This window comes from Gossypium hirsutum, chromosome A10 (genome assembly GCF_007990345.1).
Source record: "Gossypium hirsutum isolate 1008001.06 chromosome A10, Gossypium_hirsutum_v2.1, whole genome shotgun sequence".
Taxonomy (NCBI): domain Eukaryota; kingdom Viridiplantae; phylum Streptophyta; class Magnoliopsida; order Malvales; family Malvaceae; genus Gossypium; species Gossypium hirsutum.
The window spans coordinates 17210097-17273948 of NC_053433.1; the positions used below are offsets into that span (position 1 = coordinate 17210097).

Below are 63852 nucleotides of genomic sequence, written 5' to 3' on the forward strand. Positions count from 1 at the left end.
AATATTAACCATCAAGATTTACAGTTGGTCTCTATTTGACCCTAATTTAAAAAATTCAAAGAAATATATAAAAAATTCAAATATTTTCAAAAAAATATAATAATAAATTTAAAATTATATAAAAATAAAAATAATTGTTGACTAGAAATAATATATAAAAATAAAAATTATATAAAAATTTTAAAAATATAATGATAATTTTAAAATTTAAAATTTAAAATAATATTAATATTAATATTAATATTAATATTAATATTAATATTAATATTAATATTAATATTAATATTAATATTAAATAGGGTAAATTACACCAACAGTCACTCAACTTCGGGGTAGCTGAAAAAACAATCACTTAGGTTTCATTTCAGTCACTCAACTTTCAAAAAGTTACAAAACAGTCACCAACATTATAAAAAAGTGAAAAAATAGTCATTGATTAACTGTTACCGTTAGGGTGTTAACGGGATTGCTGACGTGGCAAGTTAACCAACGGATGTGGCTAGTTAACTTGCCACGTTGGCGAAGGCTGATGGGTGCTTAGTTTGGGGCGGGTTTAGGGAAAAAAATTGAAGGGTTATGAGTTAATGTTTTAGGGTTAGAAACAGATTAAGTTTAAGGGGATTTGGGGGGGAAAGGAAAATCGATTTGGGAAATTTCGATCCTGATTTGGGGGTTTTTAGGGTTTAAACTGAATTGGGAATTGATTAAGAAGGGTTTAGGGTTAGAAATTGGTTCAATAATTGATTAACAGGGTATAAGGCTTAGGGTACGATTTTCTATTTAGTTTGGGGAGAAAAGAAGACGAACTAGAAACCATTCAGTGTTTTTGATTGTCAGCGACAATGGGTAATAGAAGAGAAGCTACCAGTGTTGTTACATCCACTTTAACGGATAAGCTGTTGCATTTAGTTTTAAATTTTTTGGATTTCAATGCTGTTATTTCAATTTAGAGTTAATTAGGGTTATTTTGGTTTCAATTTTAATTTCGATCTTGATTTTGATTTTGATTTCTATTTCGATTTTTATTACAATTTTGAAACACTCACTGATTCTGATTTAGATTTTGATTTTGATTTCAATTTCGATCTCGATCTCGATTTAGAATTAGAATTTGATTTTGATTTCGATTTTGATTTCAATTTAGGGTTATTTCAATTTTGATTGTATTTGTTATTAATGTGCATGATAAATTAGGGTTTAGTTTTTATAGTGTATGACATATAATGTGTATTGTATGCCATGTGCATGATGTTTATTGTCTGTATCTGCCATTGTACGAATGCCATTATCAGACAGATGTTTATTGTGTATATCTGCCATTGTTTGTATCTGCCATTGTATGAATAACATTATCAAACTGATGTTTGTTGTGTATATCTGCCATTGTTTGTATCCAAGCTTCTATTATATGTGGCAAAATCAAAATTTGTTATTTACCTTCTTTATTGTACTGGTTATTGCCTATTATTGTCTGCCATGTGCATGAGAAAAATGATTGTGATTGATTAAATTAATTTTTATATTGGTTGTTGTCTGCCATGTGCATGACAGAATTGTTTATATTAAATTATTGGGTATTTTGTATTTGTTATTGTCTGACAGAAATTGTTAAAGTGTTTGCCTATGTTGTCTGCTTTTATTGATGAGTACTTTGTTTGGCAGGTTTAATTGATGACAATTTTAATGAGAATGAAGAAAACATGTCTGGTAGTGATAGTGATGCATCTGGTAGTGATAGAGATGCATCTGAAAGAGTTAATTTAGATGGTTTAAACATGGATGGTATAGAAGTATATGAACTGTGTGATAGTGATGATTCTGGGATGTTATATAGTGCACATGGATCTGACTTAGATGGCCAAAATTGGCTTGAGTTCAACCCAGGGAATGACATGAGTAATCCTAGACTTAAGGTTGGAATGTTATTTAAGTCTAAAGACAGTCTAAAAGAAGCTGCCAAGCAGTATGGTAGGTTGAATAGTCATTTTATTAAGTTTTCCAAAAATAATTTAAAAAGGTTAAAGGCAGTCTGCAGTGAAAAATGTTCTTGGTTCATATGGGTTTCTAGGCTAAACCCTAATGACCCTACTGACCAGACTTGGAAAATTAGAAGTTCAAACCCTAACCATACTTGTTCTGAAGTCTATAAAAATAGGAACGTAACCTCAGCTTGGATTGATGAACATTATAAAGAAAAATTCATTGCTGATCCTGATTATTTTCTGAATTCATTACAACAAGATGTGAAAAGAGATTTTTGTTGCTTAGTCTCACTAACCAAATGTATGAGGGCTAAACTTAGGGCATTCGAATTAATTGAAGGAGCTCATAAGGCTCAATATAAAAAGATTTATAAGTATTTGTTGAAGGTTAGGACCTAAAATGTGGGAACAACAACAATCTGTTATTTGGATAACAGGCAGTTTCAAAGGATGTATGTCTGTCTGCAGGCATGCAAAGATGGCTATAAGGCTGGTTGTAGGAGGATAGTAGGTTTAGATGGATGTTTCTTGAAGGGATACTATGGTGGCTACTTGCTTGCAGCTGTTGGGATAGATGCAAATAATGACATATATCCTCTTGCATATGCTGCTGTTGAAAGTGAAAACCAAGCATCATGGCTTTGATTCTTAGAGTTGCTTGCAATTGACTTGGAAATTATGAGTTTGTACCAGATATCTTTCATGTCTGACAAACAAAAGGTAAAACTCTATTTATTTATTCTTTTATGTTGTTTCTATTAAGGTTTGTCAAAGAATTAAACTGTTTTATTTTCTAATTGCAAGGACTTGTAGAAGCAATATGTATGTTGTTTTCTAATGCAGAAACAAGACACTGTGTTAGGCACCTACATGCCAATTTCAAGAAGGCTGGTTTCGGAACAAAAGAATTGAAAGATTTGCTTTGGAAACTGCCAGAGCAAGCACTACAAGGGATTTTGAGGATGCCATGGATGAACTGAGGAAAACCAATCAGCATGCTTATGATTGGTTGAAGGAAAAAAACCCTACTCACTGGTCAATGTCTCACTTCTTTAATAAGGTAAACCCCTATGTTTTATGTTTCTTACTAATCATTAACAATTCACTAATCATTTATGTTGTTTATTGACAGATGATACTGGAAGCAAGAGGGAAACCTATTTTGACCATGATAGAAACAATAAAGACCAAGATTATGTTGCTTATTGTCAAGAAGAAAGAAGAAGCTGACAAATGGAAAGGAATGTTGTGTCCAAAGATTAAGAAAAATGTGGATGTAAATATAAAAGACTCATTAAGGTAAAGATTTTTTCTGATGCCTATATTCTAACTTCATGTTGCTGATCACATGCTATTTTAGTGAATGTTTTTTAATATGCACGCACTGATTGTTGGTGTGTTTACTATTTTTTAATATGCATGCAGTGATTATTGGTGTGTTGCCTATTTTTTAAAATGCATGCAGTGAGTATTTTTTTATAATATGTATATTGGTGGGGCTTTTTTTTAGGGGTGTGTGTATCATTTTTGGTGGGGTTATTTTTTTAGGGGTGTGTGTATCATTGTCGGTGGGGCTGTTTTTTAGGGGTGTGTGTATCATTGTTGGTGGGGCTATTCACAATGTTGTTTTAGTGATTATGTTTTAAACAAACATGCTGACTGTTTTTAGGTGTGTTCCATCACATGCCGGTGGGGACAAGTATCAGGTTGAATGTGGTCCAGGCAGCCAGCATGTGGTGGACTTAGTTGAGAATTCCTGCTCCTGCAGGAATTGGGATCTCATTGGCATCCTGCATGCATGCATTAACTGTCATTCATTTAAAATAAGAGTTCCTAGAGACCTATGTACAAACCTGGTATACCAATCAAACCCAGTTTCAAATTTACTCCAACTTTGTAAGTCCAATAAGGGGTCCTAAACAATGGGCCTTTTTGTCAAACATGTTACCAATATTGTCTCCTCCACTAAGAAGGCCACCTGGCAGACCTACTAATGTAAGAAGGAAAAAGCCTGATGAACCACAAACAACAGAAAGGTTGAGCAAGAGAGGGGTAGAGATAAAGTGCAGTAAATACAAAAGAGTAGGCCACAATAAGATGAGTTGCAAAGGGGAAGTTGGCCAAAACATTCCAGTAAGTCATTTGCCAAGTTAAGTTACAGTATACTTCTATTTATGAATTTGTTTGTTTTTCATATTTCTCTTGTTCTTGTATGTTAAAATACATAAAGTTGGTGTCCCAACTCAGCAACAGGCTACCCCAAATCAGCAAGAGGCTGCCCCAAATCAGCAAGAGGGTACCCCAACTCAATAGGCTGCCTTAACTCAGTTACCTACTGCCCCAACTCATCAACAAGCCACCCTAAGACAAAAGCTCCCATTCAAAAGAAAACCAACCACTATTAGATGGATGCCTTCTACTCAAGAGTCATCCATGACAGACCATTGATGATAATGTAAACAGACTGCATTTTGTTAACTTTTTGAAAATGTGTAAATTTGCCTGCTACTGATATATTAACTTGGCAGATAATTTTTTTGTAAATTTTCCTATGATTGCTACTGGTGATAAACTTAGGCATAGTCACTGAAATTCTTTGTAAATTTCCTTACAATTCACATCTGTTCAATTGTGGTGAATTGTAAGAAATTTGGCAATATTTTGCTCCTCATTCCTTTTGTAAACAGTTTGGCGTTTTCATCTTAATATATGAGCATTGATCCATGCTCTTTGTTATCTTTTCTCTTCTAGCATATGTTTTTTTTCCATCTGTTATATTTTCTAACAACTGTGTGACTATTGAGAAATGTGAGAGAATTGAGAATTGAGAAATACATATGTTTTTTTTCCATCTGTTATCACTTCTAATGTGTGAAAAATTGACAAATGCATAGGTTTTTTTTTCTATCTATTGTATTTTTCTGATATATGAGTATTGATAAATACAAATAAAATGAGCTGGTTAGCCATATATACCAGCAGCCATGTATAATACTTGTTCTAGTAGTTTGTAAACAAGAACATGAGCTGGCTAGCCATGTATACCAGTAGTCATGTATAACATATGTTAAGCAACAAAAATATTCCAAAACAATTTGTAATCAACAAAAATATCCCATTTCAAGTCTTTCAAGTGTTTGTAAACAACATGATGAGCTGCTTAGCCATGTATACCAGCAGCAATATATCACATATGTTAAGCAACAATATACCAACAGCCATGTATACTAACATAAGCAACAATTTACCAACAACAAAATTACAAAACATAAGCTGGTTTTCAATAAACATAAAATGATTTTTAAGCTTTTAAAAACAACAAAACAGTTACAATTACAAGCACCAATAACCAGGTTCTTCGCACCCTCTTCCTTGCATCCTCCAATGTCCTCACTTTTTTCAGAAGACCCAACAACACAATTCTTGAATGAGACGTCAATAGTGGATCAAACCAGCTGAAAAATCGACATGGTTTTCGAAATCGACTGCCGAATTTTTTACACCCAAAAAACCTTCTACCTGGATTACCATTGGACCAAGACGTGTTTAATTTGGATGGGTTTCCACAATGGCACACCGGAATCACTTCAAGCATTTTTATATTTTCTCTTCTCCTTCTTCTTCTTCTCTTCCTCTTCTTTTTCTTCTACTATTTTTTTCTAACCCTAAACTTGTGCTTCAATAGGCTGATAAAGTTAGACTAATAGGCCAGCTGGACTGTCATTGGACGTCGTTACTTGCCATGTCACTTTACCATGACGTCTGTGACGGAAAATGACAAAATGGACTGTCTTGTAACTTTTTGAAAGTTGAGTGACTGACATGAAACCTAGGTGATTGTTTTGTCAGCTACCCCAAAGTTAAGTGACTGTTGGTGTAATTTACCCTATTAAGTAATAACTAAAAAACTTCTATTCCTTTGCTCTATCCCCTTTTTCCCCCTTTATTGTCACAAGGGACCTTTAGTTGTGCAATATGTATGGCCTTAGACAATTTCTTCATTTCAAACATACCTAAGTTAGCCTAACTCCTTAAAGTGAAGATTCTCGCAGATTTCCTCTAAGGCACCAATTTATATAGGGGAAACAACTCAAGCCAAAAGAATACTCAAAAGAACAGAATAGTCACAAAAAACAATGCACGAGAGGTGTTTGAGTAAATGCTCTCAAAGAATTCTATTACTTTTAAGAATTCAGGATACAATGGATGATTTACAACTGAAAGGGAGGCTCTCTATTTATAATTGAGCTCTCCCAAATCCAACGATCTAGCTAAATTTACATTGACGGACGAGATGAAGTCTATCCCTACAATTAAGGGATTTACAATATTACATAATCAAATCAAATCTTATCAGATATTATTCTCCTCAATCTTCTAAGATTAGTTCCCTTATTTAGCAAGGTAGCCTAATTTTCCATATCTGCATCATTAGGTCATCCGGGCTTTAAATAGACAAGCTTCTTCAACAGTTCTTTGAATCGGGCCAGTTATCGTGGGTTAAATGATCCCTATCTAACCGAAAAACCTCCATGGGATGCATTTTGTGTGATGGTCATAGGCTTTGCACTACGGCCTATGACACTATGTTGTTTTTGTTGTTGTTGCTGCTATTGTAGTTGTTTCTACTACAACAACAACAACAAGGAAGGAGAGGAACGGTGGGGGAGAGTGATGGGTAAGGGGATTGTGGAAGGAGGGGGACGATAGAGGAGACGGTGGAGGGGTTTTTATTTTTATTTAATTTAATATAAAATTTAAATTTATTATTATATTTTTTGAAAATGTTTATGTATTTTTTATATATTTCTTAAAAATTTTAGAATTAGGATCAAATTGAGACTATTTGTAAATTTTGAGGGTTAATTTATTAAAAGTATGACTAAATCGATATAATATATAAAAGTAGGGGCTGAATTTGTTACTATACCAATTTTTAACTACCACATCACCTTCCCGTTAGACATTTAACGGCAATTAATGAAAATGGACAAAAAAATAATTTCAAATAGTTAAATGACCAATTTAAAAAAAAAATTCACGATTGAATGATAAAAAAACAAATCCATAATTAGATAATCAAAAAAGGAAAAAACCCATAGTTGAATGACTTGTCGTGCAATAACCAAAAAATTAATAAATAAGAATCTAACACAGTGGTACATTTAAGAAGTTTATATCTATAATTAACTACTAGATTATATCAAACCGTGAAAGAAAATACAATATCGAAAATTATATATAACACATTCTCTTAGAGCATTGGTTGAAACACTTTACTTAATAATTAAAGGTTTCAAGTTAAATGAAAAGAAAAGTTTTAATTTTAAATTTTAATATGAATTTGTTTGTAATTAAAATATAAATTTTCCATAAAAAATATAGTTTATTTTGTAAAATTTAAAATTATAAAAGTGCATGGACAATGCTACAAGTATGTTGGACAACAGGGCAATGCCAAGTGTTTTGTAACAGGTGTTTGGTATTGTCATGTCATTTAATCATTAACCTCTAATTGGTGGGTGAATGATATTTTTAATATTGTTAATATTAGTATCTAAATTAATAATTTTAATAATTAGGTGACTAAATTCAACCCTTCAAATAGTTCAATAATAAAGAAATTGATTGTATATAACTTTCATAATTAAAAGATAAAATAATATAACATACTAATATATGATGAATAATATAATTGTTGGTAAATAGTAATAAATGTTAACAACTTTGTGTAAAGATGATATAATAGTGATGACTCATAGCATATGAATAAATTATAGATTACATATGTTAATATATCTACTCTTTATAAATTTAAAATTTAGTTATCATATTTTTATTTTTAGGAATTTAGTTTATTTACTTTTCAAATTTTAAAATTCATGTAAAAAATTTTAAACTCTTAAAATTATTTTATTAAATTCAAGTTAATTATAATGTCCATTTTTAGTTACATTGCTATCAAATGAGGCTTTTTTTTATTATTTTAAAATGTCACACCAACCAATTTAGCAGAAAAATAACAATATTAATAATTGAACTTAAATTTTGAAACTTAAAAAAAAAATTCCTAAAAATAAAAGTATTCTAAATTTATGAAGAGTAGATATAATTATGACATAATTTAAAGTTTCTATATTACTAAAATGTAAGTATACTTTTTAAGTTTTATAATATGATATTTAATGCATTAATTTATTAAGGTAAGTATTTTTTTGATAGGAAAGGGAACTACAACAGTTTAAATCATGACTTCCCTACTAGTACCAATGCTGTTGCCATCATCTTGAAGGAGTCGAGTCACCTTGTATGGGGTCTGTAGAAACTAATGGTAGCCTAACGATTTTGAGAAAGCCATGGCTGCAGCAACCTTATTTTCTTCTCTATAAACATGGTTTCCTCGACTATCCAATCCAAACGCAGCATCCTTTTTATGGCCCTCATCAATGCAGTATCATCATTCCCGATCTGTTGTGCCTTTAGCAGCCTCGTGACCACCATGCTATAGATCAGTTTCCAAGAATACTTTCCTTCCTCCTATTTTCCATACTTGTTGGAGCCTCTCCATCACTCCCCACAATTCTGCATCAACTACCGAGCAATTTCCAACGTTCTTCGCAAATGATCTCTAACTACTCACTCAGCCGTGGCTGCCCCTGTAGAGCTACATCTCGCCCCACCCCTTTCCGGTTTCTCCTAATAGATCACCTTGTACAGTCACTGTTTTGCATTACCGACAGTCGCTGACAACTAAATTTTAAAATTAATTTTTTTACAAACATATTAACTTATAATTAGTTCTCAACTTATATGCTTTTAGATAAATCATTAGTAAAAATAATTGATAACATATTAATAATTTTAAAGATAAATAACTATAAATTAGTAGTATATTGTGTTTAACATAATTATAAATGATAACATTTTGTAATCAATTAATAATAAAGAGATAAGCACATAATAAAAATAGTTTATAATACAAGAGTGAAACGTATTATGGACAAAATTATAGAACAAAATATATAATACGAAACTAAATAACTAATAATACAAGACAATAATATGTTTGGGGTTTGTCACTAAAAAATTCAAAGTTAATGCCTAATTGTAATACTTCAAATTTAATTAATAAAATATTATAATATTCGAAACTGATCTATTGATTAAGTATGCATCTACTCATGAATAGCATGAGTTGTATACTTAATAGATAAAATATTTTAAAATAGAAAAAGATTATCTATCTTTTTTTTTGTTAATATTGGATTTAAATTTAAAATTTTATATTAATATAGTATAATAAAATTATTTTAATATGAAAAAATCTTTCGATTTGCTACCGGTTAAAATAGTTTTGTATTCTCTTTAGTAAGAAAAGAGTCAATATGAAATATTTGTTAATGCAGTTCGAATCAATAATCTTATGTCTACGAAGTCTCACTTAGAAAATAATTTTCACTCAACAATTTATTTAGTACAATTATTGGCTCAACCACAATCTATCATCTCACAATGGATAATTACAACCCCAAAATTGAATCAAAATTGTTATAAATCACTCTCCTAAATAGTCTTACAATACATAAAAATTCTCCAAATAATACCTAAAAGAGTGTTGAATAATACAAGAAGAAAATTCAACAAAGTTACCAAAAAAGAAACTCCAAAAACAAACCAACAGAAACGCCACACTACTTTCTATTTGCAGACATCTTCAACTGATCATCTAATAATGTTCTGATAAAATCTAAATTTCCAATTAAAAGTTAAAATTATCCTATGAATTATCTTAATTAATTATACTATAAAAGCCTTCATAAACAATATGAGCTTAAACTTCTCATTTCTACTTCAAGTTAGCCAAATGGCATGAAATTCTTTGCTGAGAACCTTAATTGCACAAAAATTGTTGTTTTATCTACTGTTGAAACATAAAGTGTACCGTATATCTTGAATTAAATTACGGTATATATATATGTGTGTTTATATGTATGCCCCCGTATATGTATTCGTTTATATATATGTGTGTGCGCGCGCGCGAGAGAGAAAAATACAGAAACTTCAACTGAAACAAACCGAAACCTCAATGTACCAATAGTTCAGAAAAAACAACCGGTACAGAACCTTGATGGAAACCCCATGCGGATGGTTTGGCAGGTAAGGTCACATATAGGTTTCTTAAAAGAAATGGATTGGTTGAATTGGTCCAATACGCGTTGTAGACTTAACGGGAGAAAAAATCTTATCTAAATTTGGTTCTTTAAAATATTGTTAGTTTGGTGAGATTATTGAAGGTCGTGGAAGAAGGAACTTTATTATTATTATTATTATATGGTCGTCATCATCATCGCATTTCAAGTTCTTCTAACGATATTTAAGCGAAACTGAAATTTTATTATGTTTTTAACATCACAGACAATGTCTCAGCTCTGGGTCGGAGTTAATAACCACGTGGGGATCAACATTAACTCGTTGACTTCGGCCAATTACACCTCTTGGAATGCAAGCTTTCACAAGGGGGACACTGCAGATGTATTGATTTCTAACAACGCTACGACTAAGAATTTCAGGGCTTCTTGGACCTACCAGACAACTAATAACCCTCAAGAGAGTTCTAGTCTTTCTTATCACACTGATCTTGCGAAGGTTCTGTTGGGAAGAAACCGAACAACCGAAACAAAGCGAAAGCACAACCGGTGTTCTTTCTCTCCTTATAACTCCTGTCAAAAATTATGGCAAGCACAATAGCACAAGATATGTTCTCTAGCAACCTTAATCAACCACAAATCAACTAATGCAACCACAACAAAAATAAATAGAGACACCGATATTTTTACGTGGAAAACCCCTCTAAATTAAGGGTAAAAACCACGGGATTTTAGAGTCCGATAAAGAGCTCTACTATCATCAAATGTTCGACTACAAGATCACAATATCAAGCCTACAACAAGCATTCAACTCCGACAAGGCTAACAATATGTAATCTTTAGCAAAAGAGAGAAAAATGAGAGAACATCACCAAAAACGTAACTGCTGAAAAATGGGTATTTCCGACGCTACAAGTCTCGGATGAAAAATCCGACCGTACAAAGTCAAGAACACCTTATCACCTAGCTGCTGTCCAAAAATCAGCTCAATCGAACCACGGATGGACCTTCGATCGAGGAGTTGATCACTGCTGCACCAAGCTTGAAAAACTGATTTTTTTTTTATTCTCTCTTTTTCTCCAACGAGCTTCAATCTCACTCTCTGTTTTTCTCTCTTTTAAATTGAGAATTTGACACTCAATAATAATAGAAAGACAAAACATTATGGCAGAAAATATGGGTTTCCCACATAGTGGGACCCATACCCAACAAATCTCCCACTCCAACTATGTGGAGAATGCCTCCATGCCGGAGGTCAAACAACATGCTTCAAACTTTCCTCTTGGTAAGGCCTTCGTCAACATATCAGCACCATTATCATTAGTGTGTATCTTCTCAAGCTCTAACAGCTTAGCTCCAAGAACATCTCGTATCCAATGGTACCTCACATCAATATGCTTAGATCTAGCATGAAAAGTTGAGTTCTTACCAAGATGAATAGCACTCTGGCTATCACAGTATAGGACATACTTCTCCTGAGTAAAACCAAGCTCATGCACAAACTTCTTCATCCAAAGCATCTCCTTACACGCTTCGGTTGCTGCAATGAACTCTGATTCGGTGGTGGACAATGCAACACACTTTTGCAGTCTCGATTGCCATGCCACAGCTCCCCCTGCATAAGTGATTAAGTAACCTGAAGTAGATCTCCTCGAGTCAATGTCTCCGGCCATGTCTGAATCTGTATACCCAACAAGAACAGGTTTCTCATTGCCGAAACAAAGTTTCATGTTGGAAGTGCCACGAAGATATCTCATAATCCACTTCACTGCATTCCAATGCTCTCTGCCTAGATTAGAAAGAAACCGACTAACTGTACCAACGGCATAAGCCAAGTCTGGTCTCGTGCAAACCATTGCGTACATCAAACTACCCACGGCTGAAGAGTAAGGAATTTTCTGCATCTCTTCCTTCTCCTTTTCTGTGGAAGGACTATGCTTAACACTCAATCTAAAGTGCATAGCAAAGGGAGTATTCACCGCTTTAGCTTTGTCCATACTAAACCTTTGAAGTACTTTCTCAATGTACCTCTCTTGTGATAACCATAATTTCTTGGCCTTTCTATCACGTGTCAGTCTTATGCCAAGAATTTGCTTTGCTGGCCCCAAATCCTTCATTGCAAAGGATTTACTCAACTCTTGTTTCAACTTCTCAATTCTAGAAGCATTCTGACCAACAATAAGCATATCATCAACATAGAGCAAAAGAATAATAAAATCATCACCAGAGAATCTCTTAACAAACACACAATGATCAGAAGTAGTCTTCTTGTAGCCTTGCTCCTCCATAACAGACTCAAACTTCTTGTACCATTGCCTTGGAGCTTGCTTCAAACCATACAAGCTCTTCTTCAATCTGCACACATAGTCCTCTTTCCCTTGTGCAACAAAACCCTCTGGCTGCTCCATGTAAAGCTCTTCTTCCAAGTCACCATGAAGAAAAGCAGTTTTCACATCCATTTGTTCAACCTCTAGGTCATAACAAGCTGCCAAACTCAGTATAGTTCTGATAGAGGACATCTTCACAATCGGAGAAAATATTTCTTCAAAATCAACCCCCTTTTTCTGAGTATAACCCTTGACGACCAATCTAGCTTTGTATCGTGGAGATGAAGACTTCTCTTCTTTCTTCAACATGTAAACCCACCGATTATTCAAAGCTCTTTTGCCCTTAGGCAGTTTCACCAATTCAAAAGTATGGTTCTCATGCAAGGATTGAAGTTCGTCTTTCATCGCTTCAACCCACTGATCTTTGCATTCACTCTCCATAGCCTCTTCATAACATTCAGGTTCTCCCCCGTCAGTCAAAAGAACATATTCATCAGGAGAATACCTGACAGAAGATCGTCGATCTCTGGAAGACCTTCGAAGTGGAACTGCTGGTGGAGCTATAGGTGCTTGTTGTTGATCATTCACAACATCATCCATGGGAGTATCAAAGTCACCTATAGTCTGATGGTCACCACTAACATCACCATGCACATCATCCTGGATAGGATCTGGTGAAGAGTCTAGGGGAACCGGATTCACATCGATCAAGTCACCACTACCTTGTGAATCCACTTTCCGTCTTATCAATGTCATCAATGGTCTGATCCTCAATAAAGACAACATCTCTGCTTCTCACGAGTTTCTTCTGAACTGGATCATAGAGTCTATAACCAAACTCACCGTCTAGACCATAACCAATAAAAATGCATTGTCGAGCCTTGACATCCAACTTGGATCTTTCATCCTTTGGAACATGAACAAATACTTTACAACCGAACACACGTAGGTGATCATATGACACGTCTTTACCAAACCAAACTCTATCTGGCACATCACCTTTCAAAGGAACACTAGGAGACAGATTTATCACATGTGTCACTGTATTCAAAGCTTCAGCCCAAAACGATCTTGGTAACTTTGCATCTGACAACAAACATCTGACTCTCTCAATCAATGTTCGGTTCATTCTTTTAGCTAACTCATTTAACTGTGGAGTCTTTGGTGGTGTTCTCTGATGTCTGATTCCCTGTTGTAGACAATACTCATGAAACGACCCTGTGTACTCGCCACCATTATCAGTACGAATGCACTTCAACTTTTTCCCAGTTTCCCTTTCAACTGATGCTTGAAACTGTTTAAACACCTCAAAGACTTGATTTTTAGACTTCAAAGTGTAAACCCATAGCTTTCTTGAACAATCATCAATGAAAGTCACAAAGTAAAGTGCACCACCATGTGATCTTACTTTTATCGGACCACAAACATCTGAATGGACCAACTCTAGCAACTCTGATTTCCTATGAGGAGGATGGCTTCTAAATGAAACTCTTCTCTGCTTTCCTGCTAGACAATGAGCACAATTCTTCAGTGTAGCATTCTTTAAACCCGAAAGTTGATTCTTCTTCGCTAAACAGCTAAGCCCCTTCTCACTCATGTGACTGAGTCGTTTATGCCACAACTCAGTTGAGCTGTCATTCAGTGTCACATTCACCATCTCTCGAGAAGTCAAAGCTTGCATCAAGTACAAATTTGAGCTCTTCTTTCCTCGAGCCACAACTAAGGAGCCTTTAGTCAGCTTCCACTGCCCTTCACTGAAGGTGTTACAAAATCCCTCATCATCAAGTTTTCCTGCAGAAATCAAATTCCAACGGACATCCGGTGCATGTCTGACATCCTTGAGAGTTAACTTTGTTCCATTGTTACTTACCAAGCTAACATCTCCCATACCAATACCCGAAACCAAACCATCATTACCCATCTTCAATACCCCAAAATCACCAGGAGTATAAGATGTGAAGAATTCCTTCCTCGACGTGACATGAAGTGATGCACCAGTATCAATCACCCAACTAGTCTCGTCGCATGCTAGGTTGACCAAATTCTCATCACAAATAACTAACAGATCTTCATGAGTAACAGTAGCAACACGCTCGGATTTTTCATCGTCATTCCGATCGTGTTTATCACCACCACATTTGTTCTCTTTCTTCCACTTGAAGCAATATTTCTTGATATGACCTTTCTTACCACAATGATGACACTCAAGATTCTTGTATCTCGATCTTGACTTGCTTCGGCTTTTATCTCTACCCTTTCCATCTTTGTCTCTGTTTCTCCCCCTGTTCTCGATAACCAACACCTCGGACTGTGATGTAGAACCCTGAGATCTTCTTCTAACCTCTTCATTCAACACACCACTCTTAGCCAAATCCAAAGTAATAATACCCTGTGGGGCAGAATTAATGAGTGAGACTCGAAAGGTTTCCCAAGAGTCTGGTAGAGTAGCAAGCAACCAAAGTCCTAAAATCTCGTCATCAAATTTGACACCCATACCAAGCAACTGATTCTTCATACTCTGAAATTCACTAACATGGTCAGCTATAGACATTCCTTCTTTATATTTCAGCGCCATCATTTTCTTCAGCAAAAACAACTTGTTATTGCCCGACCTCGAAGCATACAAGCTTTCAAGCTTCTCCCACAATGTTCGAGCATGTGTCTCTTGATCAATGTGGTTGTAAACATTTTCTTCAACAAATTGCCGAATAAAGCCACACACTTGTTGATGCTCAAATTCCCATTCTTCATCACTTTTCGAATCGGGTTTTTGAGTAGTAAAGACCGGAAGATGCAAAGCCTTCACAAACAACAAGTCCTTCATTTTATTCCGCCAAAATTGATAATTTGTGCCATTCAACATAATCATATTGCTCGTATTAATTTCCATAATTACCTGACACAATAACCAAGCTCTGATACCAATTTGTTGGGAAGAAACCGAACAACCAAAACAAAGCGAAAGCACAACCGGTGTTCTTTCTCTCCTTATAACTCCTGTCAAAAATTATGGCAAGCACAATAGCATAAGATATGTTCTCTAGCAACCTTAATCAACCACAAATCAACTAATGCAACCACAACAAAAATAAATAGAGACACCGATATTTTTACGTGGAAAACCCCTCTAAATTAAGGGTAAAAACCACGGGACTTTAGAGTCCGATAAAGAGCTCTACTATCATCAAATGTTCAACTACAAGATCACAATATCAAGCCTACAACAAGCATTCAACTCCGACAAGGCTAACAATATGTAATCTTTAGCAAAAGAGAGAAAAATGAGAGAACATCACCAAAAACGTAGCTGCTGAAAAATGGGTATTTCCGACGCTACAAGTCTCGGATGAAAAATCCGACCGTACAAAGTCAAGAACACCTTATCACCTAGCTGCTGTCCAAAAATCAACTCAATCGAACCACGGATGGACCTTCGATCGAGGAGTTGATCACTGCTGCACCAAGCTTAAAAAACTGATTTTTTTTATTCTCTCTTTTTCTCCAACGAGCTTCAATCTCACTCTCTGTTTTTCTCTCTTTTAAATTGAGAATTTGACACTCAATAATAATAGAAAGACAAAACATTATGGCAGAAAATATGGGTTTCCCACATAGTGGGACCTATACCCAACAGGTTCTACCTGAACGGGTTATGATTGGATTCTCAGGTTCCATAGGCCTGGCTAAAGAGCAACATATCCTTAATCATTGGAGTTCAATTCAACTTTGGTAAGAAGAGAAACAAAGGGAAATACTGCAAGAAAGACAACAATAGTAATAAGTGTTGTAGTACCTGTGATTGGCTTTATGGTTGTGATAGTTATATATCATGTTCCGAAAGAGGAAAAGGAAAACAACAGAGACAACAAACTTAACAACATCAATGGATGATGACCTTGGAAGAGGAGCTGGACCAAGAAGATTTTCTTATTTAGAACTCGTCTCTGCAACCAATAACTTCTCAGAACAGAGGAAATTGGGTGAAGGAGGGTTTGGTACAGTGTATAGAGGTTACCTGCCTGATTTAGACTTGGTGGTGGCTGTAAAAAGGATCTCAAAAGGGTCCAAACAAGGGAATAAGGAGTATGTAACTGAAGTGAAGACCATCAGCCAGTTAAGACATCGGAATCTGGTACAACTAATCGGTTGGTTTCATGATCAAAGGGAGTTCTTGCTCATCTATGAATTCATGCCAAATGGTAGCCTTGATTCCCACCTCTTTGGCAAAAGGGTTCCACTTTCATGGCCTATGAGGCACAAAATATCACTTGGATTAGCCTCTGCAATTCTCTATCTTCATGAAGAATGGGAGCAGTGTGTGGTACACAGGGACATCAAATCAAGCAACGTAATGCTGGATGCTAGTTTCAATGTTAAACTTGGTGACTTTGGGTTGGCCAGGCTCATGGACCATGACCTAGGTCCCAGAACAACCGGGTTGGCTAGGACTTTTGGCTACATGGCTCCAGAGTATATCAGCTCAGGAAAGGCGAGTAAACAGTCGGATATATTCAGCTTTGGAGTGGTATTGTTAGAGATTACTACTGGGAAAACATAAGTGGATCTTAGTAAGAAAAGTGAAATGGGATTGGTAGAGTGGGTTTGGGATGTTTATGGGAAAGGAGAGCTTCTTGCAGCTGTCGACAATAAATTAAACAAGGATGTTGTGGAGAAACAAGTTGAATGTTTGATGGTTGTTGGACTGTGGTGCGCTCATCCTGATAGTAATTTGAGACCCTCAATCAAGCAAGCCATTCACGCTCTGAATTTTGAGGCAGAAATGCCAAATCTTCCTACGAAGATGCCAGTTCCTATGTATCATGTACCAACGACTTCATCAGCCACTTCCGCAGAACCTTTACTAACTAATTCAAGCCTGGAAACGGGTCGTTAGAACTTGTTTACCTTCCTGCTTTCTCTTTTCTCGTTTTTTTTTCTTTCTCAGTTTGTTCTGGTATAATCTACTTCAACCTTAGCCATGAGTTGGGCAAGTTTCATAACTATCAAATCACCATGCAAAGCTTGTATGATGTTCTTATCGAGTTAAATTGAAACATTTCGTATATCAAGCTTCTCTAGTCAAGTTTTTGAAACGCTTTCAACATTATGGACTTTTAATGCCTGGCTCAAGTTGTCATAATGTTGCCTAATAAGAGTACGTGGGCCTAGTAAACAAAGCGAGACACGGAAGGCCTAAATTAACCTAGAGTCGTTATTAACCAATTAGGAGTTAAGTTTTTTTTATTTAAGCATATTAATGTCTTAATTTAAGCTAATTTTAAATAAAAACTCTTATGAAAATTTTAAATAAAAATTCTAAAGAAAATTTGAAACTTAAATTTAAATTTTTACTTTTAAGGGGAACCTTAAAAATACCTAAATAATTCTAATAAAATACCTTCAATTCCTAAAATTAATTCTATTTTAGAATTCTAAAAAAAATTAGAAATTACCAATGAATTAAGAGAAATATTAAAATACATCTACAACTTATTCGATCTTTTATTATTATTATTTAAAAGATTTAATTAATAACGTTGAACCTATCAAGATTTTACGAAAGTATCCTATGCCAGATTTATGATTTATCTTACTTTAAAATTCTTAATTTAAGGTTTAAATTCGTCAAAATCCTAAAATAATATATCTTAAATAATATTTATTAGCTTTCTTAAAAAATTTCTAAAATAAAATACTGAGAAAGACCTACACATGTTTACAATTCACCTACAAAAATTGCCAACAATTATAGGATGGAAAAATGACTTAAAGTTCCCTTTTTTAAAATGAATAGTAATAAAATAGAAAAATTAATTAAATTGGCTAAAGTTAATGAAAAGTTAAAACTCTTTAAAAAATGACAATAATAAAAAGAAAATTTAAATAAATGAAATAAATAAGACCTTGACATGATGATGATAATAATAACAATAATACACCTTATTCATAATACAATAAAAGAATCAAACTAATATAAACAAATAATATTAAAATGTATGTAAGGGGAATGTGTAAAAAAAACATAAATATAAATAGACATGAAAATAAATAAAGACAAAATAAGAATAAATAAAAATCATACAAGTGTGAATAAGTATAAAATATTAAAATAAAATGCATAATTGACATTAGATATATAAGCTATAAATGCAAATGAAAGGAATGTATAAGTGTAAATAATTTATTAAAGATGGAAACAAAATGACATAACTTGATTTTGGGACTAAAAGATAAAAAATGTGGAAAATAGATGACTGATGTAGCAATTAATTTACTTTTAATTTTTAAATTTCAGATTAAAATCGAAGGTTTGAATAAACAAAAGGGTTACGGGTGTAAATAAGCCAGAGAGTGAGGGCGGTGCTGCAAAAAAATGATATTTTTTTCTAAATTTAAAAAGTAAGAGGGTGGAAAAAAACTATTCATTCTTTTATTTTTAACCTGATTTAATAAAAAAAACTCTTCCTCCTATGTTGGCCATGATTCCACCACCGGAAAGTCCAATGGCTCTCCAGCCTCCTGTGGTGGAGTTGCCACATACTGTGGCCGGAATTTATTTTTTTTTGCAAAATCAAAATTTTCTTTAAAAAAATCACTATTTTTTTAAATTAAAGTTTTATTTCAAAATAGTTGAAAAAGATCAAAAATTTATTTTAAAAAATTTAAATTTTTCCTTTAAAATGATTGAAAAACAGGTTTTTAGTTTAAAAATTTAAACTCTCTTTTTTTAAAAAAAATCAAAACTTTTTCCAAAATCAAGCTTTTTAAAAAAAAACTTTTATTTTAAGAAGGGGGAGTGAAAAAAAGAAGAAGGGATTTTTGGAGCTCCTAGGGGCGGAGGACTGACGGTCCGATGACGTCCTCTCATCGGAGCCCAAAACTTGATCACTCATGATATGTATATGGCAAAAAAAAATGAAGAATAAAAAAAATGAAATGGAATGCTTCTTGTTGTTGTTTTTTACCTTTTTTTTAAGAACAAAATATGAAAAGCCCCTTCTTTTTTTCTTTTTCATTTCATTTCATGTATATGTACTACTTTTCAATCTTGTTTATTTGTTAAAAAAAAAAAGGAGATAATAATAACATTTAATCGTAGTAGTAGTAGTAGTAGTAGTAGTAGTAGTAGTAGTAGTAGTAGTAGTAGTAGTAGTAGTAGTTTATGAACATAAATAGAGCTTTTTATTATCATCATCATGTCAAGGCCTTTGTCTGAGCTCTATTTATGTTCATACTATTGGTTGCTTCTCTTCTTGATAGTGAAGGTCTTCCAGAGTTACAGTTTGGCTAGAGATTACATTAATTAGGTTTTTAAGGTGATTAAAGGTTTGAACTTGATGGTTTTATGGCGTAAGGGGAGATGGGTTATGGTTCAGAATTGGTTGGTTCATGTCGGATTTTATTTTGGTGAATGTCTCCTAGGTATCAAAGGATAAGTAAGAGGTTTTTGTATTAAGTGTGGGCGAGTTGTTATGATAAGCAAGAGGTTTTTGTATTCATACAAACCACACTGATTGTTTTAGTCATTCTAGTGTGATTTTAGACCGAAGAAAGTTTGGGCTAGAGATGAACAAATCTGCACACAAAGGGTGATTATTGAGGCATCAAAGTTCAAGAATAATTAAAGTATGTAAAAGCCAAAGTTTAGGAATAATCAATCTGGCCACAAGAGAAAGTATTATCTAACCCGAGGATTTGTTAAAGTATTTAGATTGAAGATATATATCTTACATTATCTTGAGGCCTTCTTACTTATACCCCAAGGCTATGATCTAAGGTTTGATGGGGACCAATGGCTGTGCTTAAGCCTATCTCGATCCTTTACTAGCCTATTATGCTTTGTTAAGTCACATTATTTTACTCATCTTGTACCATTTGTGTTTGTTGAGACTTTAAGTTGTGTGACTCATTAATTATTTTGAGTTCTTATTTCTTTCACTAGTTGATATAAAAAAAAATTGGCTCAATATCACATTATAAATATTTTTCAAATTGAAAAAGGTTTTTTCCTCTAACCTTCTGAACTAAACAAATAGTTCAACTTTGTGATATGTGCAGCTCTTATATGTTCTGCTCTGTATTAAAATCCGAGTTTAATTCATATAATGGTGTAATAAAAGTGGAATTCAAAATCGACTAGAGTGGATAATTTTAGATTGGACACAAAAGATACACCTAAAATACGAAACCAGATGAAAAAAAGTAATAATAAATTGACAACTAATATCTACATTTAACACGACTAGAGCAGGAGGGAAAAAATATACACAGTCTAATGTACGGAATACCAAATCTATAAATCCTTGTCATTAGTCTACAATCTACATCCATTAAAAATAGTTAAAAAGCAAGCCATTTTGGCTTTCCCTTTTATATATTCATTGAATAATAATAAGTACAAGTTTGTAAAGCTCCAATCAAACAATGGCTTCCAAAACCCCCTTTGGAGCCAGCAACATCCCTAGAATTATTATCATTTCCACCATTACAATCGCCATTACAATCCTCCTTTGGTCCTTGAAATTGTCTGTGCCCTTCTTTTTCTACCCACAACCGCCTATAATCAAACTAAACAATCTTCTGGTTTCGAATTTTAAAGTCTTGGATTCAAATCTTGTATCCATTTGGTTGGGCAATATCACAGTATACAACCCAAATATTGCGCTATCGATCCATACGAATCAACTTGAAGCTTCCATTCTTTACAAACACGATTACCCGTTATCGTTGACCACCGTCGACAATCTGGAGCTGTATGTGTGGGAAAAAAGGGATGTTTTCGTTAAGTTCGTGACGACAGGGAATGAAAGTGATCAACCAATCATCGAATACCCATTGATGAAGGAGATTGAAAAGGATTGGAGAACAGGGAAGCTTAGTTTCCGGGTAAGATTCAGTGCAGTGATTAGATATGAAATTGATTGCCCTGGTTTAAGGGGAAGGACAGTGATGATGAGCCCTCATACTATAGATTTGGATGTCATTGTTGAAGATGGAAGGAGGAAGAGGAGGAAAAGAGGAGAAAATAGCGCGATTTACGATATTATTGGTGATATCCCTAACTATGGACGTTCTTGGCTTATCATGGTTAATGATGACTGAATTTTGTCCCTAGTTTGAACAAAAAGAAAGAAAAGGAATAGAGGTGAAATCTAGATCTATGGATGCCATTTTACCAGTTAGGTTTGAAATCGTCATGGTTTCTTGGATATTCATCTGGAGTTTGAAGATTAAGAAAAAGAATTACAGGTGGGATTTGAAATCTAGATCTACAAGTTGATGGTATGAATCAATTTCTTTTCATAAGTTAAAAAGGACGAATTTGGAGAGTAGTCATTTTTTAGGGGTGTTTATTCATTCATTCATTCATTAATTAGGGTAGTGCATTCTGTCAAACTTTGTTTTGTGATGAATAAAATTATTGATGTGTTTTTCTTATTTTACACTATAATAAAATTTTGTACCATTTTTTAACCTACATTCATATGTATTAGCATTCCTGGGAATAGCAAACAATATGACACAATGTAAAAATAAATGATATGATACATTGCTAATTTGCTGTTAGAGTCTTCAATTTTACTACTAAATATTTTCATGTGAAACATGATTTATTATCATACAAATATTAAAGAATAATATAATTTAAATATAATTGCTCTATTCAAAAAAAAAAAACTTGCAAATTGCCTTTAAAATTTTGTTTGTGAAATATAAAAAATTCATCATTAATTTATAAAAAAAAAGAAGAAGATCTCTATAATGTAATATATACAAAAAGAAAATAAAGAAAATGAAAAAGATAAAAAGGGGGGGGGGGACAAGGCTGAAGCTACTAATTATGATAAAAGTGAAATAAGGGAAAAAATTTTATAATGTTAGGTGGTATTTGGAAATTTATTTTCTGATTAGATTTCATCGTAATTGTTTATAATTATATAGGATAATATATTTAGATAATTATTATATATTATGTGAAGGAATCACACTCAATTCCAAATTTAAAAAAAAAATTATGATGATTAAACATAAACATAAATTGTTATAAATTTGCAGCTTTTTTCTCTTAACTATATTATCATATTTATAAATCCTAATACAGCAGCAGTTTCTAAAGTGTATGACAAGTTCATCTGTCTCTTTCCATAAATCATATTCAACAAGATTAGCCTCACACAAAAAAATTAAAAAAGGTTTAATTGGCTTTTAAGTTGTATTACTTTAACAATCATATAGCTAATAATCAAAATTTCAATGCACCGAATTTAATTTGCTTAATTTATTAATTTGGCTGAATTCTAAAACTTATTATTTCAAAAATAAATTACCTTCAACATTTAATAGTCTTTTTTTTTATCAATATAGATGATATTATTAGAAATACTAATAATAAGAAAACAAAAGGCTAGCAATAAACCCTAGAACAATAAACAACAGAAGCATAAAAACCCTAGCTACTAAACAACAGCCATCGTCACCGATGGATGTCAAAGAGCTGACGGGAAGGAGCAGGGCGGCCGGAAAGCTGGAGTTAACACTTAACCTCCATAACATACCATTTATGAAAATAAAAACTATTTTAAAAATTAAGAAATAAAAATAGAAAACAAATTAGATGGAGACATGTTGTCTAATTAATAGGAGTGATATCCGTTTGGTTTAATTGGGGTTTTTAGATATTTTGAACTGTACATTTAGTTCGACTCTGTTTTTCATATTAATTTTTAGTTTTGAATTTTGTGGTTTTTTTACTCAATTAATATAAAAAATAATTAATTATGAGAAATATATGAAAAATATATTAATTACAAAAATAAATATTTGTTACAGTATTCTAAAGGTGTCGCCTGACATATTGATAATATTAGACTAAAATGTGATGACTTAAAATATTTAAGGATTTGATCTGTAAATTTCTCAGTTTGGAATTGGCAACTGAAAAAAAAAAGCTTTAAGAATGTTGCCTGTGTGGTAACACAAAACTTTAAATAGGATAAATTATTTCATAAACCCTATTTGTTTATTTTTTTTCTTCTCCTTTAATACCACAAATAGAGAGGCCTCTTACCAATTAGTCTAAAATATTTTTTTCTATCAAAAAATATTTTTATAAAAAACCTTATTCCAACTGGAAATAAATTTCATTTATTTTTCAAAAAATAATTTTTTTTGTTTAAATTATGTCTAACATATTAATGGTATTCATAATAGTTTTCTTTCGCTCACATTATATTTGGAAACTATAAATTTAACTAATAATTATAATTTATAAATAATAAGATTTTTTTAAATATTTTGTAATTATAATTTTATACCGTGTTCATAAATCAAATTAATAATAAAATTATAATTATTTTTCAAAAAATAAATAAAATTTATTTTCAATTAAAATTAGCTTTTTATAAAAAATACTTTTTGATAGAAAAAACTTTTTGGACTAATTGGTAAGAGGCTTCTCTATTTTCGGTGTTAGAGGGGAATAAAAGAAAATAATAAATAAGGGGGTTTATGAAGCAATTTATCCTATTTAGAGTTTGGTGCCGCCACAACAGGCGGCACCCTTAAAGCCTTTTTTCAACTGAAGAGAAATTTACAGATCAGGTCCCTGAATATTTTAGGTCATCACATTTTGGTCTGGTGCTGACATATCAGAACATTATAACAAATGCCTATTTTCGTAATTAATTTGTTTTCCATACATTTTTCGTAATTAATTTTTTATATTATTGGGGTAAAAAACCAATTTTTGGATATATTTTGAGAAAATGAATTTTATTTTATAATTTTAAATATTATTTGACAAATTTTTTTTAAAAAATCACATTTTTTAAAAAACAATAGTTTTTTTAAAAAACTTTTAATTATTTTTTATTATTTTAAATTAAATATTTTATAAAATAAAAATTAATTATATATTAAATAAAAATAGAATTCGATTGGATTTCATGATTCCAATTTGTAACCTAACATTTTCAACTAAATGACCAGAAAATGCCTATTTCCAAAAATAATTACAGAAATGGGTTATTTTTCTTCATAATTACAGGAATGGTCCGATTTCTCTAAAACGCGTTGAGCTGGAGCCGTTTTCAGGAGAAACGCAGAAAAGCGCATCTAACTAAGCACTTTTTTCCCTGCTGACATGTAAAATGTGCTCACGTCAGTGTGCTTTAGTAAAGTGCTTCCACGTAGGCGCACTTTTGCTCGTGCTCCAACGGTCAATTTCAACGGCTATTTCAACTAGCCGTTGGCCCCCAACGGTAAAGAAAAAAAAGAAGTATAAACCCCTCCACACACACATTTCTCACAATTCTTTCCTAAATCTCTCAAATAGTCTCTTAAATTTTTTTCCTAAATTATATTTTTATATAAAATATTCTTTTTATTTTTTTATTAGTAATTTCAAGAAATAATTTTTTATTAAAAATTTGTTCATGTTCAATTATATATTTAGCAATGGTCGGCTCTTCAACCCGTTTTAATAACAAGCACATCTCCGTCAACCAATTGCAAATGGTAGGAATAAATTTTAATTTTTTTCAATTTTTTTTTATTTCATAGTTATAATTGAACTTAATATTTTTTTTATAACTTTTATGTAAATAGCTGAAAGATCGAATTTTACAATGTCATATTCGTAATCTACCCGGTCCTCCATTACCGTTGATTGAAATATACCTGAGGGAAGCCAATTTTTTGCAAGTGGCCCTTGTAGGCCAGGAATGTAAGTTGGACCCGAAACTCATAAGCGCATTGGTGGAAAAGTGGAGACCCGAGACGTACACATTCAATCTTTCATGTGGTGAGTGTATTATCACACTAGAGGACGTATATTTACAATTGGGGTGACCTATGGACCAGTCGGTAGTCACCGGGTCTATTCAATCTGCTGATTGGGGATTGTATGTTATGATCTTTTGGGTGTGGTTTTGGAGATGATTTACAGAGGTCGGATCGAAATGGTCTGGTTATGAAATAATTTTGTGGAGCTGGCGAAAGATTCGACTGAAGAGAGAATAGAAAGATACGCTCGAGCATACATCCTTTAGATTGTCGAGGGTATTTTGATGCCAGATAAGTCACAAAACCTTGTACATCTAAGGTGGCTGCTAAAACTTGTCAATTTTAGAGGAGATGGCAAACACAGTTGGGGGTCTGCCGTGTTAGCGACATTGTATCGAAAGATGTGTCGGGCGATGAAACTAGAAAAAATTAAAATTGGCGATTGCCTTTTACTACTACAATCATGAGTTCGGTACCGCTTTCCATTTTTACGTCCTCAAGTGAACTACCCGTATACATTCACACTCGTAACAAGGTAAAATTTAGTAGATATTACCATTATCAAATTGATTTAAAATAAAATTATTATGCTAATAAGTTATTTAAATAGGTGGAACCATGCCCCCGAGTCACGTGGGATTACCTATCGAGCTTGAAGATATACAGCTTTTATTAGACCAACAATCGGAAGCATATGTATGTATTTATTTAATTTTGAACTATATACAAATAACGTAGTCAATTTCTTATTCAGTATTCAGTAGTATATATAACTAATGTTTTGATCACGTTCATATAGTTTGAATGGACATCATACGAGGACCCGACAATTCGAGCAATAATTCTTAAAGAATTTTTTTGTAAATCCCAACGCCAAGCACATTAAGATCTCATTGGTAGTATACGCTACCGTTGAGATGCACGAGGCGGATAAAGTGTTGTGACAATTACAGATTCTGACAATTAATTTCTGTGGCAACTCAAGAGCTTGATGATTTGCATTGTATCTGTAACAACTCGTTTTCAGTGAAATCGGAACAGTGGTTTCAGGACCAAAAATTCGAGTTCGAAAGAAAATTTATTTTGATATTATTTTATGGTTTGCATTATGATAGAAATATAGTAAGAAAATTTTTATAAGAAATTTTATTGATTTTATGTCTCATCCGATATAAAGAACCAAATTGTATAAAATGTAAAAGTTGAGTTCTAATAGCTATAAGTATCACATAGCTATAGAATTCAAACTTTGAGGTCCTTATATGACAAATAGACCATTTAGAAGAGTTAGTAGATAAGGATGATTAGTCATCAATGGAAAATTAAGAAAATAAAAGGATAAAATTGGAAAGATGAAAAATAATAAAATAAAACAAAATATCGTCATTTATCATCTTTCCTAAAATCAAAAGACATGGAAACCCTAGTTCGAAGCTTGAAGATAGACAAGCTTACTTTGGCTCAATTAGGTGAGTATTCAAGTCTCGTTTTTAATGATTTTTATATTTCTGAGATCGTAATAGCTTAATCTAGCTATCTCGGGGACTAATTTGTAAAGTTATCAAAGTACTAAGGTTTTGCCATGGATAAGTATGGTTGAATTATGAAGTTTTATGGCAGAAAATGAAAGGTTGTTGATAGATAAACAACTTTTGTAAAGGGAATTTTGATGAAATTATGATTTAGGGACTAAATTTAAAAGTTGTAAAGTTCATTGAAATATTCTAAATTTTGTGAAATACATGGGCTGCTAATGTTATATGTAAAAATCGGCTAGGCTTGGAATAAGGATTAAATTGCATGGATTTCATTTTCCGAGCCTAGGGACGAAATTAGAATTAATTAAAAGTATAGGGTCAAAATGGAAATTTTGCCTAAAATGTGAATTGGATTGAATTGAATATGAATTGTATTAAATTGATGTTAAATTCATTCTTATAGATCGAGGAAAAGAAAAAGTATCGAATTAGTAGATTACAATTCACGAACACTTGTCAAGGTAAGTTCGTGTAATTAAATTGTGTATATTTATATGTTTGAATTGGATGTTATATGTGTGAATTGTATGAATGTTGTATGTATGAAATTGATCACATATTCGATAATACCTAATAAATAATAAATCTCGTTTGGATAAATGAGATTCGATGGATACATGGTTCCCAAATTGGTTGTAGTCTTGCATATGTTGCGGACACACCATAGCTCGAAAAAGCACCCCATCATTAACTCTCATAAGCATCCCAATATATGGCCCTCTCGAGCTTTCCGTTATATGGATCCTGCGAGCATCCCGTTAATAGCTCTTCGGAGCATCCCAATTGGTTGTGATTCTGCATATGTTGTAGACACACCACAGCTATTATGAGCGTCCCGATATATGGCTCTTCATGAACTTCCCGATTAAAGGCTCTTTCATGAGTTTCCTGATTAATGGCTCTTCGGAGCTTCCCGATATTGGCTAGCTTGAACTACCCGATATATGGCTATCTGAAGCTTTCTGATTAATGGCTCTTTGAAGCTACCCGTTATTGGCTCGCATGAGCTTCCTGATTATGGCTCTTATGAGCTTCCCGTTATACAGCCCGGATAAGCTTCCTGTTACACGGCTCACATGAGCTTCCCGTTATATGGCTTGAGAGAGAACTTTCAGTTTATGTGCTCGTATGAGCATTCCTGAATATGAATTGATGGATAATACATGAATTGACGGATTACAATTTTGTACACTTAATATGTACTACCCATGTATCCATTGATATTTTAAATGATTCAATGGGTAAAGTTTCAATATGAAATGATATGAATTTAAGATGAATTACTATAAGAAATATTTAAAATACAAATATATGATATGTACATGTTCATGTACACTTGAAGTGATAAATGTTCATGGACACTTGAAGTGATAAATACATGTATGTGGAAATTGAATATTGATGAGCTCATTTATGTTTCTTGGTATTTATGTGAATTACATGACTAACATGCTTGATGAGGATATGTGTTTAGGCAAATTGGCTTGAGCATGTTTATTTGCTTATCTTAAATGTGAATTAAATGGTAAGTTAATTTCCTATTATACGAACTTACTAAGCATTAAATGCTTACTCTGTTTATTTCCTCTGTTTTATAGTACTTCAGAAGCTCGTTGGGTTGGAAGCTTGACGGAGATATCTCACACTATCCACAGCTAGTTTTGTTATAAAAAGTAAATTAAATTTTAGGTTATGATGGCATGTATAGGCTAAAAGTGGTCAAGAATGACATGTATGTGTCTAGTTGAAATTTAGCCATTGGTATGGCTTGTAATATAACAACCCGATTTTGGGCTTAGTTAGAACAGTGGTTTCGAGACCACAAATTCAAAGTCAAATGAATTAATTTATTATTATTTTAGTGTTATAGCATGATTTTATTAGTGCATGAAAAATTTGGTGAGGTAATTTTAACGTTTGTGAGCTTAATTTCGAAAAATGACTAAATCGCATAAGGGGTAAAAGTTCTATTTTACTTAATAGATGTACCACATAGCTAGAGAACCAAAATTTGGGGTCTTTAAAGTTCAATTAGACCCTTTAGAAGCTGATGGCCGGCCATAGGGGACAAGAAAATCAAATGGTCAAAGGGGTTGGTGACTTAATGTATGATAAAATAATACCCTAGAGACTAGCCTTCATCTTTTTCGTTCTTCCTTTCTCCTCCACCGAAATTTTAGCCATTCTAAGGGTTTTGGAAGCTTGAAATTTCATCTATTTATATATCTCTCAAGTAAGTGATTTAGATGCTTATTTTTGATAATTTTGGTACTTTCGGAACTCTTATGGCATGAGCTAGCTAATGAGGGGACCATTTTACAAAATGGTTGATAGTCTAGGGATTTTCCATGAAAGGATTTATGATGTTTGCTGAGTTTTTATGAAAAAAATGAATCTTAGTTGTGTAGTAAACAACTTTTGTGAAATGACAATAGGACCATTTTGTAAAGTTTGTAAAATGGATAGTAATGTTGTGAAACAGTGAGAATTTTGGGTCACTATAAGAGTAAAAAGGGTTCAACTAGGCTTAAGATTTGAAAAAATTCGATAAAAATAATTTTCGAGCCTAGGGGTAAAATGGTCATTTTACGAAAGTCTAAGGGCAAAATGATAATTTTGCCAAAAACTTGAATTTATGATTGCTTAAATTTATTTAAAGGTTAAATGAGTAAATTTTTATTATTTTAGATCAAGAAACACAAAAATCAGACTTGGATCGGGGAAAGGCCAAACAAGTAGAGTAAATCGTCTAGTCACCTACATTTTGTAATCCGAGGTAAGTTGTATGTTAATAATGCAACTATATTGCTAAAGTGTGTGATTGAATTGATATTGTATAAATTATTTTAATTGTGAATATGAGAATGCATGATAAGAAATTAATGTAATAAAGACTTTCGGTTGAACATTGGAATAAATGTGGATATTCATGCCTTAACATGAGATGATATGTGTGCTAGTGAAAGACATGTCTGAGACATGCATCGCCTTCGGGGTATACAAGCTAGTGTAAGACCTGTTTGGGACATGGCGTCAGCTTGTTGAATGTGTCAATGTAAGACTTGTCTGGGATATGGCATCGACACCAATAGATGAGAGCCAGTGTAAGACTTGTTTGGGACACAGAAACAGCCTAGATATATGAAAGTCAGTGTAAGACATGTCTGGGACATGACATCGACTTTGATGTGTTAGCCAGTATAAGATCATGTCTGGGACATGGTGTCGGCATTTTATTCCATGATTGGGGCTAATGAGTATCCCGTAGTATTCCAAATAGTTCAACGAAAGATTTATGATTTATATCAAAATGAGAAAAGTTATGACCATGTGGTGAATGGTATAGGTACCTACTTGAAATGTATGGGATGTGGATATCAATATATACTATATGAATTGTATTGGATGGCAATGAGTATGTTGTGCTTATGTTTATTTATTATGTTGTGCTTATGTTTATTTATTGTATTCATGAACAAGCTATGAAATTGTTATGAGCATATTGTGGTATGATAATTAGTTGATGTTTATTTACATGTAACTTTCTAAGTTTTACGCTTACCTCTTTTCCCTTCCATTTTCTTATAGTGCCGCCAAAGTAGCTCGTGGATCATTGCCTATGTCGGAGAAGCCAATCACACTATCATTTGAAGCACTTGGTATAGTTAGTTCTTTTATTTTGATTATGGCATGTATATGATCTTTGGATTCGGTTTCAGTGTCAGATTGTTTTGGGCTAAATGTGTTGACTTGCTTTAGTCTTTGACTCATTCTGTATATAAGACCATGAAAAAATGGCTAATATTAAAAGTTGTTATATGAATACAAGAAGGTCTTTCATGAATGAGAAATTGTTGGTATGGTTGAACAAGTGAATTTCAATATTTGGATAGAAAAATGCATGAATTGGTTGCTTAAGCATATGTGAAATGTGTAAAGACCTTAGTTGTGATTGCTTGATCGAGAAATCATGTCATGTTAGACTTTTGTATGGTGTTATTTTTTGTTTCAAGATAGCAAAGGGCTTGGTAGATAGCCTTATATCATCTACACAGGTAGACATACGGACGTGTGTCTAGGCCGTGTGTGATGCACGGTCAGCCCCAAGGGCGTGTTGTTCGACCGTGTCTCCCCTGCACCTCGAATTTGCAAGTTAGTATGCATGGTAGTAAAAACACCGGCAGAGACACAGTCGTGTGTCTCAGCCGTATGGAGGACACGGCCTCTGGCCACGGGCATGTGCCTTGGCCGTGTGCCCTTAATTTGTTGCTGATGTCAGAAACAAAATGTTAAGGTTTTTAGACACGGGCTAAGACACGAGCGTGTCATGGTCATGTGAGGGACACGGGCCATGGATACGGGCGTGCGTTAGGCCGTATGAAAACCCCTATAGGTTCGAATTTGAAATTTAATTCACACAGGCTTGGGGCACGGGCATGTCCCTTTATGCTTAGGCCGTGTGAACCACACGGGCCTTCAGCACGGCCAGGTCAAAAAGGGCCACACGGGCGTGTTGCCTTTCCACACGGGCGTGTGCCACTGTTTCAAGTGATATTTTCCAAAGTTTTCATAGGTGATCAGATTAATCCCAGAGCATGTCTAAAGTATGATTTGGGCCTCGTAGGCCCATATTAAGAATCAATAGGTTAAGAAAGGAAAGTGTTAAATTTGATCTAGTTTTTACAGTTAAAAAATGATTGAATACATGCGTTTAAGTAGGGGTGAGAGTTTGATCGAATCAAATCGAATGAAAAAATTTCAAGTTAATCGAGTTAACGAATCATATTTTATCATCCTAATTTGATTTGAAATTTTCTCGAATCGAGTCGAGTGAGATGGCGAATTGAATCGAATCGAATATATTTGTTCGAGTTAAATTTTAAAAAATAATTTTGGGTCATTGTAACCACTGTCACCTATCGTAATAAAATTTGTCTACCTTAATCAAAATTTTTATTAACTTTCATCACCTCATAATTTATTTATTAATATTTTATGTACGGGTTAGCTTCTTTACTTAGTTGTTTCAATTATCTTTAGATTCTTGTCACTATGTATTTTGGAATTAAAAATTATATTAAATGTAAAAATGTGATTTTTTAATAAAAGTTATTTTAAAGATAAAATGTGAAATTGATACCAATATAAAATTTTAACATGAATATTTAATGGCATAATTAATAATTCAATTTCAATATAAATATTCAATATGACTAAACAATTCAACAATATAAATAATATAATATGTGAAATTTAATTTAATAATATAAATAGTAGATATAAATAAAATTATTACTATTTATGTTTAGTCAATTTTTCTTTTGGATAATTTTGATTTTCTATTTGAGAGTAAAGGGTGAGAAGTAAATATTTAAGGGGAAAATAAAAAGTTTTGGGGGATAAAAGTTTAAGGGAAAGTAAATAGAGGGAGTAAAATTTTGAAGGTAAAATATTAAAAAAAATTGGGGGGATGGATTTGGGGTAGATAGGAGGTGGGATTGGAAGGAAGTAAAAATTTTAGGGGGAAAGTGGGAGGGAGTAAAAATTATAGGGGAAAATAAAAAGTTTTGAGAGTTTTTGGGAGTAAAATTTTGAGAAAAAGAAAATAGGAGAGTAAAATTTTGGTGGGAAATGGATTTTGGGTAGATTGGGGGGTTGGGATGGAAGGGGAGTAAAAGTTTTGGGGGGAAAGTGGGAAGGAGTAAAAGTTTTAAGGGAAAAGTAAAAAGGTTTGGGAGTTTAGGGTAAAAATGTAAAATATTATAGTTTGATATTCGAATTATTCGAATTATTCGAGTTATTCGAATTCGAAAACTCAACTAGATTCGAACTCGAAATTCAAAAAAAAAATTCAAGTTGACTCGAATAACTCGAATAACTCGATTCGTTTAACTCGAAATTCGAATTTTTATTTTATTTTTTCGAGTCAAATTGAGTTTTTCTCACCCTACGTTTAAGTCATGTAACGCCTCGTGCTTAGTCCCAGTCTCGGACTCGGGTGAGGGGTGTTACATGTAATTGGTATGTTTTGATATATAAAAAGTAGCCTTAATATGTTGATGTGTGTTTGAAATAGATAAATGATGGAAATTATATAGGTATGTTGAGGTTTGGTTTGAGATAGTATAAATTTGGTAAGTTTGGATAATTGAACCATATGAGTTGATATGTCATGTATAAGACTTTGTTTTGGCTTGATTTGGATGTATTGTATTGGCTTGAGAATATTTTTAACTGTTGATGAAGGAGAAATACAAATTGGGTTAATGATACGTGATATTCGTGACAGGTTTTAAATATTTATAATGAATCGTTCTTGAAACTAACTATTATCACGATGAAGGCAAGTATACCTATCGAACAGTAGTATAGTTTTAGCAAGACCGGATTGTCGAACCAAAAGGAACTAAAAGTACTAGTAATGACTGTCTTTTTTTTATCTAGCCTAAGAATAATAGGGTTTGTTTTAACTAACTAATAAGCTAAACTAAGAATTCACAGAAAATAGAATTGGGGAATTAGTTTTGGAAAAACGATTGAATTAAGACAATACCTAAAGAAAAATCCACTTAGACTTCACTTGTTATTTGACTCTAAATCGGACAATTTATTCATTTGACTTGATCCGTAGAAATCCCTAAGTTATATTATTATCCCTTTCGATACTAACAACGTCTAACTCTAGGTTGAATAATTGAAATCTTTTTCTAATTAACTCCCTAGGGTTGCATTAACTCGATCTATGGATCCCCTTATTAGGTTTCACCCTAATCCGGTAAAATCTTGTCACCCTATCTCTAGGCGCGCAATCAACTCCGCTTAATTATGACAAATGTACTCTTAGACAGGGTCTATTCCTCCTCTGAATAAGAGCTTAACTTGAATCAATATCCTGGAATATCAAGATAAGAATTAAGAACAAAATGTGTCTTAGGTTTTATTCCCCTTAGGTATTCAGGGGTTTTAGTTCATAACTAAAAAGGTAAACATCTCAGAAGAATAATGAATACAAAACATAAAGAAAAACCCAAAACTCCTGAAGGGAAATTGAGGGGAGACCTTCAGTCTTGATGATGAATCCAGCTTCTAAGATAGATCAATCGACTTTCCTTGAGCAGTTCCCTACTTCCTCATCTGTTCCCATTTTCCTCCTCCTCTAGGGTGTATTTATAGGCTTTAGAATGCCTAAGAACCCTCAAAATTGGCCTTTTCCGAATTGGACTCAATTTGGGCTCGACAGGGACACGTCCGTGTGCGATTACTTCAGGTCGTGGTCAAGCCTGTTAAATAGGCACGGGCGTGTTGTCTACCCGTGTGAGTCGTGCTTTGATTCTGCCAAATTAACACGGTCGTGTGGTCTGCTCGTGTGAGGAAGTCCAGGCCGTGTTGATTACGTACGTTGGCCCATTTTCTCCATTTTTGGCCAGTTTCTCGTTCCTTTCACTCTCCTATGCTCACCTAAGTATAAAATATGAAATTAAGGGATTAGGAGCATCGAATTCACCAATTTTAAGGAAAAATCATCCATAAAATGTGCTAAGCATGGGATAGAAATATGTATAAATTACGGTTTATCAATGAGAAATAAGGCTTAGCAATGGCCTTATTTTGTCCATACGGGTAGAGACATGGGCATGTGTCTCAACTGTGTGTGACACACGGCCTATCACATGGGTGTGTGTTTTGGCCGTGTGTCCCCTACATATTTAAAACTACAAAATAGAATGCTCAGATATTTTCACACGGCCTGGCACACGGGCGTGTGGCTTGGCCATGTGACCCTTGCACCTATACACGGCCTAGCACACGAGTGAGTTACATAGGTAATAACAGAGACTAAGACATGGCCGTGTACCCTATTTCGAACGCCCATATGGCCTGACTACACGGGCGTGTCTCCCTTGCACCTAGGAAAAATTTTGAAATTTTGCGAAAAATTCTTTGAGTACCCGAATTAGTCCCGACTTATTTCTATTACATATTTTGGGCCTTGAGGGCTCATATAAAGGACAGTATGATTGATTTTTGATATGAATAAGAAATGATATGAAATGTTTGTACTTGGTCTGTAAAGTCCAGTAATACTCCGTAACCCTATTCTAGGGACGGATATGGGTTAGAAGTGCTACATTATTAAATTACGGTGACTAGATATGAATTGACCGATATTCCATTCACAATATATCAATATGTGGAATAGCCGGTATGATTTTTTACCTACTCACGACGTAATTCTTATTCCGAAGTTAGCATGTGATTTAGATTACATGCCATAATTTAGTATCTATGGCAAGCCATATTTGTTAGAGGAAGAGGCGAGGCATTGGCATCCTCATACGAATAGGCCACGATAGCCCCATTTAAATCTAAGGGGTGGCAAGGTGGACCCATCATCATTTCCCATGTAAGAACCGGCCTTGACGACCTTAGCATTAATGCCCTCACCATACCCCCTTTAACATGTAACGTCTTATTCTGATCCGTATCCTAAACATTTTATTTAACACAAGCACAAAATATTGCACTACATTTTTCTGCTCCTAGTCCTATGTCAGGTTGGGCCATTGGTCATCCATCCTTGATGTGGTTCACACCTGGGCCATCTTATTTCCCAATGACGGTAACGCTTACGATGGTGTATAGGCCATCTACGCATGAGGCACTAGCGGAGAGTACATTCGTTATCCCATCGACTTATAGGACTCCCTATAGTTACGCTCATCAACAAACACCTCTGAGATCTTCGTTCTACGAAGGTGGGTCATCTTCTCAACCACCTATTTATAAACCAGATGATGCACAAATGCAAGGATCTACAGCAACCAAAGGTAAACCCCGACAACCACAACCCTACCCAGATGCTGAACCTAGAAGGAATCCAACGCGTAACCATCAACCACCCCGATGTGGCACATATTCTGACTGGCATATGTACTGATGAATTATATATTGTATCATTTAAGAAAATGGAAGTTCTTTTGAATCTTTTTTGTACACAATCTGATTCTGGTACCATTAAACCCTAATCAAAATGGAAAATTACTTTGATTATTTTTACATAGCATAGCAATAAGATTTGATTTGAAAAGAAATATCAAATGTTTTTGTTCAAAATTCACATGAAGAAATATCAAATTTAGTTTAGATTAACAATGGCTAACAATTCCCATGAAGACTTATAATGTTTAATTTCGTTGTGAACATGATGGCATTTTACGGCTTGGGTTCTTACACCATTCGTATAGCCTCTGTTGGTTTGAACACTTCCAAATATCTATGTTGTTGCATATTTGAGTCGAGCACGGTCGACCTTTTGGTTTGCAATGTAATTCTCTATCAGGTAACTTATGTTCATCTAGGACTGGTGGGAATACATATCTCCATACGTTGAACAAGTTTTCTAATTTGAACACTTAGTTGACAAAGCTCATGGGATTCGAATGGAGATTCATACAACCTATAATTGCATGAGCGCATAGAAAATAAAGTGTATCAAATATCCCACAATCACAAGTCCTATAGAAAATAAAGTGCACCAAATATCCCACAATTGCAAGTTCTATTTCTTAAGTGTACCCGGTACACTCCCCCGGCAATACCTTGGTCCGGTCTATTGAGTTTCGTCATTCGAAACCATAGGTCGTTGCGCAAGTGACAAACTATGTGCATGCAGTTAGCTCCTGCCTTACTATTATTAATTTGTTCAAGTACCACTGGGCACCATGCATAGCCTAATTGCAATTTCCCAATATAACTTGCCGTTCGCTTTGGGAACAGTTCTGCCAAACGGAAGTATGTTTTTTTCACAATCGAGGCTATCGACAAATGACACATTCATTTTAAAACAGAGTTGATGCATTCCATTAGGTTTGAGGTCATGTGGTCATATCGTAGCCCATCGTCATATGCTTGTGTCCACTGTTCGAATGGTATGTTAGTAAGGTATACTGCCTTTGTCAAGTTAGTTGACCTCAATATTTCTAACATTTCAAGAAAACAGTTCTTTTGGATCTCATACCCTGTCAATATAAGTGTATAACGATGATTACATAGAAAGAAATATAAAAATGCAAACGGAATATTATAAACTAAATAATATTGGTAACAATTGAATACTCATATTGGTCACTTGTCGTCGCTCAGCAGTAGACCGATATTGCTGGTAGTATTCCGATTCTCTGATCTGAGATGACACATATTTTAGGTTGGAGGCAGACATGCCTCCTCAATCTAGTCAGAAAGAAATCCCAATCATCTGTTTTCTCCCCCAGTGTTATTGCAAATGCAATTGGAAGAATCCTCCGATAACCATCTTATGCCACAACCAACAACAACCGATGGGTATATCTACCACACATAAAGGTAGCGTCTATTTGTTCAAATGGCTTGCACTACTCGAATATATCCCAACATTGCTTAAAGGTCTAAAATAGACGCTTGAACACTCGACACCTTCGGAGCAAGCGATTGTTGTAGTATGCGAGACCTGTGTCAATATCTATTATGCAACCTGTTACGTACCTTTCTAGCACCTGACACTACTGTCATTCCTCGTTGTATGATACGTCTCACCCACTGTGCATCTTCTTCAAGGCCTTCTGCTTATCTATCCACACCTTGCGGTACGAAGGCGTGTAATTAAATTGCTATGAATATTAAAACTAATACAGTAGTCATCGGATCCACTTTCATCATCGGTAGTATTAGGCCCGTGATCATATTTGAATCCAGCTTCAGATGATCTCGTGAAATACTTGTAACCCTACGAGTACGTTAAATTAATTAGAAATAACCTAAACCCTAAATAAAACCTTAATAACCCAGTGATATTGTACCAGAGGCAACACATGTATGCAGACCGGTGAACTTTTTTATTGTCCATAACCCTATATTCTTCTTAACAGAATCCATTATTTTCTATGAGCAACTACCATATCGTATTGCACACTTCCCTCAAAACTTCTTAGATTTGGATTTAACCATGTGGAAGTTAACCCCGTTCTTGATGTTGTATCGCTTCAATGCTGCGAGAAAACCATCTTTACTGGAAAACTCCTTGCCCACTTCCAAATCACCCAAATCCAACGATGTACTTCCGTGGCCAGACCTCCTTTGTGGTAGTTCTGTAAACTCCAATGCATCCTCTGCCGAAAGATTGACATTATGTATGTGGGTTGGTGGCAAGTACACAGTGAATTGTAGATCTTCTTATTCTTCATTTTCACCCCTTTTACTGTCTTCAGGTTTAGCTAGAACAAGCTCTAGTTTAGAAAATAATGCAACTTCTAAACCGTCGACATCGAGCTCCTGTGGTAGATCCACATCGTATTCATTGCCATCTTTATTCTCCAACCCACCAACATCTATCGTGTTGGAAGTCCCCTCGCCAGTGGACGTCGTAAAGAGTACATCATCCCTTCTCGTGTATGTTTCAGAATGTCCAAAATCACATATTGATTGCCAACCACTGGAAATTGATATCATTCCCTAGTAAGTATTTTCAGCATTGAACATTGACCCATTGAGATGCATGTCTCATCCACTAACTACGTATCGTATAGAGGTCGTGTATTCCGTTCTACCACCAAAACTCAATGGTTCGGTGTTTTGCCTCCCACGATTGATATCTAAGATTAAGACAGATGAGTGTCTTCCTATTGATGATTTCGGGATATCATAATGGGAACTTTCTAACAAAGTGATTGGACTATCGACATTTTCAACTTTTCTCGCCTCTTGAACAAGAAGAGATGTTGAAGTTGCAAGTCCTTCATCTGACCTTGAAAATTTTACATATAACTTAAGAAACGATGATCCACTGTCAAGGTACGTTTGCACCATCGCCTCCAAGCGAACACCTTTAATATCAAATGAGTCATATATCATGGGATCAACTGAAATACAAAATCGGTACTTAATAGATGAAACTCTCATTGCCATAGATCCGAAGATTTTTCGCCTAATTTTTTTACGAAGTTTTATCAACTCTATATTTTGGTTAAAAACAAGTCACACTGTATTTTCTGATAAAAAAATCACGTCGTTTTGGGTGTCACGGACCTCACTATTTGTAATAAATAACAGCATAATTCGTCCACTCATTTTCAACCAAATTATCTGTCGAGAGAAATTCGAAACACGAAATATTAACACGAAAAATCAAAACATTATGCAATAAATATAATGCTTCATATAAATATTAACTCAAAAAATCAACTTATACCTTCCTTACGAACTTCTATTCTTCTAAACTTCTTCAATTTCTATTGTTCCAACTTATGCCACCAGAGGTTGAAATATGAGTCATTTATAGCATAAGGGATATCATCCTACTCCTTTTTGTAAAATGCCCCGGATAGTGGGGGTTGAAATTTGTAGAGGAAAAACACTCCAAGTAGGATGCACTATCAGAAGCAGTACTGAAAAAGGCGTCCAGCTGACAGCATTTTTAGTACTTTTGCTGACAGTGCATCCTACTTGGAGCATGTTTCCTCTACTAACCTTAACCCCCACTATTCGGGACATTTTTCACAAACCTTATCCTGGGATATTTTTTCAGAACCATCTCCTCAATTTTATTTTTTTAGAAACATCAGTATTAAGAAGGGCATCCAACTGGAAGCTTTTTCAGTACTTTTGTTGATTGTGCATCCTACTTAGAATGTTTTTTCTCTACAAAACTCAACCCTTATTGTCAAAATTATTTCTTCAAAACTCATCCCCTCAAAATTATTTTTTCAGAACCCATCTTGTACAGATTATTTTTTTTTAGAATCCCTAAACCTTAAAAATTAAATAAAACCCTAAACCCATAATTAATAAACACTAAAAATAAATAAAACCCTAAACATTAAACCTAAACACTTAAAAATTAAAAAAAAAACCCATTAAATCCTAACCTTAATTTCATAAACCTTAATTAGTAATTAGGGCATGAGAAAAATATGGGCAAAAATGCGCCTACATGGAAGCACTTCACTAAAGCGCATAGACGTTGGCGCATTTTACATGTCAGCAGGGAAAAAAACGCTGAGTTAGACATATTTTTTTATGTTTCTCCTAAAAACGACTCCAACTTAACATATTTTAAGGAAATTGAACTATTCTTATAATAATGAAGAAAAACGACCCATTTTTGTAATTTTTTGAAAATGAGCCTGGTCATTTTGTCTACATTTTCCTAAGCTGTCCAATTTTCTATTTTTGAATTTCTCTTGCTCAACCCTAGTGATTCATGTCAGATTCTCTTTCATCTTGATGCTAGTTTCTTTGGATTTGGATTTTCAAAGGTCCAAAGAAGTGGGCACCTTCTAGTAACCAATCTGGTCCAAAATTACAACACAAAATGTAAGCCCAGTCGGAGACAAGTTTATAGGACCAATCAAACCGATATCTGTTCAAAGATATTTATTTTATCCGAACCTGAAAACTCCAGATACTGCCATGGTTATGGAGGTAATGGAACATTAAAGAAAACAGCTGCTTCTCCCATTGTAAAGAAAGAAGACAGCAGCGATGAGCAGACTTTCGAGGCTTAAACTATCAATCCCCACCAACACTAACACTCTATTGATCTCTTTCAGTGACAAATTGTTTCCCATAACCCTCGAACTCCCTCTTACCTCTTCTTTCTCTCATTTCCCCTCCAAAATCAAGCCACGAAGAACAAAACAAAGCTACAGTCCCTCCCTTGAAAAGAACCTCCTTTTTAATCTCTGTAAGCATTAAATTGTTTCGTTTTTGTTCCTTTATTAAGCTCAGGTTTTATTCCTAGGCTGTTCTATGGTTCTGGGTGTTTCCTGTTTTTTTGTTTTTCTGCTTTAATTTCTCGAAATGAGTTGTTTTCATGCCTTTTTCTGGGTTTTAATAACTGAAACTAAAAACCCTCTTAAACCCTACTCTTTGAAAGCAAAAAATTGAAGCTGAAAGTTATGGGCTTTTTTTTATTGGTTGCCTTTTATTTTCAGGTCTTCAAGCAAGTAGTATAACTAATGCTGAAGTTGAAGAAAAAGTAGATGTTGAAGTTGCAGAAGGTTATACAATGACCCAATTTTGTGACAAAATCATTGATGTGTTTTTGACTGAGAAACCAAGAGTCAAGGATTGGAAAAAGTACTTGATTTTGAGGGAAGAGTGGAGTAAGTATAGAGAAATTTTCTACAATCGATGTAGAATCCGTGCCGATAAGGAGATTGATCCAACTATGAAGCAGAAATTAGTTTCTTTGGAGAACAAGGTGAAGAAGGTATAAAAACCAAAATGTTTGAATTTTTACTAGAACTTCTTTGATAAATACATGCGAATTTCAAATGTTTTAAGTGATTTTGGAACTTGGACACACCCAAAAACTCGCCCCAGTTGAACCGAGTTTTGTTGGGTACTTAGTGTTGTTCAAATTGGTATGTTGTTCAGTATCAAAACACTTAACAGTCAGAGTGACTACTGCTAATCTTCAATGGGGTCGGATTTGATTTTAGATGCTCCTTTTGGTTTTAGTGATAAGGATTGTGTGCTATGAATGTGATTGGTTTACTTTTATGAGATTTTGGAACTTGAAGGAACCTGAAAACTTGCCCCGAATGAACCAAGTCTTTGCTGGGGACTTTGTAGGCTCAAATTGGTATATTTTTCAGTATCAGAACACTTAAGATTCCTAGCTCTATCTCATATCTTTTCCTTTTTTAAATTGACTATTAGTAATCTATCATGGGGTTAAATTTGGTTTGTGTAATGATATGTATTCCTGAATGTGAAGGTTTTATGTGATTTTGGAACTCAAACAAACCCGAAAATTTGCACCGAGTGAACCAAGTTTTTGCCAGGGACTTAGTAGGCTTGGATTGGTATATTGTTTAGCATCAAAACACTTAGGATTGATAGTTCGATTTCGTTTCTTTTCAATACCTTCTTGAAGTGAATATTAGTAAACTAGTATGGGATTAAATTTGATTTTAGATACTCCTTTCTGTTTTAGAGATTCTGCAGTTTTTTCTCTTATAAGGAATGAGCATTGCAGATTGATGATGAAATGGATAGGCACTGTGAACTTCTTAAGGAGATTCAAGATAGCCCAACTGATATAAATGCAATCATTACAAGGCGGCGTAAAGACTTCACAGATGAATTTTTCCAATACCTCAATCTGGTTTCCGAAACATGTGATAGTCTGGAGGACCGAGATGGTAAATATTATGCATTACCTTTGCAGACTCAATTATTTTTATGGTTGAAAAGTGGATGCTTTAAGCTGCTAAAAAGTGGCAATGTCTGTAAAAATTAAATATGTTTCACTTGTACCTTTGAAGTTGGTCTAATTAGGGACCTTTTCCATTACATTTTTGGAACAGAGGTCTCCCGACTGGCAGCAAGATGCTTGTCCGCTGTTGGTACTTATGACATGACACTGGAGGCTGTGGAGAATTTAGATTCTGCGCAGGCAAAATTTGATGATATACTAAATTCACCTTCTGTGGATGTGGCATGTGAAAAGATCAAAAGCCTTGCCAAGGGAAAGGAACTTGACTCGTCTTTGGTTCTATTGATAAATAGTGCTTGGGCGTCTGCAAAGGACTCCACAACTATGAAGAATGAGGTATTGCTGTTTATAGTGCATCTTGGTCTCTTTCTTTGATCTATAGTTGTGTTCCTTAGGATTTAAGTTGTAGAATATGATGCAATGGCATGTATGTGAGTTGCTAAATTTAAACCGAGATAATCATTCAACCCATCAACCATTAGAATATAGTTTCTGAGAATAAGATGTCATAGGGCAAAGAAAATTCTCCTGTTAATTTAATCCAATTAAAAGCTGATGATTTAAACAAATTCATGTCTAGAAACCTTAAACACCTGAGATTGTCGATGTCAAGGATGTTTGCAATCAAACTTGGTTAGGTTCTTAAGTCTAACCCAGCTACTTCTAGGCTTTTTGTTCTTTCTTTTTCAGATTTCTTTTGCGCCATCTAATTTCAGGTTAAAGACATTATGTATCGGTTATACAAAGCAACAAAGAGCAGCCTTAAGAGCATGGCACCAAAAGAGATAAAGTTGCTCAAGCATCTTCTAAACATCACAGATCCGGAAGAGCGGTTCTCTGCATTAGCAACAGCTTTCTCTCCTGGAAATGAACATGAAGCCAAGGATCCCCATGCTTTATACACGTAAGAAATATTGTTCCCTTCTTCAGATTAAACGCCATCGATTATAGTGGCATGATGTTTTCCATATGGCTTCCTTTTCCTTGTTAAACAGTACCCCAAAGGAGCTGCATAAATGGATTAAGATAATGCTGGATGCATACACTCTCCATAAAGAAGAAACTGACATCAAAGAAGCTAAGAAGATGACTCAACCTGTGGTCATACAAAGGCTGTTCATCCTCAAGGAAACAATTGAAGAAGAATACTTGGATCAAACGACGGCACAGCGAACAGGGGATAAAACCAAATTGGAGGAGTTATGAACTATATGATTCTGTTTGTATCAATTTATACCCAAGACCATCAAGCATCTACTGTCAATGTCTTTTTTGTTAGAATCCATTCCATATTCAATTTATGAGTACATAACTCTTATTTCGATTTCACATATCATGCCATTTCAATATCAATTATAAAACTTTATTATTTATTTACCTTATTAACACGACTCGGATTCGGACACGGATAGATACACGGATCTAACCAACACACCAGTTTGGCACTCAGTGCCTCATCAAATAAATCCGAAGTAATAATTGAGCCCAGCATTATATAAATTGACACCTAGTATCTCATTGGTTATACCGAAGCAAATTGGCACTCAGTGCCTCATCGATTCGAAGGCAAAGAAATTTTTGAATTCTTCCTATCCTGATGCAGTAAGTTAACGAACCGACTGTGCAACCTTTTCAAAACATACAAAGCGGCCGTTCCTTGTACAAGTTGAAAAGGTTACCTTTTAAGGGACATGGACAAAAGCGTCAGCCCTATAATGTGGAGAAACGATAAATACTCGTTGAGAATGTTAAGCGCGGATTCTAAGCCTCATGAACCCTTTTGGGGAATTTCAACAACCTTTGGCTAAATAAGTTTAGTGGCTAATGATTTTTGAAGAAAAAGAAATAAATGTAATAGAAATAATTTTTTTTTTTGAATAATACGAAGGGAAATAAGGCTAAGCTTTTTGGGGGGAGAGTGTTTACAAAAAAGATGAGTGAAATTTGTGTCACTCCATCCCCTATTTATAGTACTAGGAAACCTAGTCTATTCCTACTTAAATTCTAAGAGATAAATACAAATAAATAAAGATAATTAAAGAAAATTAAAGATAAATGCTAAAATTAAATCTAAATAATTATCTTTAACAATTATCTTAATATAATTAAAAAATAAATAGAATATTTTTTTATAAAATCTTTTCTTTGCACTTTTACCCTCAAAGTCTTCCATACTTTGCATTTCTGGCAGCACTTCTCTCCTACTTCGCATGTTGGCCCATTTTATCTTTAAATTCACACTTTTTGTCCCCAAATTTCCTTTTGCCTTCAATTTAGTCCCTACATGATAAAAATCATAAATAGCTCAAATTAGTAGGATCATACTCAAAATAAATATATAATTAATACATAAAAATATGTCATTCTAGAGTATTATCAAATCCCCTTACTTAGCCCATGCTTGCCCTCAAGGATGATTCCTATCTACTGTGAAATTTAAATTTTACCATTAAAGAAATATCACTCCAAAGTTTTATAAAAAATAGGCATAATGCATATGAAAAATAAAGAGAACATTTAGCTTGCTTTAAGTAAAACTGAAAAAGTACTCCAATTAATACAAACAAAAATTAAAATCGACTTGGATTATTTCATGAAAATCAGGTAATTTACTAACTTACTAAGACACCTTATTTGATTCCAATTTTAATCCCCAAATGCAATTTTATTATTAATACATCACCTTTTTTTTTCTTTTTATACTTTTTTCTTTCTTTTTATCATTATTATAATTTCTTAAGAATACATTTAACCTTTTAACGCCAACAGAGATGACAACCAAGTGCCCACCCCAGTTACTCAGCCCAACATACTCCTAATTTATTATATTTTTCTTAAAAACATATCGAACCTTTTGACAAGAAGAGAGATGACAGCCAAGCACCACACCCCGGTTATTCAGCCCAACATATTCCTAAAAGAATTATTTAATTCTAGTTAGCGGAGTTACCTAACACGTCATACAACCTTTTGATGCGAAATAGGATGACAACCCAAGCACCCTACCCCGGTTACTCAGTCAGTCATATTTTAAGCTGTACTTATAACCACGGAAGCATCACAATTTATTATAATAAAACAAAATTTTAATTTGGAGGACGAGGGAAAAATAATCAAGTATCGAAAATAAGTTTCAACAACCACCTAACAGTTATGAACATAATTTTAGCATGTAATTGTGTTAAATGTTCTCTTTGCATTTAGACTTAATCAATTTTACTATAAGCAAGATAGGGTTAACTCTATTAATCATAATTATTTTAGCCTAATAAAAATAAAACAGTGGAGACGAAATCAAACTCAGCAAAATCATAACTAACTCAGTAGACAAGAATCATGCTTGCAGGTCAAACAGTGGGTAAGTCCTGGTAGAAATCTTGGGCATGAAAATAGGAAGAATATTCTAAAAAAATAAATATGGGCAGAAACAAGCATAAAGCAGCAGCAACAATAGCATATTAAATGACAGAAAAAAATGAAGAATGCCTCCCCCTACTTAAAACACATTGTCCTTGATGTGGAATAAAATAAATAAATAAATAGGAAGAAGAAAAGTTAAGAACTCCCCATGTGATTACTGTCGTTAATGCATAGTTGTAGGGATGAGAAGGTTCAGCGTCGAGTGGAGGAGAAGAAGGAGGAGAAGGTGTTCCTCGGCTAAGTTGACATGTCAGGGCACCGAGAATCAACGCCGATAACTGTTGACAACGAAAGAGGGTTTAGCAACGGCACAAATTTCAATCTTAACCATGGTGGTGGGAAAAATTGGTGGTGGGGGTAAGGGAGAAGAGGGATGGCGACTAGAGGGTTATTTGGGTGAAAATGAGGAAAAGTTTAGGGTTTAAAGGTGTAGAATAAAGGGTGTTTGGCTATAAGGTGGGTGTTTGGATGCGGGTTTTGGGTAAGTATAAAGCAGGGATGCACTATTCTTACTTAGAATAGGGATAGAATAAGGGATGTTTGTGGAACCATGCCAATTCCTGAGTTTTTTTCCTCGTTGGTTTACCTAGACAGAAGAAAAGAAATTTATTAATATCCAAACAAAATAAAGTAATAAATAATAATAAATAATAAATAATAAACATAAACATAAAACTAAAGAAAAATAAAAATTGGGTAGCCTCCCAACAAACGTTTGTTTAACGTCACTAGCTTGACGCTTCAAATAGTATTGGGGCTGTTCCAATTGAATTCTTTCGTCCGTATGGACTTGAAAACTCTCTTTTTTTACCACATCCACCATATTTGGGTTCAATCGTCCTTGTGCCTCTTTCTTTGGTTTCATATCTTCCTCCAAGAAAATCTTATATGTGCCCGTCAAGGGGTTAATCCCTTTTAAGTCGGCAATGGTCTCATCATTTTCCAAAAATACGCGCTTGAGATGTTCAGGAAGTGGTTTTAATTTCAAATCTAGTGCCTGCAAAACAGAAGGTAGAAGTTTAGTATCCATAGGAGCTAATAATTCATTAACAGATTCAAAATCATCAAACATTATTTTAGATTTATCTCCATAGATGACTCAAAAGTTTCTTCTACTAATGAGTCAATTATGTCGACATGGTTTACGTTCAAGATTTCACTTGGGTGACTAATAGCGTCGTAAACGTTAAACTTCACGATCTCCCCGTCAAAATCCATCATGAGAGTTCCGCTATGTACGTCAATCTTATTATTTGCAGTACTAAGAAAAGGTTGCCCCAACAAGATGTCTGAAGATCCAGGAGCTTTATCCTCTTCCATTTTTATCATATAAAAGCCCGCAAGAAAGATAAGTTCATTGGCTTTCACTAATACGTCCTCAATGACTCCTTCGGGATGCACAATAGACATGTCTACTAATTGAATGATAACACTTATTTTTGTCAAAAAACTCTCGTTAAGTGATTCATAAATAGAAAAATGCATGACATTTATGGAGGCTGCTAAATCACACATAGCTTTTTTAATTCCTAAGTGACCTATTTTGCATGGTATTGCAAACATGGTCCAATCTTTGCATTTTACTGGCATCCTCTACTATAACACTGCGGATACATTCTCACCAACACTTACCAGTTAATTTTCGCTTGTTGGTGTAGAGCTCTTTAAGAAACTTGGCATATCGCAGAATTTGTTTGATGGTATCCAACAGTGATATGTTGATCTCGACATTTCTAAATGTTTCGAGGATCTCCTTGTCCTCTCTACCTTTCCGACATTGGTTCAATCGTCCTAAGAATGGAGGTTGAATTATGGGCAGTGGAGGTTTCATTCGGACCTGTTCATCGTTCTCATGCTTTTCTTGGTCGGAATCTTGGCTAAGATTTCTAACAGGATCTTGGTTGGAATCTTGGCCAAGATTTATATCAGGAATTGGTTCCAGTATTTTTCCACTTTGCAATGTTATTACATTTGCGTGGTGTCTTGGATTAGGTTCTGTTTGTGACGGCAGCTTCCCTTGTGAGTTCATCTTCTCAATTGATATGGTCAACTCTCTTATAAACACCTCGGTTTTCTGTTGAAAATATTTTGTTTCCTTTTGGAAATCAAAAGTTTACCGTAGTGTTTACTATTCGAAATTAACAGTTTTCCGTTGTATCTGCTGTTGGAAATCAAGTACATTAACTGCTAATTTATTGACCATAATTTTTAGAGAGGTACCTAAATCTTGCGCTTGTTGTGTAAACTAATTTGGGTATGGCTGGTTATACTACAGGTTTGCCCCATTACTCAAGTTGGGATGGTATCTCCATCCTGGGTTGTAAGTATTAGCATATGGGTCATATCACTTTTTTGGTGGCCCGGGAAAATTTCTCACAGCATCCATATGAATCATAGTATCATCATACAAACTAGTACATACATAAGTTGTATGTTCAGGTGTAGCACATATTCCGTATAATCGGGCTGGTTTTACTTTTTCTACAACAAGAGAATTCACAATATTAGTAAGTCTATCAACTTTATCTTCTAAGGTTAAATTACTTAGCTAGTGAACCCTTCTAGGGGGCTCAGGATTGGCTTCAAACTGCTGAGTATTTGTAGCCATCGTAGATATCAAGTCCCTTGCTTGTTGGGGAGTCACGTTGACCAATGCTCTTCCACTGGCGACATCCACCATATTCATCTCTATGGGCTTTAAACCTCTATAAAAGTATTAAAGCAGAAACTGTTCCGTAATACCATGTTACAGGCAACTTGCACACAACTTCTTAAATTGCTTCCAATAGTCGTAAAGAGACTCTGATTCTTTTTGCCTTATCACAACTATCTCCCTTCTTAACTCAGCTGTACATGATGCTGGAAAAAATCTATTGAGAAACAAATGAGAAAGATCAGCCCAAGTTATAATAGATCCAGGGGGTAGATAAAATAACCATTCCCTAGCAGAATCTGCTAGGGAGAAAGAGAAAGTAGGCAATTTGATTTGATCATTAGTTACGCTTTAAAGTTTCATGCTAAGAGAAACCATATGAAACTTTTTTAGATGTTTGTGGGGATTTTCATTTTGCAACCCACGAAAAGTTGGCAGCAACTGGATTAAACATGACTTCAGTTCAAAATTAGTATCAATAGTAGGATACGCAATGCACAATGGCAATTGTTTTACCGGAGCTTCGGTCAGTTGTCGAATCATTTAAGCCATTAGTTGATTTGCTAAATTCGGGTTTTCGTTAACCCTAGCGTTAAGCACTTCTTCTGGTGAATTGACTTCTATTTTTTCGCTTTTAAGTGTTTGAGTAGGGTTTTTGTTAACCCTAAACTCAACTTCATCGTCGATTTCAATTTCTGGTGGTGGGTTACTCTGAATCTCAACCATTCCCGACTGCTTTTTTCGTAACCTTGTCTTCTTGTGATTAGCTCTCGCAGTCTTTTCTATTTTTAAATCAAACGCAAGAATACCTGGAGCAGATTTGGTTATAAGAAACAAAAAAACAAGATTAATACGTTACCAATCCCTGACAATGGTGCCAAATTTTGATACGGTCGTTCAGAGCACCAAAAATATCTTATCCCTATGAAATAATGAAAAAGAATAGTATAAGGGAAGTAGGGTCAAATCCTCAGGGATTGTATTTTCAGAAGTGCTTGTTCCTCGAAATCCCAGACATAATCGTGCCCAAGAAAACCTGCGTACTTGGAAAAAATAAAAAAAAGAATTAAAAGTTTTAATTGAATTGAAATTATGAAAATTAAAATTAAAATAGTAGAGATAAATAGAGTTGAGGAAAAAGAGTTCTTATGGAGAGATTCCAACCTTCGGTTGTCTCGATCCGCCTTGGGTTCAATCCTCAGCTTTTAGGTGATCCTTCTCAAACAGAATAAGCCAGTTATAGTGGAAGAGGAAGCCTACGACCACCAGCTCCAAGATTTGGACTTATGGTTTAGAGGAACCTGACTCTAGCCAACAATCACTTTTGTGGGACCATCTTATACTAGATCATCACTTCTTAATGGAGAATGCCACACCCTTTTGTCTCTTGGGCTTGCCAACTTCTGACGCAGTAAGCTAATGAACCGACTGTGCAACATTTCCAAAACATACAAAGCGGTCGTTCCTTGCACAAGTTAAAAATGTCACCTTTTAAGGGACATGGATGGAAGTGTTAGCCCAGTAATGATGAGAAACGATGAATACTCGTTGAGAAGGCTAAGTGCAGGTTCTAAGCCTCATGAACCCTTTTGGAGAATTTCAACAACCTTTGGCTAGATAAGTTTAGTGGCTCATGATTTTTGGGGGAAAAATAAATGTAATGGAAATAGAATTTTTATTGAATAATATGAAAGGAAATAAAGCTAAGCTTTTTAGGGGAGAGAGTGTTTACAGAAAAGATGAGTGAAATTTGTGTCACTCTATCCCTTATTTATAGTATTAGGAAACTTAGTCTATTCCTACTTAAATTCTAAGAGATAAATACAAATAATTAAAGATAATTAAATTAAATTAAATATAAATGCTAAAATTAAATCTAAATAATAATCTTTAACAATTATCCTAATATAATTAAAAATTAAATAGAGTCTTGTTTTTATAAAATCTCTTCTTTGTACTTTCGCCCTCCAAGTCTTCCATACTTTGCATTTCTGGCACCACTTCTCTCCTACTTCGCATGTTGGCCCATTTTATTTTTAAATTCATGCTTTTTACCCACAAATTTCCTTTTGCCTTCAATTTAGTCCCTACAAGATAAAAACTATAAGTAACTCAAATTAGTAGGAACACACTCAAAACAAATATGTAATTAATACATAAAAATATGTCATTCTAGAGTATTATCCAAATGAAATGTAGATTGATATGTGAAAAACTATTTATATAGCAAGTGATGTGAATTGAAATATTTGTTAAACAAATCAAATATGATAACATATGAAAATTGAATATGATATGAAATGATATGGTAATATACATGAAATTGAAATGATGGTATATGACAGTTGTAAGCTTAGACAATAGTATGTTCGTATAATTTAAATTATGTATTCTTGTATCATTATGTTTTTAATTGTTCAGATTATAGAAATATCACTAAGTTTTACTTAGCGTATGGTTTTGTTTTCCGTGCACAGGTTTGGTACTTCTCTTTTGATCACCGACTGAGCATCCAACAACGATCCCGATATCAAATGTGGTGAAGTTTACCTTTTGTGATGGCATATACATAGGAGGTCTTAGTTAATAGTTATTTTGTGAATGGATTGTAATAGAGTTATTATTATAATGTTGGTTTGAGTATATATGGTATATGTTTGTGTTTGGAGCCATAATTTGGCATGTTGATTTGAACCAAGACTTGTTAGATGTTTGTGAATTTAAGTTTGATGATTTTGGTAGATATAAGCTAGGCCAAATTGATTGATTGTAACATGTTTAAAATTTTGATTTGAATGATGCATGGATGATATGTTTTGATGATATAACTTGTGGTACCAATGAGGGTACATTGGTTAAGCACCTAGGATGATTGTTTTAGCATGTTTTGATTATGTTTGATCGTGATTTGAATATGTTAAACGAATGGTTTTTGAGTTACTTAATGTCTAAGCAAGTAGGAAATGGTAAACTTGTTGTTTAAGATGCATTTTAGGTCTACACGGTTGGGTGACATGGCCGTGTATCATTTGTAGGGTGCTTGGGAAGTAAGTCAGCTAGTGCATGGCCTGCCAAACGGACGTGTAGCTTGGCTGTGTGACCCAAGTCAGAAAGTTACACGGATACGAACATGGGCTGGGACACAGTTGTGTATCCCTATTTCAAAAGTTACATGGCCTGAGACATAGGCGTGTGTCTCAGTCGTGTGAGTCACACGACCGTGTGATGTCTACAATTGAATTTTTCTAACTTTTTCCTCAAATTTTTAAATGTTCCCGATTTAGTCTCGAATCGTTTGTAAAGTGATTCTAAGGCCTCGAGGGCTTGAATAAGGGATGATATGCATGTTTAATGATGGATTATATTGTGATTATTAAAATGTTTTGAAATGAATAATTTAGGTAATATTTATTCGGTAATGCTTTGAAACCCTATTTTGGCGAAGAATACGGGTTAGAGGTGTTACAATTGAATTACTCAAGCGGAAATACTGTAATGGAGTTATACGTCGAGTTCACTGAGGCTGATGGATCTGGCTCATCTTTTACCACTGTTGCGATGAATATGAGAATCGAAACTGAAGTCAAAGCAGAAAGTTCTACTACACAGCTATACAGTAGGTTCACTGACTTGTTACAAAGAGGCTACTACGATGTTCCCAGAACATCGTTGGGAAGACGTTCATTAGTCTCTGGCACGAATTTAAACTTCAATGGTTAGTACCTGTTAGGGCTTGAGCATAACCCTAATCTAGATACTTGAGCTCGATATTCAATCAGTGTATTTGATTTCAACTTCGGCATTTCGTCGATGTCATGAGGTAGAAGCAGTTATATAGAGGGATCATCAATATACACCGGACATCAAATCGATTCATTTTTTTATGACCACAGGAAAACTGATGACTTGTTCCTTTTAACGGGGACCAGTAAGGGTACGTCTAAACCCCTACTTGAAGGTGATAATGAAGGCGCAAATAAGGAAGAAAATGCAGTTGAGGAAATAAGATTTATATGAGGAAGAAGGGGGTGGTTAGGGGTGGGAAAAGGGGGCAGCGAATGTAGTTGATAGGGATGAGTTAAATTCTGAGTTAATCCGGTAGTATGGTCCGAATGATTTAAAAGTGGCACTACATTTCGAACCGGAACTAGAACTTTACGAGTCCGATGAGGACGCCTCAGACGATGCTTCAGATCCAGATCTATGATTTAAGGCATATGAACCTCTACCCCACATGATGAACATCGACCTATCAATCGAGGGTGGGTTACAGTTTTTGCGACTACTGTACAGAACACTTGGTCATGCAAACACATCTTTTGATGTACGAGCGCTAAAAGTTGGAATGGAATACTTAAACAAATATACTTTCCTTGCTACACTAAAGTGGTACACCTTCAAAAATGGCGTGAAGTACTTTGCCACGAAGTCCCATTCCAAGAAATTTGAAGGGAAATACGCAATGCAAGATGTGAGGTGCAAGTAGAAAATAATGATGCCTCTCTATAAAAAAATCAAAGTGTGGACAATAAAGAGGTATTACGGTCCACATACCTATGTTGAGGCAAGTGCAAGTTAGAACCATCCAAAATTAGACTCGGATATAATTTCTGATATTGTTCTACCAGTGGTGAAGGTGAGTTCCAGGATTCCGATCCTGGTGTTGATTACGAACATCTAATATTAGTATAAGTACACTCCAACGTACTACAAAGTGTGGGTTACAAAATAGAAGGCGAGTGGGACAACTCATACAATTATTTTTAGCAATGGTGTTAAGTATTAGACCGTATGTACCAGGTTCCATAACCGATCTAGAAATGCACCTATTGTAATTTGCCGATCGATTGGTCCTTAGAAAAATAGTGTTCCATCGAATCTTTTTGAGCTTTGAACAATACAGAGAGGATTTTCAGCACTGTAAGCTCTTGGTAAATTGATAGCACACGGTTTTATGGAAGGTATTAGCATCGTTTGTTGCTTAGGATGATAGTCAGAGGATTTTGCTGATAGCGTTTGCGATAACTCTTGAAGAAATAATAAATGACTAGGATTTCTTCCTGAGTCGATTGCGCAGCCACGTTTGCTTGCAACCCGACATATGTATTATATTAGACAGAAAACCAAGAATAGTCTACGATTAATTGTCATGGCAGCTTCTGAGATCGCACCCACCATCGATATTGCTTACGACATATGGGATCGAACTACTACAAAAAGTATCATTTGAAAACTGAGTGAGACCTGTTCATTGACATGGCTTTATAGTTTAAACTATTTAATATATACATTACAGTGCTTTCACTATTCAGGTATTTGTTCCTTGCATTAACGGGTAGACGTTTCTCAATAGGTTATGAGCTAGTCTAAAGTCAATTCCATGAAATGTTGAACAAGCTGAGCATCATTAATGCCTACGGTGTGATGTACTTAAGAGTATACTGTTCCAACAGTGGACGCAATCATACGACGTGGGCCTATGATACGGATAAATGGCGTTAAACTTAACTGAGTGTATTAATTTCGTACTGAAGAGGATGTGTCATTTGTCGGTGACCTCAGTTGTCAAGGAAACATATTTCTGCCTGGTCACCCTATTCCTGAAGAGGGTGACAGCGTGTGCTGGACAAATAGTGAGCAATGGTACATGGTACGTTGACATCATGAAAGAGATTTGACGAATAGAGTGAGGTCAAACATTATGTTTGTTGTGTGCCACTGGCATTGAAACCTCGATTTTCACATTACAGAGCTGGCTAGGCCTGACCAGGACATATTGACGACATCTTATTGTGTGTACCTAATAGCAGAAACTTACGATTGTGAAAGACTCCAAGCACTTCAATTCTCGTGTGCACATGCGATTATTGTATATGGGAACCTGAAAATTGAGTACGCGCCTTACATCAACGACGTCTACAGGCTAGAATGGATTCACGGTGTATAGAGTCATAAATTCTCAATCATTCTAGATGAATCTATATGGTCGTCGGTGTCTAGCGCGTCGTATGAGTTAGCACTGAACAAAGAGTTGTGTCGTGTCCTGAAAAGTCATTCGAATTCTACAAGGATAAGGAACAACATGGATATTTGGGAGAAGGACAGTCAACAGAGATTATACAGGTGCTGTAGAAACCCAAGGCATATGAAGACAACATGTTCTTTGTACAGGGACATATTGGAGCCTCAATGTCGATAGGATTATTTTCTTCCAAATAATATTGCGAATGTAGTGCTTCCTTTATTTAGGAAATTGAAATTTGTTATATATTGTTAACTTTCACATGACTTGCGTTACAGAGAAACGAAGACAAATGTAATGTTCGAATAAAATAATTTATTTATTTACTTTTGTATATATTTACATTACAATATTAAGAAAAAACAAAAACACATCAATCGTGTCATCGGGAAGAATGTCAACCGCAAGACGATGGACGACGATTGTGTGGAGAATTTATGTATACATCTGGAGGTGCAATCAGAGGTACATCTGGAGGTGCAACCGAAAGTACATTTGGAGACTCAATCTGAGGTGTATTTGGAAGTGCAGGCCTGTAAACTTCCTCATTAGCGTCATCATCGCTAGGACTCCCATTTACCAATGCCCCCTAGCTTTCGTCTTCGGGTTTTCTAGCATCGTCCTCGTTCTCTGTGGTTAATTGCTATGTGATCCTAACCTCTCATCATGTATCTGGCACTTTAGCAGGCGATGGTCGAGCCAATGACCTATCTTGGTAAAACAGTGATGCGGTTGGTGTTTAGGTCACTATAGGCGAGTAACCATAATGTGCCTTAAATCTCGGGTACATTGACATCGGCATCGAGTGCTGTATTGGCTTCTGCATTGACGTTAAGTATTGCATCGACATTTGCATCTGCGTCGAGTGCTGCATTGGCATCTATACCGGTATTAACATCGTCATCGATGGCAGTACATGCCTCGGCATCTGGCTCGGTAACTGGGTCGACAAGGGGGTAAAGTATGTAGGAGACGTTGATGTAGGGAAATATGTACCTACGAGAACAGAAGAAATGACCACTTACGGCAGTGGTTCATAATGCGGTGGTAGTTGTGAAAAGAACATGGGGTTAGTGTAATAACCAGAATAAGTGGAGTGAATTGACCTGTATATTACATAGACACAAGTGGTGCTTCTTTTACTAGGGCCAATGACAATTCTGTCGTGGCAGTCATCATTGCCTCTTGTGTCAAATTTGCCTTTTCCTCTCATTCGACTATAGTAGATACGACTTATCGACGAGTTTGAACCACGGTATCTACTCAACATCTATCGCCATGTCCGCTGAAAAAATGGTTCACGGATATGTAAGGATTGCATCCTACGCTACCAAGCCTCAATGTGCTCCCCGTGTCGCTCCGCCAAATTGTCATCGTTCTTCTTTTGCACGTCTACCTTGTGTAGCTCCTTCAAGTCTCACGGTGGCAGCGAATTTGATTGCCTCCATTTGAACTGCCACAACACTCGGTCCGATTTGTGTATTTCAATCATCTTGTACATAACCAATGGCACATTGGTGTCCCATATCTCCCGGTTTTCCAACACTTCCAGCGGGATATAAGAAATAATATTAGTGTCGGCGTACGACATCCATTCAAATTGAAAAGCAAAATTGTAAATATCATTATGTATGAATTTTTTTACAAAACATTACGTAATTAATATAGGTTCAAAAGAATAAGAAGCTAACCTCGGGTTCCAAACGTTGGTCTAATAGTAGCTTAAAACTTTCTAGCTCATCGGGCAGTCTCACGTAACTCGGCTCATAGTTTCACATGTACAAGCGATATGTTAGTTGAAACGTATAATAAATAAAAAAAATTATTGTACAAACTATATATTTATTATTCAATGTTATTTTCCTCGTCACCAATGGGAACATGTTTGGGTCGGTCACCCTAGGACATAGAAACGGTAGTCGCCACTAGGCCTACGATTGCAGTAGGAGTGGGCAACTATCGATCAACATCTTATTCAGTACTGTGGCCCGTCATATTTCTCGATATAACATGGACAAGACGGTTAATCTCCAACTTAGTTTTTTGCATTCATTGAAGTCCATAAGATGTAGTAGCCACCTTACGTGTACCAAATTTCAAGATTTATAGGGCATTAAATGCCACTGATTAACCTCATGATGAATGATCAGGCGTATTGTTCTATGACCTCCTCTGTCTGGTCTTGAGGGAGCTCATAAAAAATTTTCTTCAACCAGTTGATCGATATCTGCCCACTTTCAAACTTGTCTGAAACCTTCCCCAACGTGCTCTGCAAAGATCCACTTTGCCCGAAATGACCATTGATCCCGTGATGATTGGCCTATCCATTGGTAAACCAAGTTGTAGCACTACGTCCTCGAGTGTGATTGTACACTCGCTGCATAGAAAGTGGAAAGTGTGTGTTTCGTGCCTCCATCTTTCCACTAACGCATTGGTTAGTGTAAAATCGAGTTTGCAGCCCCTGGTCATGTGAGATGCATGCAAGAATCCAACCTATTGCAAGTGCCCACAAATTTTAGGGAACGTATGTTTTCTTATATTATGAATGAAACCCTTCAGAACACGATCATTCCCTTATTTACACAATAAAAAAAATTCAAATTAAATTTTTTAAAATTTTAACATAATTGAAAATAACGAAATTTAAAATTTTTTCTTACCATTATTGGTGGGTGGAGAAAATATGCTTATCGTCGAAGCAGATTAGAGAGGCGGTCATTCGTGAGAAGTCGATTTGAAACAAGATAATTAAAAAAATTATATTTTAAAATGAAAATATCAAAAAATTTAAAACGAGTGAGTTGAGAGAGTTAGAAAGAGTTGAGAGAAGGATGTGAATGAAAAAAATAAAATTTAGGGGTATTTATATGGTAAAAAATATATTACGTTGGGGGTATTAATTTTTTCACCGTTGGCGCAGCAATGTTTAAAAAGCCGTTGCTTTTTATCGTTGGGGGAAAGCGCATCTAGCTTGTTGCGCTTTTCGTTTCTCTCTCATGAAATCGGCTTATTTCCATAAATAGATAAAAAAACAGACCAAAGGCCTAATTAAAAAAAATAAAATTAGCATATATTGTTAATTTTGCCTATTTGTAGTCTACTTTTTAATTTTTTTTATAAATTATATATCTTATATATACATGCAAATATATTTCGTAAATATATTTATATGTAAATATAAAATTTAAAATTATTAATTAGTTTCAATGACTTAGTTTAATAAATATATTCTAATTTTAAATAAAATTATAGACTAATTACAATGGTAAAATAAAAAAAAACTAAAAGTTGGTATAAAATATCTAACTTCTGTATTAATTGATACAGGTTAATACAAGTCAACATTGATTGAAACGGGTCGAAGCACATTGAAACAATTAAAATATATTTTGATTGAAGAGGGGTGTAAACTACTTTGTACTAGTTTAAGATTGAAATTCTACAATCAAAATATAATTTGATTGAAGAGGGATATAAACTACTTTGTACTAGTTTAAGATTGAAATGGTATGTATCAGTCGGTACCAACTACTATGAGACTAAGTTTTAGGATTAAATTTAGTTAAAAAAAGTTCAATTAGGATTAAACTTTTAGGGATTAATCTCAAATCTATAGATAAACTTTTGAACTAATGAGCAATATTATATATAAACTTTGATTTGATACAATTTTATACATGACATTTTGAGTAGATTCAGTTTCACATACCACTATTATAATGATCTATATAAGACCTTTTTACTTTTAAACATTGCGTATACAAATTATTATACTTATCTAATATAAAAATACATTGATGTACTTATTTCTTTAAATGTGTTCAATTGGATCAAAATTAAAGGTTTATGTATAAATTTGAACCATAATCAAGTTTCATATGCATAATTACACAAAACCAAATTTTATGTATCAAATTACAGATTGAATCAAAGTTCATGTATACTTTTGATAGTACCCTAAATTTATATTATAAAATTGTTTTATATATTACTCAATTTTCATCTTTTTAAGGGTGTAATTGATCACCAATTGAATCTTAGTCAAGCAAGTCAATTTTGTATTGATACCGCCTGTATCGGTTGAATTATCCCATTCCTGTAATATATCGAAACACCAAATTATAGTTTCTGCTTCAATATAAGTTTTGGTCGATATAAGTATTTTGATGCATTTTGGTCTATACCAATACGTACTGATCCATACAAGATTTTAATATTTTTATCCTAATTAATTTTACTTTTTATAATTACTTTTTAAAATAAAAACTATTGCTATTAAATTAAGTTATTGGGCATAATTATTAATTTTAAAATTAATATTTTTATATAAATATATTTATATGTATGTAACTAAGATATATTACATGTATATAATATATATGAAAAACATTTAAAAAATATACATAAACTTAAAATGTTACATTGAAATACACTGATATTAGTATCTAATAATATTAGAACAAAAACGGTACGTACATTGATACAGTGCTTAACTACCTTGGTCTTAGTTCAACTAGTACCATTATTGTTGTAACGATCAGGGTGGAATTTTAGCGCGTAAAGTGCATATTCTCTTTCAATTTAAAAATTATAAGGATTTATGGGTACTTTTAGAATGACATAAATCTCAAAACTACATATGAACTTTCCTTCAATATGCAATTTGATACATGAATTTTGATTAGGTGTAATTATACACATGATACTTTGATTGCAATTCAAATGTATACATGAAATTTTAATTGTGATTCAACTATACACATTTAAAAAAATAAATACATCACTTTATTTTTATATTAGATAGATATAATTTTTTTGTTTTTACAATATATAAATGTAAAATAATGCTTTATCGATTATTATGTTACTGATTTGTGAAGATTGAATTAAATTAAAGTTTTATGTATAAAATTATACAAAATAATAGTTCTTGTATAATATTACACATTAAACTAAAATTTATATAAAATGTTGAGATTTATTTCTTTAATTGATGAATAAAATGTTAGTGTTTTTCGTTTTTATTTTCCTGCTTGATCACTAAAATCTTTTATACATAAGTTGTAGCCATTTTTACAAACTTGGTCATATTTTAATATACATGGTAACAGTTAATTTTGATACCAACCATTATTTATAAATAATATTAGATATTATTAAATTAATTTTTTACTTAAGAAGAAACATATTTTCATAAAAGGCGGAATAAATTTTTCTACTTCTAATTGTTGATTTCTATTATCCATGTTTCTATGTTAACAAATATTTAACCAAATACAGAGACCTTTACATAGAACTTGGTATATTTAAGCTAGTTATGATTTTTCTTTCCATAAAAAACCTTACTTCCGACTAGGATGGTATATGGCAGTTCCCGCCTCCATAAAAGTGTAGACCCGTTTGATAGGTTTAGGTTCATCTCGACTCAAAAAATGAGTATAAAATTTTGTTTAAATCCAGCTTGAATAAAAATGTTAAAATTTAAGCTCGATTGTATTAAATTTTTATATTATTTTTATATATAATTTTTTAAAATATAATATATCAAAAATACTAAAAATATTAAAACAAATATTTCTCGAAAAATTGATAATAATTTTTAAAAAAAAATTATACTTAGATAATACTAATACAAGTGCAACTTAACAATAACAAACAAATATATCTAAAATAGTAGTAAAATTAATAATAAAATAAGAGTAATATAATATACAAACAATAACAACAAAACAATAGCAACATAATAATGAAATGACAACAAAACAGTGAGAAAACAATTTTTTTTTTCTTTTTGCAAATTCCAGTTGAGCCGAGTTTAAGCTAAAAAAACCTTACTCAAGATCTAACTTGTTTTCTAAACGAGCTTTATTTTGTCATTTTTCAGTTCTATAGTTTTATCAAAATCCTACCAGGGTCACTTGGCAGTTGTTACTTCTTTATTGTAAATTAAAAACACTATAATTTCTTTCATTAAAATTATAACTTAAATGAAGTAGAATGTCGATTAATATGGAAATTACTTGCTTTTTATTAAGGCATAATTAATAAGAGAATTACTTCATGATTGAAAAAAAAGAAAAATGTTCATATTTTTAATATAAAAGGTGAAGTCAAAGCAAAAGTGAGCAGCAACTAGTGACGTATGAATGTTGTTTGCGTGAACTGCAAGCTATGTTACTTGTTAGTAGAGATTGAGAAGAAGAAAATGAGGGAAAGTATAATACTTCATTCCCTTATCGCTGCAGCAGAAATAAATCAAAGGTTAAATTGGTAAAAGACAGGGAGCTGCTAATGTTCGTAATAAATGGTAAGACTCACTTTCTGTGAAATTAGGAGTGAATGCCGAAAAAGAGCAGACATATGATGTTTTAATTGTTAGCAACATATGATTCCGAGTTTTCCACTGCATTCTGCAATTAGTAATATGTAGCGTAAAGGAATCCATTATTTAATTAAAATGTTTGGGAAAGGCAGTGAAGACATAATCCAAAAATTGTAATTAGGGATTAAAGTGGGTGATATATGAAAACAATTTGGGCTTTAAAATTCAGAGCTGAAAACTGATATTGAATCAATGGCAGGGCTAATGGATAGGTGTAGCGACAGGCAAAGAAAAGATGAGGTAAGGTGATGATGGGTGTGTGGCATGCACGGGACATGAGCGGTTATTAAGGCATGCTCAACCAGTACCTGTTGCTGCTAATCATGCTACCATTGTACTCCATTTCTCTCCCACCGTTATAAACAAAAACTTGTTTTCTTTCTTTCTTTCTATTTAGAATGTTATATATTTATAAAATATTTTAACAAGTCAACGAATTTGTGTATTAGATATTAAATTATTGCATAATTTTAGTGAAAACAACTATTTATATTTTAAATACTAAATTTTTGTATTAAAATTACAATTATATTATATTTAAAACATCAAAATCTAGTATTAATTCTTATATTTTTGAATTTTGAAATTCTGGCCTAACTAAATAGTAGTTGTCAAATTCAATAAGATAAGTTCTACTATTTCTAAAATATCTTTTGTAGGAAATATATTGTTGTATTTGTAATATAATGTCAACTTATTATTTTAAGTTAACATTAAAAATTATCAAATTAGAAAACATGAAATCAATTTACAACTTACACACGATACGGGACTAATAATATAATTGTACCCAATTAATCTAATTGTTATAGTTTGGATCATGATTGGAAATTCAAAAAGTTCAAGAACTAAAATTAAATCAAATTGGAGTAAAATCGATAAGTTCTCATCTTACAAATAGAATAAGAAATAATAGCATAATCTAAACTATCCAAAATTACGAAATTTAATTATAAATAAGTTAAAATATGTTGAAAGTTTTTGTACTCATTGTACGCTTGGAATTTAATCTATTTACTTTTATTTTAATAAATTTAGTCTCTCTACTTTTTAAATTTAAAAATGCAAACCTAATTGTTAATATTATTAATATTCTTTTATTAAATTTAAATTAATTACAATGTCATTTTTTTTGTTACGTGACATTTTAGTAAATTTTTTTATTTGAAAATGTCACACCAATATATTTAATAAAAAAATTATCAATGTTAATAGTTAGGCTTGATATTTGGAATCTGAAAAAATAAATAAACTAAAATTTAAAAAATAAAAAATACTAAATTACTAAGAAACATGGAATTGAAACATTTTTGAAGCTTATAAAAATATGTATAAAAGTAGAGAAGTGGTAGGTAAAGGGAGAAGGGGGTTGGCAAAAAGAAAAGAAAAGAAACGAGAAGGGGCATGATTGAAATTAAGGAAAAATGAAAGACGTTGTGTCCTGGTCACCACCCGCCAAACCGACTTGGAAATAGCGCTTTTGCTGTCCCCCAATCACTGCTCTTTCCCCTGTTTTCCTCTGTCCCCCCCCCTTTTCTTAATCCACTATTTTTATTGTCCTTTTACATGTTTCCCTACCAACCCACCTTTTCTTTTTTCCACTTTTACCCCTTTCATGCCATTTTATTTATTTATTTTTTCCATTTTTTAAATTTAATGGAGAAGGTGATAACTAATTCAATATAATTTTTGAGAAATAATTAAATGAATTTTAAAAATGATAAATTTTGGGTATGGATGAAATTATACCTTATAAGAAAGTGTAGACTTTCACTTAAACTTGGAGATATTGTTTGTTTTCGTGATTTTATTTCACACACCCCATGTTAAGTATTTAATTTACCTCATTAAAATAAAAACAATACTCAATCTTTCATTTTTTTTTCTCTTTCCATTATGCAAATAAAGTAAAGATTGTTCAATTTTATTACAAAAATATAAAAAATAGTAGTAAAATGTGCGGTGACAAAATATAAGAATTTAAATATGAAAGTAAAGATTGTACAAATGTTTTTTAATCGCATGATGGAAAAAAATAATAATTAGGTGGTGTTGTTTTTATTTTAACGAAATAATTAAATACAAAATTGAATTATTTATTTTGATTTAATAATTAAAATTATTTTACTTTTTATAAATCTCATTTTAAAAATTTTCATTATAATTGCTAGGATTTAATTAACCGTTTCTTTTAGTAAAAGGAAAAAGAAAACACATCCCGTGCTTAAAAATAAAAATAAAAATTTATAGTTGATAGGGGTAATTTTAATTAAAAAATTATAGGACCGTGATTAATAGCACTCATCAGACTAATAATCATTTACAGCTTTGTATAAGTGAGCTGTATGCATTCATCATATACAAACAATTTAGTTGATAGATGGTATTAATATGGTAAAATTTAGCAATTTATAAAAAATTTTTAAAATTTTCATACGTCATGTTGATTTCAATTTTTTTTAATGAAGATGAAAATACTATGGATGAAAAAAATACATAAAATTCCTTTAATTGCATGTCAAGAATGACTTACAAAATTTAGAGTAGGTTTGAATGGGCGATTGGTTGCGGTGCGGTGCGTTTATCCAAACTCACCCTTAGATAACGGAGCACTAAGAGAGGAGGGTTTAAATTTTGAGTGACTTAGGTAGACCAAGTCCTAATTTCGTTTAGACATCAATTATTATTTCCACTTGTATTCCATACAAAAAAAAAAAGTCACATTCAATAGAATTCATGTTTAAGGTCACATGTATGTAAAAATTTCCATTTAGGTGGCAAAAAAAGAATAATAAATTTTTTAGGGGTCAAAAAATAATTTTATTATTTAATTTATAATTTCATACATTTGAAGAGAAATTTGATGAATAAAAAGATTGTACCGATCAAAATAGGAGTGCGAGGTTAGACCCAATTTACATGACAAAGTTCAATAGATTAAATTTTTTGTTGAATAATTGTTGTTGTTTTTTAAAGAATTTCATTATATATTTTGATTATATATGTTCTTTTTTTATACAATGTTTAAAATTACTTATAGTATCTAATCTATAAATAAGAAGATAATGCGTTTCAACGTACTTAAACTTACATCCTCTTGCATCAATAATAATATCTATATCAATCGAGTCAATACTCAATCAACAATAGTTATTGATTATTTATATACTTTCAATTGCAGACATGAAAATTAGAGTGAAATAGAAAGAGACTCACGTTCGTTATAGGAACTATTTTCTTTATTAATTTGTTATTCTCATGTGAGGATTCACTTTATTGTAAAAAAGAAATTATAAATTAAGAGTAAAAAATTACATGCGAAAAATATTTAAACTTAAAAAT

The 63852-nt window shown here is 33.6% G+C and overlaps 1 protein-coding gene and 1 pseudogene across 1 annotated transcript; both read left to right on the plus strand.

The window, feature by feature from the left end:
• Nucleotides 1–10400: 10400 nt before the first annotated feature.
• LOC121207945 (L-type lectin-domain containing receptor kinase IX.1-like) lies at nt 10401–17350 on the plus strand (annotated as a pseudogene).
• A 22564-nt stretch (nt 17351–39914) lies between these two features.
• LOC107915333 (uncharacterized protein At4g37920) lies at nt 39915–43362 on the plus strand. The gene is made up of 6 exons (XM_041078798.1): nt 39915–40494; nt 40745–41022; nt 41794–41959; nt 42125–42369; nt 42750–42937; nt 43029–43362. Exons 1-6 carry the CDS (start codon nt 40293–40295, stop codon nt 43237–43239), a joined length of 1290 nt encoding a protein of 429 aa, XP_040934732.1. The 5' UTR covers nt 39915–40292; the 3' UTR covers nt 43240–43362.
• The last annotated feature ends 20490 nt before the right edge of the window (nt 43363–63852 follow it).

What these genes read in the sequence shown, in the direction of transcription:
- LOC107915333 (XM_041078798.1), top strand. Translation starts at nt 40,293, where the DNA reads ATGAGCAGACTTTCGAGGCTTAAACTATCAATCCCCACCAACACTAAC. An exon ending in TAGTCTGGAGGACCGAGATG is followed by an intron (nt 41,960 to 42,124) that starts GTAAATATTATG and finishes TTTTTGGAACAG; the next exon opens with AGGTCTCCCGACTGGCAGCA. An exon ending in CCACAACTATGAAGAATGAG is followed by an intron (nt 42,370 to 42,749) that starts GTATTGCTGTTT and finishes ATCTAATTTCAG; the next exon opens with GTTAAAGACATTATGTATCG.